Source organism: Parus major, chromosome 20 (assembly GCF_001522545.3).
Source record: "Parus major isolate Abel chromosome 20, Parus_major1.1, whole genome shotgun sequence".
Lineage (NCBI taxonomy): Eukaryota > Metazoa > Chordata > Aves > Passeriformes > Paridae > Parus > Parus major.
The window spans coordinates 6,087,221-6,156,995 of NC_031788.1; the positions used below are offsets into that span (position 1 = coordinate 6,087,221).

At 47.8% G+C, this 69,775-nt stretch overlaps 4 protein-coding genes across 6 annotated transcripts; 1 reads left to right on the top strand and 3 right to left on the bottom strand.

The window, feature by feature from the left end:
• Positions 1-5,862: 5,862 nt before the first annotated feature.
• On the bottom strand, positions 5,863-14,317 carry OCSTAMP (osteoclast stimulatory transmembrane protein). The gene is made up of 3 exons (XM_015647706.1): positions 9,570-14,317; positions 7,645-8,683; positions 5,863-6,709 (listed from the first exon to the last, which is right to left on the bottom strand). Exons 1-3 carry the CDS (start codon positions 9,611-9,613, stop codon positions 6,344-6,346), a joined length of 1,449 nt encoding a protein of 482 aa, XP_015503192.1. The 5' UTR covers positions 9,614-14,317; the 3' UTR covers positions 5,863-6,343.
• A 96-nt stretch (positions 14,318-14,413) lies between these two features.
• Positions 14,414-40,524, bottom strand: SLC13A3 (solute carrier family 13 member 3). The gene is made up of 13 exons (XM_015647705.1): positions 40,391-40,524; positions 31,038-31,303; positions 30,543-30,706; positions 26,017-26,083; positions 25,110-25,295; positions 24,102-24,227; positions 21,724-21,819; positions 19,896-20,000; positions 18,888-18,985; positions 17,567-17,679; positions 17,108-17,269; positions 16,629-16,766; positions 14,414-16,042 (listed from the first exon to the last, which is right to left on the bottom strand). Exons 1-13 carry the CDS (start codon positions 40,499-40,501, stop codon positions 15,857-15,859), a joined length of 1,818 nt encoding a protein of 605 aa, XP_015503191.1. The 5' UTR covers positions 40,502-40,524; the 3' UTR covers positions 14,414-15,856.
• Positions 40,525-46,337: 5,813 nt separating this feature from the next.
• TP53RK (TP53 regulating kinase) lies at positions 46,338-47,967 on the bottom strand. The gene is made up of 2 exons (XM_015647290.3): positions 47,572-47,967; positions 46,338-47,067 (listed from the first exon to the last, which is right to left on the bottom strand). Exons 1-2 carry the CDS (start codon positions 47,948-47,950, stop codon positions 46,589-46,591), a joined length of 858 nt encoding a protein of 285 aa, XP_015502776.1. The 5' UTR covers positions 47,951-47,967; the 3' UTR covers positions 46,338-46,588.
• Positions 47,968-53,515: 5,548 nt separating this feature from the next.
• On the top strand, positions 53,516-59,943 carry SLC2A10 (solute carrier family 2 member 10). 3 transcript variants are annotated; one of them, XM_015647098.2, is made up of 5 exons: positions 53,516-53,554; positions 55,659-57,035; positions 58,066-58,188; positions 58,725-58,860; positions 59,537-59,943. In XM_015647098.2, the coding sequence occupies exons 1-5, from the start codon at positions 53,551-53,553 to the stop codon at positions 59,631-59,633; spliced, it is 1,737 nt and encodes a 578-aa protein (XP_015502584.1). In that variant the 5' UTR covers positions 53,516-53,550; the 3' UTR covers positions 59,634-59,943. The 3 variants fall into 3 exon arrangements, with proteins under 3 accessions (XP_015502584.1, XP_018864211.1, XP_015502585.1); XM_019008666.1 differs by having other exon boundaries at positions 58,818-58,860; XM_015647099.2 differs by lacking the exon at positions 58,725-58,860.
• Positions 59,944-69,775: the final 9,832 nt, after the last annotated feature.

Below are 69,775 nucleotides of genomic sequence, written 5' to 3' on the forward strand. Positions count from 1 at the left end.
CATTCTGATGCTGGGTGATTCAAGTCCAATGTTTCACAGGCAAATTTTTAAACCTGGGCACAAACCCGGGTGGATAAAATGCCTTTTGCCTCAGCCCAAGGAGCAGCACTGTCCCCAGGCTTTGACTTGCTGTGGCAAATAGTGTTTTCCCTTTTGCTCTGGGAAACCTTATGCTGCTCTTTGGCAGACAACAATTCATGTCTTTTTCATTGCTTCCCATGATATTTCATTCACCTTTGGGTCAGTTTTAAAGGACAAATTATTCTCTTTTTCTCTTTCCATTTGGCTTCCTAGGGCTCTGCTGGCAGCCTGCACCAGGTCCTCTGTGTCCCGGCCAGCCTCACACCTCCACGGCCCCAGGTTTGGGAGCAATGGCAGCTCCTGTCCCTCATTGCACTTTTGTGGGAAGGACTGGGAGTGTGGGCACGTGTGTTTTCTCACATAATCCAGGGTATTTCAGTGCTCTGGAATGACTCTAACACAGACACAATTCCAGCACTTCATCCCACTGCTGCTGGCTCACAGTGATGCTGGGAGCCCTCGGAATGTGGACTGTGTCATAGAACTGTGTGTGGGAGAGGAGAAGGGACAAACCTGGCACAAATGTTCTGAGAGAGAAGTTGGGGTTCATTTGCTTCCTCAAACCCATTCCAGGAATTGGCTTTGTTGGATCAGGAAACAAAACCAAGACAAATGCCTGCAGACACTGGAAAAAGCTTTGTTTTGGTTCAGACCTGGAACACTGTGCAGGATAATTGCAGGTAATTACTTCCCTGGCTGCTTTACTCTGTGGCACTGACAATCCAGCAGTTATTAGTGCGGGTAACAACAGCATTTAAAGCACCCCTCTGAAGCAGCTCCTCCTGCCAGTCCCTGAGCAGCTCAGTGTCCATCACCAATCCTCCAGGAAATGTGCCTGAATAAGCAAAAAGTGAGAAACAGGTGGAAGCATTGGCTTTCAGGACAACACAAAGAAATGGAAGCACTGGGAGTCCCAGTCTTTCTGGAATCTTGATAACTGTAAGAGGAAAGTGTGGTTTGGGAAACCAAAGCTGAGCCTTTGCCAGAACCAAGCAAGGCTTGGAGCTGTACTGTGAAAAATGACACATGTGATGTGCTTTTGGGGCACTGTGTGTGACACATCCTACCTCAACCACCCATCCCAGTGCTCATCCCGAGGACAGCATGCAGGGTAGGATGTGCTTGGAGCCAGAACAGAGATTGGCAGTCCCCAGAACAGTAATCAGGGTGGATGTATGCTGGAGGGGCATCCTGGGGGGATAATAGCCACAATAATGCTAAGGGGAGATAAAAGCTCTTCATGAAATATTATAAAATAATAAAACTCTGCCAGAACAATTAGACTGTAATTACGGGTTATTTCATATTCTGTGACATCTAAATGTCAACACCATAACTCTGTAACAACAAGCACTTGGTACAGCACACTCTGCACACCTGATGAGCACAGCCCTGGGAGAGCACAGCAGCCTCCAGCTCTGCTCCTGCTCCCTGTCCAGGCAGGCAGAACCATGACATGCATCTGGGAATCAGGGAGGAAACATGAGCCCACCCTTACTTGGTACCCAGGTCTGGGCTCATACCATGACTGGATGTCACACCAAGCAGGTGTGACAAAATGGGGCTGACAAAATGCTCCAAGTCCTTAGGTCTGGTGCAAACACCCAGGAAGCACTGGGAATGGTGTCTGTAAAGTTCTTCATCACTCAAATCCACCACTGCATCCTACACAGCAGTCTAGGGCATGAAAGGACAGGAAAAAGCCTGCTAAAGATGACCTCTCTGGTCCTGCTGCTGCAGATCTTCCCTCCAAAATATGTCTCTGATCCATCAGCCTTCACTCCTCAGAGCTGCTCTGGTTAGTCCAAAAGAACAGGTGATGAAATTGCAGCAGCTCTTGCTGCTCAGGAGCCTCCACCCAATTTGTGGTTTCAAACATTTTTTCAGTCTTTCCTGTGTGCACTGCTCATTGCAGTGTCCAGACAGAGGGCAAATCTCTCCCTGCTCTTAGAAGAATTTATTCCAATGCCAGAGAAAGCTCCTTCCTCCCCTCAGCCCCATCTAAAGCACCATACTCACTTCCCACAGAGCCCAGGACCACACATACCTCACCAGCTGCTCCTGAGAGAGCAAAACTCACATGGTTTTAGGCATCTATTTTTAGGAAAGGTCTAGATGGGACCAAAGTTCCTCCCTCCCTCACTGTGGTTGTGGACCTGGCATTGCTGATTCCCTGGCAGTGCAGAGCACAAAGCATTGGGCACATGGAACAATTTTTTCCCTCTCCTGGTAAAGGGAAAAGGTGATTCATCCCATCCCAGCCACAGCCTCAGCTTGACCTGCTCCTTCCTATGATTCACAGAGGTTCTACTTTATTGTCTGAACAACTTAACTTGTAATGCAAAAGAGGAAGCTTTCAGCTTTTCAACTTGGCTGTTTCAGTTTCTCAACCTGCTTCAAAGGAAAACCTCTCATCCAAGCCATGGATCACCCCTGACTAGTCAGACCCCTGGCCTTTGTATTTTAAATCTCTTGGGAAATAAATTCACAGAATTGGCCTCTCTCCCTTTTCGGGTATGAAAGCATCTCTCCAGCTGTTTCCAGGTGGGATGAGGAATTACAGAATGTTGACTAGAACAGCATCTAAGTAAGAAATGTGTGAAATCCTGGTAGTTTTTCATGTTTGTCTGTGTTTTGCAAACATCTCTTCTGGAGATTTAATCTTTGCTCATCAGTAAAGAAACACAGAACTGCCTCTGCCTCAGTCCTTGGGAGGGGCTTGAAGGGATGGAGGTGAACTGACTGCATTTCCTCAGCAGCTCCTCAGTGTGCCAATACCATCCCCTGAACCCCTGGAGCTTCTTTCTGAAGTCATGAATCTCAGGGCTTCTCTGAGTACCTGAAGACTGAGAATTAGTGATGTGCTCAGTTCTGGAAATCAGGGGACCAAGAAACATGCCTGCAGGGTTGGCTTCTGTGTCCACATTCCAGCTTTTAGCAGCCTTTTGGGATAACCAGTGTTGCTTCTACCTCATTTCCACAGTTTGTGTTGCAGGCTGAAAGCTGGTTACAACTAATTTGGAAATTTTCTATTGCAAAATGTGAGGCACTGAGTTCAGAGTGAAACCCTGACACAATCTACAGTTGAAAGAGCCAGGATTTGGGAAATTCTCACTATGAATTATATGCACAATGCTATGAAGCATTTATGATAGCATTATGATCTATTTTTGCTTTTATTTATGCCCATTAATATTTCCTTTTCTAAAATTTGGTGTGTGGAAGTGTCTCTTCTTCATTGCAATTACTGTGCAAATACTACAGATAGAATAAATGCAATAGAAATGGAGTTTGCTTAAAAATCAGAAAATACTTCTGGAAAGAGGTTTTTGTTTGTTTGCCTGTGTGCTCTGGTGGATGCAGATTTGTGGCTGTGAATGAGATCTTTCCTAGAGACTGAGCTGGGTTATTTACACTTGCACCTCAGTATATTAAGGTTGTTCATTCCTGCCTGCCAGCCAGCCATAAGCAGGAACTTAGCATATATTTTACCTAATACACCTGAGGCTGAGGAAATGGAGTCAGTTCACCTCCACCCCTTCACTAAAATATACCACAAAATTCCATGGAATCAGGGGCTTCAGGGCAGAACTTGTCCTGTGTGGGAGTGTCTCTCTGTCCCCTGGGTTCATTGCATTGGTGGAGGAAAAACATCCGTGGGCCCTTCTCTCTTGTGATTGCAGATTTTCTTTAGGTAATTAAGAAGCCTCAAATCTCAGTAAGTGCAAAGAAGAAACCAGGCAAGCAGCCATGCCTGGCCCACCCCCTTGTGTCCTGCTAGGCTGACAGCTCCTCCTCACATGGTGGTAACTCCTGGGAAAAGTGGCAGCTGTGGATGCAGATCCAGGGCCACATCTGCCCTGGTGGCAGCTGCAGCAGATCTGAGTGAGTGACAAGCCCCTGGCAGCAGGGTCACAGCATCAGCCCAGCTGGGGGCTGGCACTGAGCAACAGCAAGGAGCTTTGGTGCCCATCACCAAAGGCTCCCCAGCCTCTTTGGGGCACCCCAGCCCTGCCTGTGCCTCCTTGCACACAAACCTCTGAGCCTGAGCTCCACCAGCATCCAAACCCAGAAGGCAGGTGTGGTGAAACACTGCCCTGCAGCCAGGGACAGCAAAGGAGAAAGTGAGCAGGAGCAGCATGGAGCAGCAGGGATTTTCCCCCTGCAGGAGGTGGACACTCAGGACCTGGGTGAGTGACACAGCACAAAGCCTTGCTCCCCATTTCCAGGAGGAAATGGGGATGGAAATGCCTCCTGTGGGATGGGAGGGATGTGCTGAGTGAAAACAAAGCAACTAGAGCCCTGATGAGCAAGAGTGAGGGAGTAAGAATGGAGGGGCTCTGAAGGAGGAAAATCCCTCAGCAAATAACAAGACTTGTACATTGGTTCTACTTAATAAAAAATATGTGAATAAATTAACGTTTCCTGCTGGTTAATCTGTTCAGCATTTCTCTTTTGCACCATCACACAAATCATGGCAAGGCAGCTCACCCCTCCAGTGGGTAATACAGCTCCATAATGGTAATGTTTTCTATTTTGTCACACCTTTATCCAGCTGAGGAACAATGCCTCTCAGGAGAGCTGAGCAATTTCCAGCAGCTCTGCCTCCTGCCAGTTCCTCTGGGGAAAACATGACAGCCCAATCTGGCACCAGGGACAACATGGTTGATGTCAAAAAAATAAGTCTTCCTGAGGAAAAACTCCTTTTTGAGTTGTTCTTGTTGGAAGACAATGTGCTGCTTGGATGGTTTGCAGTCTGAAGAGCTTCTCTCCTCCCAGCTATCTGAACCCCAAGCTCCAGATAATTTTAGCTACTGAGTGGAAATCTTTTTACTTTCACCCAAACAATAGAGCACAGGACATTTTCTACAGAAATACCATGACAAAGCCCCCAGTTGCTGTAGAGGCATAAAGGTGCTTGGATTAATCATCAGTACAACAGAGCATTAAAAAACCTGGGGAGATGAATTCACCAGGGTTTTGTTAGATAGATGCTTAAAAAATATAATCCAAACATGCTTGTTTCAAGTATCTTAGAAGATGAGAAAATTCAGTGCATCTGGCAGCAGCTACCACTTCATTTCTGTCATTTAATCTCATTGAGGTGCCTTATGTCAAATAATTACCTTAATGAAAGCTTCAATGGAAGAAGGGACAAAAATAATAGACATGCTTTGAAGAAATGAAGCTGTGAAGTTTCTTAGTTTTTAACCTGGCAGGGATTTATCTCCCTCTCCTCTGGATCCTGCCCTTATAGAGGTGTCCAATCTGCCTCTCTATAAAAACTAACACATTTCAGATGCTGCCCAAGTGATGCATGTATTAATTTGGATACAACAATATAATTTCTGAGCTTAAAACAACTCAACATTTAAAACCATGAAGTCCAATCATTAACCCAGCACTGCCAAGGGACCATTAAAACATGTCCCCAAGTGCCACATCTACATATCTTTTAAATCCCTCCAGGGATGGTGACCCTATCACTGCCCTGGGCAGCCTGTGCCAGTGCTTGGTAAACCTTGAAGAATTTTTTTCCTAATATCGAATCTAAACCTCTCCTGGCACAATTTGAGGCTGTTTCCCCTTGTCCTATCACTTCTTACTTGGGAAAAGAGATCAACACCCAAACTGACCTTTATTGATTGTTCTCATTCTTTTCTGAAGTCCTGCAGCTATTTTATTTATATTTTATTTTGAACAGCCATTTTGAAGAGATTTTGTAAAGCCCTCATGTACTGATTTCCACCCCCACCCATATCCAGGATGTGCCTCTCATGGTCATATTGATCTTGAATTTATTTCAGCAGGTTGAAAGTGAGACTTTCTTTGGTGAATAAACTATCTTCTAAATTTATCCAGTCTACCTAGGTTTCTGTGCACAAAATCTGAAAGGAAAAGCTCATTGAAAATTAAATTAATCAAGTCAAATGTCTTTCCTTTTTTGTTGCCTGAAGGTATAAGTTAAGAAAGAAAGGAAGTGTGTACTTCTTCCAGTATGTGGTGGAGAAGGTAAATGAGCTCCTACCTGACCCCAGCTCCCATGTATTTCCCAGTTATCCTTGCTTACTGCTGCACATATGCAACAGCAGACTCCAGACCTTCTAGATATTAAAAAAAAAACCAAAAAAACAAAAGGAATTGTAGCCCATTTTTCTCAAAATAATGCAAAAATGTGACATTTTTTCCCCAAGCTCCAAACACTTCTCTCACTCTGGAAAATTAAATGTGTGATCCTATGGCAGAAGCCCATGCTGTAGTGTCAGACATCTCCCTGACTTCCCAAAGCATCCTTCACACAGTTTTGCTCCTTCCCGTGCCTCCTGGACAGTTTCCTGTACAGGTAAAGCACTCTCCTCTCCTCCCAGCTCTGGAAGAAGGAGGCTGCGATGTTCCGGCACAGGCGGCGTGCGTAGGTTTCCAGGAACACGGTGGCGTAGAGGATGCAGAAGAGCAGCCCCACAACGAGCAGCACTGAGGGGTTGGGAGGTGTGGGAGGGATGATCCTGCAGTGGGCAGAGCTCAAGATCAGATGATGGTGGTAGGTCCTGTTGAAGTCCCTGAGCAGTAATTTTTCAGAAGGACGCCCAGAAACTTGGAATAGAAAGCGCATGATCCCTATTTCAGCCTAAAATAAGGAGAGTTAAAATGTAAATGGGATATGAAGAAACCAAAATCAACTGATCACTACAGAAACATCTGCCTGGGGGTGCGGAATCACTGTTACATCACTAAGAGAAGGACACTGAAGTGTGTGATCACTTCAGGCTGAGTAGCAGTGGGATGTGTAGGCACTGAGTACTGGGCAGGGTGAGAGCCAGTCCTATCTGTCATCTTCATCCACTGGTACAGACTGCACAACAGGCATTCACTGAATGAGATTTATGGTGAAAGATATCATCCAGGCTGTGGTATTAATGGCTGAATATCTGAATGTTAGAGGCTTTTTTTAAATCCTGTAAATTTCCTGTAAATCCATCATAAACAGGTATATGCACTAAGGATCCTGGGGCTGGGGAAGGAGGCAGGCTGCATGACAGAGGAAGGAAGCTAAAACACCAGGCCAAAGAATATTGAAATAGAAACTGGAGAGGTTTCTGGTAGAAAGGATTGCAGAGGGCAACAACAAAGCCAGCCAAGCAGGGATTTCTACTGAAGAAACAGCCTGTGCAACAGGATGAGGAGACACTCTGTGTTCATTAGCTGCTCCCTTCCTTTTGGACTTGCACCCAGTCTGCAGTGGGGGGACAGTGTCCCATTCCTCCACCTTGCTTAGGTAAGGGACCTGGAGACACAGGGACACCTGACTGCCTGGTGCTAGCAGTGTCTTTGCAGCATGAGGCACTGTTTGCTCCCCTCCAGGGAACAACTGAGGTCGTGCCACTGCCTCCTCCCCCAAAGCCTGTTGCTCACCCAGCTGGCTGCTGGGGAGGGAAGTCGGGGTTGTGTAAATAAGAGTACAAAAGCTGCAATCCCCACCACCACCTCCCTGAGGGGACACAGCGTGGGGTCCCCACACAGGGCAGAGCAGAGCAGGGCAGGGCAGAACACCCCAGCACTCACCTTGTATTTGATGTTGAGAGTGACAGGCACTGCAGAGAACTGAGCTGCCTTTCTCACCGCTGTGTCTGCCACACTGAACGCAAAGTGGTCCATGGCCACGACCACCAGCATCAGCATCAGGGCCACAGTGACCAGCATGGCTTGCACGAGGCACAGCATCCCTTCCTCCCAGGACAGCTTCAAGCCTGTTGGTCGGATGAGTTTTTTGGATGAGCCCACCAGGAGATGAGCTGCTCTTCTGTCCATGGCTAAACGCTCCAGCTTTTTGGTGATGTAAAAATTGTCAAAGCGGAGGTTGGTGAGATAATTCTTCAAATACCAGGCGGATTCAAAACAGAGATAGAGCATGAAGAAGGCAGCAGCCAGTCTGTTGGCTACCAGTATTGAGTCTCTGACCAAAATCTCAACAGACAAGAACTCTCTGCTAATTTTTTCACCAGCAAGGTGCATTTTTTGGTAAATGAAGGAGCTGTTCTGAAGCAACAAAAAGCGAAAATGTCCATTCATAGGCTTATGAATGGAATGAATGGTTTCTTGGATTGCATCCCCAAACTCCCAGGAAACTTTCTCTAGCAGGGCAGTTGAGTTCAGAAGGCTGTCAGAGGAATTCTTGCAGATGCACTTAATAACCTGCAGTATGGTTTTAATGTTGCCTATGATGTTGGGCACTATGTTCACCACTGCGATCATGATGCAGGTGGAGAAGAGAAACCTCCGGCCCTGCTTGGTGCCTAAAGTGGGCATGATCATGCTGAAGACACAACGGGCAGGATGCACCAAAAGGAGAGTCAGGAGGAGCAGCAGACTGAAGGAGATGGCCATGGCAACGGAGAGGTGCCAGGAGTACTCCAGGGAAGCAAACATCCAGTTGTAAAAGAGGCCTCCTATCACTGCTGTAATGCAGGAACACTGCAGAAACAAGGTCCATAGCTCTCTGCCATCTGCTGGGACAGGTTTGGAGTAAATCCACCACAGGTCTGCCATGCTTCTGTGCACCTTTGGGAACAGAAAGTCTTTGCAGTAAACACAGGCTCTCATCCTGGAAAAAGAACAAGTACCTGGGTGTTAGCAGAGGAAGTTCATAACCTCTGATTAGGGGGCTTTCTTGAGATGATCACATACAGGGTTTTATATTGTCCTCCTCTGAGTGCCTCTGGTCTCACTCTACTTCCCTGCTAACTCCCCTGAGCAGCTGGGGCTGAGCTCTCCCCTGGAAGCAGCAGGACAGGGAAGTTCAAGGCACTTATTGTAAAAATAAATACTAAGTGCAATGCAACTACTCCTCTATTAATGCAAGCACAGGAAAACATTGTGTCATTCTATAAAAACAATAATAGAGTCAATCTGAGGGGTCACCTCATGGGCTGTGGTTGAGGCTTTAGTGCTTATTTAGAGGATATTGGAGGGAGAAGGAGGAGGCTACTGCCTCCTGTGGAAATTGTAAGACCAGCTCCGTATTTCAGAGGTGTTACACGGACAAGAGGCAATTGAGTGGTGCTTTCCCTGCCTCTTAAGAGGAGGCCAAACACGAATCTACATGTTTAAGGGTGACAGAGAAAATGGTTTCACACTGAAGCTGCAGTGCCAGAGGAAGTCTCCAAGGACAGGAATTTGGCCACTACAGACAGGATGAAATGTCCCATAAAGCTATTTAAATGTCTAATGGAAACAAACATTTGGAAAAGAGTATAATTTCTCAGGCCTCACATCTAGAGTGACTCCAGAAACCAGAAAACCTGGAGGGGAGAAAAGCCTGTCCCAAGGGTTAAATGCAGCCAGGCAATCCCTGTCTCCCACAGGGATTGCTCTCTGGACAGCAGCCTCAGCTATCTTTGAGGGACAATTTTAGCTGGGAAAGGAGGTTTGCTGAGGAAAAACTATACAAGACAGAGGGAAAGAGAGGTATTAAAACTGACTTTACATACCCAGTGGCAGTGAGGTGCCCCAGACTTGCCCAAGAGCTCTCCATGTTCCAGTGCCTTATTGCTCTGAGGGGATCCAGGATGTGGCTGTTGGGAGAGGCAGGGTAGGAAACCAAGGCAGCACCTTGAGAGCCAGGACTCAAAACCCAAGATGCTTTAAGGCAATTCAGATCAGCAGTGCTGGCAATCCCTGAAGTGTGCAAAACCTGGTGAGTGAAGCCTGGGCAATAACAGCACCAAAGAACAGCCAGGATGCACAGCACTGCTTGGGCTCTACACTTTTTCTGGTCTTATTCTTGTTGCAGAGAAGGCTTATTTTAATGACACACAGCTGAAAAAAAATGAGTCAATGACACATGGGCTGACGAAGATGGCACAAGGATCATACGGAACCTGGGGTGTCATCATTCCTTGTGGGGAAATCAGATGACTACTCCTCACACTGCCCACCAGCAAGCAGTGAGCAGGGCTGGCATCTCTCTCAGAGCAAAAGGGACCTTTTCCTCTTTCAGACATCAATCATGGCACAAAGGGCACAGCAGGATCCAGCAACTCAGCTGGTAACTGGTCATCTGTTCTGACAGGCTGCTGCTCCTTTCTGAAACTATATGCAGACTTCACAAACAGCTTCAAGGCTCATCTCACAGTCCTAGCAGAGGAAGAGGAAGTTTCAATCTTGAACCTTTCTGAATTCCCTATCCACTGCAGAGAAAACCCAGCCACAGTCAGGGTTCCCAAACTGTTGAGAAGCTCTCAGATGTACAGGCCAGGATGTACCAACAGCCTGGACCCCAGGATGTGCCCAGCAGAGCTCCAGCCACCAAACCTGCTCACCTGGAGATGAGGAACAGCCACGGTGTTTGCTCCTCGCTTATGAGCTCAGGGGTTACAGGAGCCTTCCTTGGCTCCCACCAAACCTGCCCCTTGGCCAGATGCTCTCATGCTAAGCCACCATTTGTGGGCAAACGTGACACAGCTCACCCAGCTGCCACTGAGCCCATCCCTTCTGGGGACCCGCTGTCCCAAGCCAAGCCCTCCCTCCAGCTGGGAGCCCCCGGGATGTTCTCATGCTCCCCTGGGCTGGAAAGGGCAAAGGGCTCGAGGTCAGCCCTGTCCCAGCCACCCTGGGGACAAAGCACGTGGGGCTCTGCCCTCCAGAGAGAGGTGGGAGAGCAGCACCTTCCCCAGGGGACAAGGCTGGACCCCACGGCAGCGGCAGGCACTGGAGCACAAGGAATGACGAGCACAGCAGGCAGAGCAAACCTCTGCCTGCTTCCTCTGCCCTTCCTGCAGGCAGCAGGTCCCTTGTGCCTGGCTGCTCCACTCAACAGTTCCGCTTTGTAGTTGGGGGTTTTGTTTTTCCTGTGTGGCTGGTGGAGCAGAGCTTTCCTCCTGGTGCCCTGGAGCAGAGAGGCCGGATGAGAAACTCTGCCTGGCTCCAGCCGGGAAGAGGCACCAGCCAGGCGGGCGGGAAAGAAAGTGCTGTTTGTTTGGAGCATCCATAGCAATTGCTTGCACAGGCCATGAATTAGGTCTTGAATTCAATGTGCACACTATAAGGGACTAACCCAAAAGACCCATAGCTGGATCCTGCAAGGCTCATCAGCTTCTTCTACGGCTTAACTCCTTTCTCGCTCTACTTCAGAGTGAACTGATATTAGCATCAGCCCCTGGGACCCCATCCAGGATGTGCAGGCAGCTTTCTGGGGCAGAAAAAGAAATACATTTAGCAATAGTCTATAAAGAACAAAAACCTCCCAAGTCCACAACATTGTGGTGTTTTCTGAGTCTGCTACACCATCTGGCAAAGGCACCTGAGGTTTGTGGGGACACTGAGCAGTAACTCTGGCAGCACCAAGAAGTGTTTGTTTGCAGTCATACTTAGATTTTTTCCTCTGTCTCTACTCAAAATTGTTGTCTGCCAGTTGGACAGGGCAGGTTTATGCAATGGCATAAATCTGGGTTAACTTCAATTTTATACCATGAATGACCTGCTAATGAGCTAGAAACCTAGATGTCTTACCTTCCCCAGAACACAATGAACAAGCTTGCTTTGCCAAAAAAAAATCCCCAACAAACAAAACACAGCAGCAAAACCCCCAAATACCAATGTGTGTGTCCATAGGGACACCTGGGAGTGGGGAAGGGGCAGGACTGGGACACAGGAAAGGCAGGACCACACATTGCAACGAAGCAACTGTGACATCTTGTGGTCACACTCTGCTCAAGGGCCCCGAGGCCTGGCTCATTTTGGCTCTGAAAAAAATCCCAAATGTGGTTGGGCGAGTTCTCAGATAAGGAGGAACCTGTGTCCTCCCAGGGTGCTCCAAGGTGCCTTTTCCCACCCTGTGTCATTTCCAGATGGTATAAAAGGAATTTGCTTTCTTGACAAGCTCCAGTCTCTGTAGAACTCAAGCTCTAAAATTTTCCAACATCACAGATTTTTACTTTTTAGCAGTACAGGAGGAAACTGAGCCCCTCATGCCTGTGAGCAGCTTGCTGGAACTGTGAGACAGCCGAGGATTCCACTGGCATCACTGCCAGGAGGCAGAGCCTGGCTCTACCTGGCCTTGGGATGAGCACTGAGCTGGTAGCCACCAGGACAGAGGCTTTAAACTCATTTCTAAGTGCAGACTGCAGTGTTTGGAGTGGGCCTGTGCCAAGACACCTGCAAGTTCAACCTGTGGTGACAGTGTCACCTTGTCATGGTGACAGGGTGGGAGGGGGTGCAGCGCTCTACCCCAGGCAGAGGGTGAGGTAAACTATACAGCTTAAGAAAATGGCTGGAGATAGCAGAAGAATTAAGGGCTAAAATAGAACGATTTACGTCTGAAGATAATTCTCCATGGCAGTCTCATCAGCGCCTGTTGATCATATTATTCTACCCATTTGAGAAATTGAGGGTGTGAGAAAGATTAACTAATTAGGGGTGGGTTTTGTTTGTTGAAATCACTTGCAAATGAATATCTTACAGTAACAGAGCCAGATCATGTCTTCTTAAGTTACTACTATAGAAATATAGGAAAATCCCAACAATATCCTTTCTGAAGGATAAATGTGATATGGGAACCAGGTCTGTCTAACCTTTAATAGCTGAATTCCCTATCATGCTGGACTTTCATTTGTTTCATGACTCTTTTCCTGCCTCTCCTGAAATTCCAGCATCGCTGCTGAGTGCAAACTGACGAGCACAGCTCTGGAATCACTCCCTGCTGTAAGGACCCACAGAGCAGCTCCTCCGTGTGAACAGTTTGTAAAGTAACTCAAATGCTCCTGGGATAAAAGACAACGACAAAATGCTTTTCTACTGTAAATAAACCAAAATTATTTTCCTCTGAGTGTCTCAGGAGAACATAGGGATGTTGGTCCAGGACTGGATGGGGAACATCAAAGGAGTAAAGCAGAGATATTCTGGATGTTGAATTTCAATGCGTGAGTGGAATTTCCTGTTAATTAAAATTCACAAGGAGGCTGCTAATGTGAATGGCTTTTGTGATGGTTGTTGGATTTTTACATTCCTAGAGAAATGGTGCATAGGCAAGCAAAGTTCCTTTAAAATAACAGTCAAAGTTACAGAAGGTTACTACAGCACTTGAAATAGCCTTTCCTGGGAATTTTCATATCTCTACACTTATCACAGACCCTTCAAAACTAATGGGGTTGAATTGCCATTAAAAGCTGCTTTTGACAAATCTTAGTACTAGCAGCAGCAAATAGAATCAGAAATTATTCATGCAGGCCTGTTCACCTTTGAACCCCAGAAATACTAAATCTTAAAATCTCAGCTTAAAAATTTAATTAAAAGTCAAGCATGCCAGACTAGTCTTACTCTCACAGATGCCTGGGTATAAAAAGAGCAGAATTAGATAAATCAGATCCTCTGGGGAGCCCTGGGAAATACAGGGGCTGCTGACAGAGCTGACAAACAGGTCTTAGACTAGAGAGGTTTAGGGTCCAGGTGCTTCTTACACCTTTCCCAGGTGTGCCAAGGCCTCATTGTGACTTGGGTAAGTCACTGGTCTCCTCTCTGCCTCAGTTTCTCACGTTGGTACAGAGATCACAACCCTGCCCTGGCTGCATTTGTGAAATACTTCCTGATCCCTGGATAGACAGTGCCACAGGCATGCCAGGACACTGGAAGTGATTTTTGGAGACTTCTACACAAACTCTGTGGTCTCAGCTCTTTCAAGCCCAAGGAAAACCATCCAGGATTCGATCACCGAGGATGCACCAAGTCAGAGCTGAGAGCATGAACAAACCTGTGTCCCCAACATCTGCAGGGGAGCTGGACTGGATGTTACCCTTTGGAACTGGATGATCCCAAAACTCTTGCTGCCTGTCCTCCAGGCTGCAGGGATAGAGGCAGCTCTGTCCCAGTGGCTGATGAGGATGCAGCAACAGCAGTGGCTCAGAGCAGTGGGACCGTGGGGCTCCTTCCTGCGGGCACAGCCTGTTCCCTGTTCCCTGTTCCCTGGCCCAGGACAGCAATCCCGTGCTGCTCATGGACAGCTGGCTAAGAAAGCAAACTGCAGGGAGCAATTTTCCCTTCCCATTCAGCCCATCTTTGCTAAGGCATGATGAGGAGCACCCAAGCAGAACGGCAGTGCCCAAACCCAGCACAGCCAAGCAGAGCAGGGATTTGGGGTGAGCTCCAAGGCTCTTTAGCAGAGCAGCCCTGAGATGCTGGGCCAAGGGGTTTTCCCATTGCTCCTCTGCTTAACAGGACTGCACTGCCCTTCTGCTCCTCCTGGGGAGCCACTGCCCAAATCAGGGACCAAGCTGGAGCAGGGGAACGCTCAGGCTTTGCTTTTCTCCCCTCAAACTACAGAGCAAACAGGACCATGTGATGTGCTAACCAACGTGCTTTATTTTAAGTTTTCCACAGTCATTAAGGATTTTGTTTGAACATTAAGGATTTTTTTTTTTTTAACTTGATTGGTCAAAGTTCCACATTTAATTGGTTTTGGCAATTTGGGTTCAACCCCCTCGAGTTCCCACCTGCCGCATCACCCCAAGGCTACTCCCATAGGGTAACCCCTGCAGCAGCAGCTGTGGCTGGTGAACATCTCCCTGCCAGCCCTCCCACCTGGCCCTGGGGGTCAGCAGCAGCATAGGAGCAGGGGGATGCACTGGATCCCTACCCTGGGCCAGTTCATCTTCTCAGCTCCCCAATTTACATTGTCAGAGAAACTGGTCCCAGCACAGGGATCCAGTCACTCACCTTCCGTAAAACAAGAATGAGATCTCTATCATTCAATCATCTATTTCAATGACTGATGATTTCAGTTTAATATTTTATATTCTTACAGAAAATAAAATAAAAATTATCTGATAAAATGGTGATTAAAATCACAGTCAATTTGCAATGCTTTCATTGAAAGTACCCAAGCAATCTGATTAAAAAAGACGTTAAGAATCAAAGCCTATTTTTAAGAAATGTCAATAATATTCCAATGCAACTTGTCCACTGACCTGTGACTCAGCGGGTCATTTGTGAGTGAGTCAATCTCACAAACCTAAGACTGGCCACAGTTACCAACGGTGAAACACCACCGATGTCCAAAGTTAAGTCAGAAATTAATTTGGTTCCAAACCCCCATCCGTGTACTCAGAACCAGGCAGCAATTGCTGTCCCAGGTTTTCAAAACACTGAACATGTTTGGAAACAAACTGTGGCCTTCCAGTTTCCAAAGCATGGAGCAATGCACTGAGTCCTACCAATACATCTCCCGAGTCATCCCTTCACACACAAACCTGAAGAAATATCTCCATCCTCCAAGAGAGAATTACTCATGAGATGGCAATGAGACCCCAGCCTTACACCCTGCCAGAAGCACCTGGCCACGCCGCCTTCTCCCCAGCCAGGTTCTGATACACTCACTCACATTGGCTTGCACATAAATAATCCAGTTGCCTCCACCCTGTTGCCAGGGCTGCTTTCCAAAACGAGGTAGGGTATCAGAAACTAGAGCAGCAAGGCTCGTCAGCTCTCATGGGGGGACAGGCATCTACCCAAAGATGCTCCATGCTTACAGGTTGTCCAGTTAACAACCACCTGTGACAGAAGGACTCTGGGAGAGTCGGATTTGTACCTGCAAAAGGTGGGGAAAGATCTCCAGAGAAAATAACAAATGGATGTTGTGACACTGACCAGAATTTCTAAAAATAAAATTAAACCAGAAGGTCCCACACAGTGTGAGCGGCCACGTGGCTTTTCCTCCTGTGCAAACTCTGACGATTCCAGTGCCCCAGTCCTAAGTGAGTGAGTCCTTCCCCGGGGGTGGCTTTGTTCATATTTTATTTAGTGCACTTAAAGTGACATTTTCTACAGCTGTCACAAGTGAGGTGGCATTTTCTGCATGGATGTTGGCCCATGCAGGGAAGGTCCCCAGCTGGAAGATGCTCTTGGCCCATGTGTTCATAGCCAAGCTAAGAAGCAGAACTCCCATAAGATTCATGAGCAACCCAGTTCTTGCCTACAAAAGAAATACAAAGACAGCTGTTGAGTTTAGACTGGACATCTACAGCATGTGAAGCACGAAGCTATTTGAATGCAAACATTTTAAAAATGGAAGGCTTAATTGCTGTTAATATTAGCAACATTTTAAGCAGGCTTAAAGCCACAAAGGCCATTCTGCAGCTGCTTACCAAGCTTTGATCCATCAAAAACATTAACATCTGTTTAGCCTCAGGAATGTGAGCAGGAACTGCGACTAAGCCTAATTTTACTCATAAGCTTTATTTCACTGAGCTGGGGAAGTTTTCCTGCATCCAGAAACCTATGAAAGTTGAGCTGCTGATTCTAGAGGAACAGGACAAAGGGCTGGGAGATGCTGTCCACATTCAAGACCACTTTTATCACCATTTTGAGCCACAGTGTCTCCAAATTTCAACTTCATACAAGCTCCTTCCATCCTGTTCCTTCAAACACTGTTGAGAACAGTATCAGACTTCTGTCTTCTCATTTTACTACATATTGTAGCACAAACAATACAGAAAATTCCCTTCTTTAAACACTCAGGTTGATTGTTTTCATCATTTTATGCATCTAAAGGAACTTACCATATCCTTGACCATCAAATGTCCAGAGGAAAACGCAATTGAGTTGGGAGGTGTTGAGACTGGTAACATGAATGCATAGGAGCATCCTATGGTTCCTGGTATCATTAAATAGAGGGGATTTACTTTCAGACGAATGGCCTGGAAAACCAGAAGAGAAGAAATTGGACCTTGGAGATTTGAACTGCCAACAGATGAATCAAAGGGTGCAAATACCTAGTGCACTGGGCACAGCTCTATCCCACACTCTGTGATAAATAATCACATCTCTCACAACAAAGTCTGAAGGATTATTATCCTTCAGTGCCCACATTATGCTACAGGACTTGTTGCTCCCAAGGTTTTCTAAGAGCCTGAAGCCCAGGAGCAGGAAGATTTCCCAATGCCTGTCCCAGCACAGACCCAACACAAACCTGCCCATCCACAGGGCAGGGCAAGGAGGGGGCAGAGGACGAGCTGGTCTTGCCATGGGATGACCTTACCAGCTCTGCCAAGACAGGCAGAAAGATGATAATAGTGGCAGTGTTGCTGGCAAACTCCGTGAACAAGGCGATGACAACCGTGATGAGGATGACAGCCACGGGAGGTGGCACACCCTCCAAGGGATGCAGACGGCCTCCTATCCACACAGACAAGCCAGACTCCTGCAGAAGGGGAGAGTAAAAACAGGAGTCATCCTCCTGCATCCCTGCAGGGGAACTGGTCCTCTCCTAGAACTTGTCCTCAGGGTGTCTCACAGCAAGCAGCTTGCAAGGAGTTGTAGCCTCATTAGTTATGTGCCGTGTCTTGTTGTCACTTGGAGTTGAGAAATATGTCCTTTGAGTGTGGTGACTGCATTGATAAAAGATTTCCAAAGCCAAATGAGAGCACCAAGTGACACCCTGATAAAATCCAGCCCTGCTGGGCAGGATGATGCCACGTGGCATCTGCTGTGGCCTCACCTCGCAGCCCTTGGCCATGGCAAAGCCTCCTCCAAGCAGCAGGATGATGTTCCAGGGCACCGTCTCTTGGGCCTTCCTCCAAGTCAGCAAGGGCTGGGTCTCTGTGTTTGGTGCTGGACAAAGAGGAAAGGCCCGAGTCAAACACCCACCCGAGGAGGAGCGTCAGTCATCGCCTGACTGAATGACAGCATGAGTATGACAGCAGTGCTGAAGCTCACTGACCATGAGCTACTGATCAAATACACACAAGGAGTGTCTTCATTTAGCCAACTAAAGGAACTTTTAACTTAGTATCAGATGCAAAAAAATAAAAAATAAAAAAAAATTCTAGCAATAAAGTTTTCTTTGAGGCTTTCTTGATTTAATATTTAATATTGGGTTAATTTTCTCACTGTAACAGACATAAACACTGTCTCCAACAGATGGGGGTCCACAGAAGGAGGAAATTTTCTGCCATTTGAATTACAACAATTTATTAAAATTCCATTTGTCATTCAACAGCCAATGAGTTTTACAGCAGAGAGCTCATCTCCCTTAAAAGCCATTTCTTAATACGTGATAAAGTGAGCTCTGTTGTATGAAAGGATGCACTAAAGGGACTGAAATTTTCTGTTGAAAAAGGGCACATATTTTATCCACAGGAGGCCTGATTAAACATCTTCCTGTGTATGTACAACTCAACAAATGTGCATGACTCAGAGCAGATGCTATTTTGTTCCCACAGACCCCAGGCAATGCTCCATCATCCACAAAGGGCCTTCATCAGCTACTTCTCCACATTCAGATCATCTCTTATTCCAAACAGTTTATGAATTAAAATCTGTATTTCATTGCTACTTAACAGGTCTGACCCAAGACTTCAAAACCTTCTGGAGAGCTTGAGCTTTAGGAGTTCAAATTCTAGAAACTGAGTTAGAGCACCTATATCTGAGAATGGACAACTAGCCCAGCTCTACCCTCTCAGAGGCCCATGCTCCCCTTGAAGAACAGGAGCTGTTGGGAAGTCAGACACCAAACCTCCACCATCAGGTCTGCTATGGTAAATGAACACCCATTTCAGGTCACTTCATCCCACAATGACATCAGCCCTGACAGCTACACCAGTAGCTGAATCATTCCTGCCATTAGCAGCAGGGCAGTGACTGCTGAGCCTCTGCTGGAAAAAACCTCTCTAGGATGAAATGGCACCTTGGAGCTGCCCCACACAGGCGGTGGCACTGCTGCAGCTCCCAGCAGGGACAGCATTGCTTCTGGCCCCATGCCTGCCCTGGCAGGACATAGGCAAGCACAGAGTCCCTGCCTGGAGGGGTCCCCTACTCACCTTTCAAGTCAAACCACCACCTGAAGGAAGGTTTTTGTGAAGGGAAGAAGAACAGTATAATCACAATGGTGATTCCTGTAACCGCATCTGAGATAAACCTGTCCAAAAGCAGCAGAAACACTTGTAAGAAGCACAAGGCTGTAGAATTACAATGTTTATGAGAACAGGGATTTACCAAAGAAGATTACAAGTTTCCATCAGGTTTGAACAATGCTCGTTTTTCACAATTCTTTTATTTTTTAATTCCCTGTTGAGCTACATTTCTACCATGGGCTGTGAACCCCTCCAGAAAAGCTGCCCTACAAAAATAAAAACCAAGATCTAATCCCCACCATGCTGATGTTCTGGTTTTCTGATTGCATAGTTATAAAGACAAGTTTCCTCAGCTTGTTGCAGGGAGGAAGAGAGACAGAGCCCAAACCATCTTATTTATATGAACTCTTTGCAAAATGCTCAAATTCTCATGTGAAGGGTAGGCTCCACCCAGAAAAAAAGCTTAAGCATGTGTTAGATTTAATAAGTTATTAATTGATGAGGGACAGGTTTATAATTACTTTGCTATATTAAGGAAATATTTAGCAAACTAAGATTTTATTTGAAAAAACCCACAAAACTATGAAGGTCTCTTCTTTAAAAAATAACAACACCCTCTCTGATAGGAGATAGGATAGGATAGCCCCTGGAATCAACTCTTGCCATCTCTCTTCAGTCTTCAGACCCCAGTGAAATCAGTGGATTGCCTAAAGAACTCAGTATTTCATTCTAAATATATAAACAGCCTAGGATGGCCTCAAACAGACACACCACAACTTCCCACTAGCTTTATGAATCTCCTCTAGGAGAGAGAAAAAACAAAGTTGGCTCTGCTACTTGATGCTCATTTAATTTATTCCAGGAAACCTGAGTAATGGTGTTAAGCAACACAATCAGAAACTCAGGAATGTCAATGAGTTGACATTTGGAAATGTTAGTGCAAAATGGCAGAGAAGAATGAAAATAAAGTCTTACCCTGGTGCAAACAAGCTTGCCCAACCTGGAATGAATTTGGGATCCCTAGAGAACAGCATGATTGCAAACATGCAGAAGAAGAAGAAAATTGCTTGTTCTGCAAACCTGAAATGAAAAGAAATGAGGTTAAAATGCTGATGTGCTAAAGGGGTGGATCCAGGCTAGGACAAGTATCCAGCTCCCACTGCAGCATCTTGGCTGAGAAGTGAAGCTGATTTTCTAAAAACAGCTGCAGTGAAACATTGGAACAGATTGTAAATCTATTTGCAAATACTGGTGTTTGCCAGCAATACTCTCTTATTGGAAGACATTAAGGAGAGGCAGGATGGAGATCAGCAATGTCACAACAGCTGGATGCAAAGTTGACCCTCTGGGTGTGGCACAGAGGAAAGGCCAAGCAGCTCCTCATGGTCATTCCTCTGACCATGTCCCTCCAGGACACCAGCCAGGGATGGTGGCACTGCAGCTCAAACAATACAAAAGGATGACTGAGATTCAAATCATACATGAGACAGCAGGAACAAATTCCTCCAAGGTCAAAATCTAAAGGCTGTCCCTTAGACACATGACAAACAGCAGGGTAAAAGGCAGTATCATTCACTAAGTATCTAGTGGGGTTAAGGTTTAACCAAAGTTTAAGATGATGCCTCAAAATTCTATTTAAAATCTCTCTGAGCACAAGCAAGGGCATATAAGCCCTTGGGAAGAGGCTGCTTGAGCTGATTTTTAGTTATGGGGCTGCTAATCAAATTGGTAGAGCTCAGCTTAATGGACTTTCCCACTCCTAGATCTCAAAGTGAGACTTTGATTCTTTCAGAGACATTTTGCAGGCTGCTTGATAATGTACTGAATGGAATAAATAAACCAATTTCTTTCATTTACAGCACAGGCACAGAGAGCTGTCTTTGAAGAACCACTCCATGTTCCACACAACAGAAATAATTACAATGTCAATAGCACGACACAAACATCGCTGGGTATCCACAGAACTGCCCTGAGTATGAAAATACTATTTTACACATGGGAAAGCACAGACCATTTAAGGATAAACCCTACAGTTTCAACAATCTTCAGTAGTCTTGGTTGCCCAGAATATAAGTGGATGTTTGGACGTATGAAGGGTTGGATTTCTGGAGATACTCAGCTTTTCCTGCTTCCTCCTGTTTTTGGCATTTCTCAGAAGTCTAAAACTCATGTTTCTTTCTGCTGGCACCTTACTGCAAAATATAATCCCCATCACTGCAGTTTGTACCAGCTTTTACTTTCCTTGCTTGACTAGCATAGTTGAAGGAATTATTCAGAAGAAATAATGTGTTCCATAGCGTGGATCTGACTTCTTTCTGCATATTTTCTCTAAGCTTTAAGATTTCTTAAAGTATATCCACAATCCATATGATTCATATCCATAATATGATTCACCAGCCTTCTCAGCAAATGCCTCCTGCTTTGCAGGACAGGTAGGCACAAACCTTTGAAATCCAGCCTGTGTTGGTTAGCACCTAGCACACACAGAACTGGGTTTGTTCCTGGACTAGAAAAATCATGAAGAGTAATCAAACAACCCAGCATGAATTCCCTCTGTAACAGGAATGTTGTTCTTCAGAAGATTTGAGTGCAAGCTGCTATTTGCAATTATTCATGCTAGCAAAGGTGAGAAGGCTGGAGCGTGCAAAAAGCAAAGTTCAGCAGGTTACAAACAGACTGAGTAGGAATATAGGTATGCTTTTCTTTATAAAGCTCCATTCCCCACAGTCCTCCACTCTTAAAACAGGATATTTCCAAACCCACTTAAGGTCTTTCTCATTTTTATCCCAACTTGACAACTCACTTTGTTGGACCCAGTTTCTGATAGTCTTCCTTTATCACCTCCTTGGCTCGGGCTTCTGCATCCACTCTTATATTTGACTTTTTTGTTTTCCAGCCCCTGCCAAGAAACACAATTACATTTTTACATGCATTTTTTACGTGCCTCTGACCTTACTGACACATAGGAAATAATGCATTTTCTACACAGCACATGCAGGACTCCATGTCCTTCTCCATCTCTTCAAGGTTCAAAGAGCTGCACATCTCTGGCAGCTCAGTTTGTGTTACCTTCAGATTATGAAGACTAACAACAAAAATTTCTGCTGAGATAAAGGTAATAAGGCTTTATTTTATATAATAAGGCTTTATTTTATATATTCTTTGCCTCTGCATTCATACAAAGGAGACCCTGCAGAGGTGAGGAAGTTTCCTCTCATTTATATTCTGAGCTGTTTCCTCCAGCAAGGGCTGTGATTGCCAATTTAAAGTCCCAACATTGCAGGATTTCCTTGTCTTCCTTCCAAGCAAGTTACCTACTTGGGCAGAACGACTAGGAATAGGGTGACACAGAAAATGAATCTGTCCCTTCATTTTTCAAGTCACTTGTAATTTCCTGGGTGATCCCAGGATGCTGCTGAGGATTAACAAAAATGCGAGGAATTTCTAAGTGGCCGGGAATGTTAATGTGCTCTTGGCTAAGCCTCTTAGCCTGGCTGCACTGACTGCACACAGTTTGCTCCTTTGTAGCATGTGCATACAAATGATATATTCAGATCTTGCACTTCATCTCCCATCACATCCCATGACACTGAACCTGGTTTCTAACGCTGCCTGTGACCTTAATTAAACCTACAACCCCAAATTTCTGTATTAGATACATTTGTCCATCTCTGTGGTCCCTGCCCTTCCTTAATTCATTTATTGTTTCAAAGGGATATGGATGGATGTTCTATATAGATGAATGGTTGATCATTCAGAAGCTCCTGCACTTCAAGTTCCTTACCCTCTAATTTCTTGGTTTTCGGGAGGTGTTATTAACAGTTCATACCTCGGCCTTTTAATGCCCTTTGGATCCAGGCAAAGCCGAAGTGCCCTGTGCCCTGCTGCAGACACCAAGGAGCTGCCTGCAGAGAAAGTGCAGCCACTGTCCCCAAGCAGTGACAGCCCAAGCATCCCAACAGGCTCCTGGGGAGCCTTGGCTGCACTTGAGAAGCTTTGCAAGACACGAGAGTTTCTCCTCCTCACCACAGGGGAATTGTGGTATCCGCACTGGCCCAGCAGGCCCAGAGCGGCCGGGCCTTGCGCGGGGCCCGAGCCAAAGCAAACACAGAGCCCCACGTTCCGCTGCCTTCGGCCTCTCCCCTCACCTGAGGGGCTGTGGCCACCATGGAGCGTGGAACAGGCTCCACACGAGCCCTGAGGGGCTGTGGCCACCATGGAGCAAGGAACAGGCTCCACACGAGCCCTGGCACATGGTGTGAGCAGCACAGCTCTCAGCAGCGGGAGCCGGCCGTGCAGCACGCAGAGCCTCCGCTCTCCTCCTTAACCCACAAGGACAAGCCTTCAGCATTAAAACTTTCCCATTGATCTTTTTTTTCCCCTATGCCTGAGACAGTGTAAATATTTGGACACCTGTTCTCTTTTTTTCCCCCTCTCCCCACATTTGCATTTTAAAGTCAAAACAACAATTAAAGACTTTTCTAAATATTACAAATTCTGCATGGTCCCTGGAGGAAGCAAGACTCTGGCTTTGTTACTATCACTTGTGAGAGCGTGGAGGGGGAAGAAGGTCTCCACATGCTGCAATCACTTTAGGCTGTGCACACTAAGGGGTTGCATGTGTCCAGCAAAGATTTACCGGAAAAACATGTTATTCTCAGTTACAGATTAACACGTTGTTGTAAAATTAAGCCCTGTTGTGAAGTAATCTGATCCAAACCCAGGTTTTTGCCCTGAGGAGAAATCCTGTCTCTTTTATGGGGAGCTAAGATTTTATCGTGGTCTTCAAAGCTAGATCCTGCTTTTCCTTCTGTCATTAAAAATCTGCCATTTCCCCTCCACAGGCCAAAGCAGGGAGTAAAACAGCATCTTGGCTGAGAAACCTTTAAAAATTATACATTTAACTGAGTGAATATAATACATACTCTGCACACATTTTTCAGTTGGATAAAGTACATGTAACTATGAGATATCTTTAAAACCTTCCTATTATTATCAACTTTTTAAAAATAGATGACTTGTTATGGGATGGGCCTGCTAGAGTTAGTTGTAAATTCCCCCACTTTCTAGGAGATGATCCTGGGTGATATCAGTAGATTTAGCATGAGAAGCATGATGAACACATATTTAATAATGCTAATATAACCAGACTACATATATGTGAAGTGAATATCAACATACCTCAGGTTAATTCCTCCATACAGGATGGAGATCCATAGCCATCCCATGAGAAGAAAAATCAGCATTAAAGGAAATGCAAACATAAACCAAGAACCAAAGTTCACCACATCACATTCTGGAAAATAACTAAGCAAATGGGAAAAATCAAGTTAATGCAAGATGGGAAAGCAACCCTTCCATCCATGGGTAAACAAGCATCTGAAATCAGCAGTGAAATATCCCACAAACCTGCCCATGTGCGTTTAAAAACTAGCCCTGTGCATGCCTTGGGAGTTATCTGCACATATGGAAAAGTGAGGAGCGTTGTGCTGGGACAACTCCCAGGACACCCAGCCACCCCCATCTCACCCAGCCCAGCTGTGCAAGCCTGCAAGGAAAGATCTGGAAATCTCTCTCCAGATGGCCAAATACAAAGACACTCCTGAAAACCCAGGATTAATTCCTGCTACAGAAATGGTTGGAGAGTCTGGGCATGAACCTCACAGGATGCTGCAGTGCCCAAGACAGGCCGTATGTACTTCTTGTAGAGTTCAGCAAAAGTAGGAAATACCTGTAGGCACCTGGGCTGGCACAAATTTCTGCTCCTATGCACATAGGAGAAATCCTTTATGACTAAGAAAACAGGCCAGAAGAAGTGGGTTCATTATTTTTCTTTCTCCCATACAGCAATAGCTATAATTGCTCACAAAGCACTACACAGTCTGCTTCATCAAAACAGTTACCAGGTTAATTGTAGGCGTGGAGTCAGGTCCCATTAAATTCAATGGGATTAAAAGCATCAGTGAGGTGAAGCACACATGCTCCAGTTTGGCTGACAGCCTGCCTGGCTATGCTGGAAACCTGCTTATTAAGTCTAAGTGCACACCTTGCTTCCATTTCCCAAAATGTTCTGGAAGGGCATGAATTTTCCAAACCAGCACTCAGCACAGAAAGGAATTTCCTACAGGGATGAAGAATGTGTCTCTGTCTTGTAGGATTTACAGGGATCCCCAGGACATCCTCCCATACCTCTTCAGCTGTCCCAGAAGGATGAGGTTTGGTGCAGTTCCTGTCAATGTTGCTGTACCTCCAATGCTGGCTGCATATGGGATTGAGATGAGGAAACCTTTCCATATGTTTGTTTTGTATTCCTCCTCCTTCTTTAAGTCTGAGAGAACATCACTGGAAAGCTCCTTCTCCTCCGCCAGATCTTTGCTTTAAAATAGTCCAAAAGAGAATCCGGTGAAAGCCCTGGTTTAAACACAGTGCAACCACTTCAGAGCCTTGACAGAAAGTGAATTCCCAGTTTTTAGAAATCCAAGCTACCAGTGTGCCCAAGGACACCTTATCAGCTCAGTGCTGCAGAGGGGTCTGCTTGGCAAAGTGCCACACAGGACTGTCAGACTTGCAGGGGACAGAGCACCTTCAGACCCATCCATAGGAGCTGGGGGTGCCTGTGCCTTGCCCAGCTCCTCAGCAGCTTTTAACACTGAGCATAAAGTCCACAGGACTGCCAAAAGGAAAAAGAACCCAAATTAAATAGATTTGAGGAAAGAGACATCTGTTCCTGAAAAGATGCTTCCTCTCCATCCTTGTTATGAAAGTAGGACCATTGCCCATGTGTAAATCTTGGGGGGTTTTACATCATTGGCTTCACACATTTAATGTTCCTGAGAAAACCAAGGCACAAATCCCCAGCAGGAAACACTTCTGGCTATGATTTCAGTGTGACTGAAAAAAACCTCTGTAATGATTTGGACATGCAGAGGGATGGTGGACACACAGAGGAAGGTTTTTATCATCAGGCTGCTAGTGACCAGGATATTCAGTATAATCAAAACATTGCAATGATTGAATTTCAAATTCCTAACACTTGGTCTAGCTCAGGGGATAATTCTCTCTCAACTATCTAATACAAACTTTATAGTTAACTTACTCCTCAGTACTTGCCAGAAACTGCATCTCAGTTGGCACAGTGTAAAGTTTATTCTGTTGTAAAGATGCTGAAAAAGAAAGATGAGGACTTTAAAACAGTTCAAAGCATCTAGAAAATTCTCCTTGAACCAGACAGAGGGACAGAGGAAACAACTACCATTTTAGAGGAAGGGCTGTGCAAATGAAAGGTGAGCTCACACCAAGGGGATGGGGTCAGGAGCACCTGGCGGGGATGAAGGAGCCCCCTCCTCCTGCCACTGCTCCAGCCCCACCACAGCACCCAGCTTCTCCTGCAACACCCAGGCACTTGGCAGCTTTTGCCACAGGTTGGCCTTTGGGATCTTCTAACACAGCCAGGACTTCCAGGGCATCCCTTATCAAGTCATGGGTTTGGGGTGGGTTTTCTTTGGAGGGGAGGGATTAACCAGAAGTGATTCTTAGGAAAAAACCCTGTTGGGCCTTGTTGTGTCTGTAAGAAAGGGTCACTGAGCTTCACTCCCATGGGGTGAGAATTTTACACCCTGCATATGTCTAGTGCAGTCACCATAAGGCTGTAATTCCTTCTTTAAAGCAAGAGTGAGATACATTTGGGGATTAGGTTTTGTACCAGGCCTTCCTGACAGGAAGGACTGTTCCAAGCCCATCATCATCCTCTCCACAAATGACAGACCCTGCAGGCTGAGCAGCCAGTCGCAGTCAGCTGGGACCTGCACACCACTTGACCACACCAAACTCAGAAATCAGAAAATGGAAATGCAATACAATCACTCTCTGTTACCAGACCTGGCATTAAGGCTCGTGGTATTTGTGGTCATGGCTTGACCTCCTGAGGTTGGGAGATGTGCTACCAAACCCCATTTCCCATGTTCCTCATGGGACTGGAGCACTTGTGACTTATCCACCTTCAGCCCAGGTGGCCCTTCCCCTCCCTTGCTGGCTGTGCTGCCTCTCCTTGTCCTCTCTGCATGGTTTTGGGTCCAGAGGTTTGTGTGCCTGCACTTCCCTGTGCTCTGCAGACAGCTACCTACAGAGTGCAATTCCTGGTGCTGCCACCCAAGCAACCCCCAAATTTCCTTGCACCCCTTCTTAGCCCAAAACCCATTCCCCTTCCACCCAACATGACCTAGAGATCTGAAGCATGGAGAGGTGCCAGTGGTCAAAGTCTCTGGACTCACTCACGTGTGCACCAAAGACACCGCGCTCTTTGCAGCTCAGTGAACCGAGGATTTTTGCGATGTCATGTTTTACACATCGCTAATTTACTGAATTGGAGTTAATTGGCTTGGACACACACATGCTGAGCTTTCATCCCAACCTTGCCATGATGAAGAGATGTAATTAGAAGGATGAACATTAACCCATGGTTGACTGTTGATCTTTCAATGGATTTAGCCCAAAGGCTCTTACGCTTCTGTCCCACTGAAGCCCAGTCCTGGATCTGCAAAAACATTTCATTCTACCTCAACATTTTCAAATTTTTTTTCCCCTGCTAAGCTCAGACTACCAGCCCATCTGGGCAGGATCATCTGTGAGTTATCTTTCAAGGAATGATTGCAAAGGTAACCATGCAAAGGAAAGCCAGGCATACTGCAGAGCTTTTCCTACAAAACTTGTAAAAAAGGAATTGAAAACTGTTACCCATCCATAAGTCAGAAAAGGCCAAAGATAACAGAGTTTGGACCCAGCTGCACACACCTCTCATAGAGCAGTATGAGAATTCTGTGGCTATTTCACCAAAATACCTCATATACCTTAGAGGCAGAAATGCTTTTCCTAGATAATTTTTGCTTGAATGACATTTTTACTCTTTCTAAAAGGTTGAGAAGACCTGAAAAGGACTATTTTCACCCACTGAAGGATGCAGGCAGCAGTGCTGTGGACACACCCTGCCAGTACTGCCTAGGACTGGGCAGTCAAACCAGGCAGCAGTGTCCAAAAATGCACATTTCCCACCTACCCCTTTAGAGACATAATTTCCAGGTCTGTGACTCAGTTACACCTCAAGCACTGAAAGTAGTTTATCTTGAGTTTGCAGAATATTCGCAATGAAGGAAAAAAAGAATGGAAATTATTTTCTTGTGATTTTTTTCCTGGAGATATTTAAGGCACTAAGAGAAATGAAATATTGCCAGTGGTGGGTTAGTGGGCAGAAGCAGGAGAGAGGTCAGGCTCAGTGGTACAGCAGTTTCCAGCTTGTCACACAGCTATTGCTGGAGATGTCAGACAGAATTGCAGGGCCCACCTCCAAAAGGAAAGTTCTAGAAGCTGAAAAATGTCTGTTGCTGTTAAATTTATAACTCTGCTTTGATCCACGAGAAGCAGCTGAGACTTCAGCTGCACAACCTCACTACCTGTTCTCCTGCATCAGATGCCTAGCATGTGAAAATGAACAAATTATTATACCCGGTTTTAGCTGTCAGTGACACAAGAATGTAAATATTTGCTGATCTAGAACGTGCTGCCCACACAGCTGAGCACAAGTGATGGAAAGCTTGAGGTTCATCAGAAAAAGAGTGTCATCAAGTGATCAGAGATCACTTAAATTCAGGCACCGTGTGTGGAAGCAGAGTCCTACACAAAAGTGGTTTTGTACACTTGTTGAGACTTATTGCTGTACGTCAAATGCTTTGCAATGTCACATATTCTTTATTATAGTTTGAATCGTTATTTTTAACCACCCAAATATTTTTTAGCCTCATGGACTCTACCACAGTGTTACGAAACCAAGTCCATTGGCAAACAGATTTTTTTCACATGCCATTGTACAAGTTTTCTTCCACATACAGCTCTCTTCACGAATGAATCTGTCTTTTCTGGAGGACAGATCACAATTCAGACAGAATATAAACATTTAATAAACTATGAAATGAGTATACCTTTTTTTCATCTGCACATCTCCACTCCTAAGTGTAACATTAGATTGATCACTTTTGACCCACTTCAGGTTTAGTACTTCCTTCAAGGAACTCAGCTTTGCTCATCCATTCAGAAAGATTACAGAGAAGGATGAGTCTACCTTGGGACACTAAAGTTCAAATAAAAAGTCTACGTAAAAATGTGCATTTTGATGTACAAAATGTACATTTTATGGATTATTCCTCCTTCACTTGTACCATAAATAACTTTTAAAAGCCTTTATCTCAAAAAAAAAACCCCAAAAAACAAAAAACATCATCACACCATCACATGATATTTGCAAAGCATCACTTTATTAATTCTTCTACCTGCATGCCCCTCCCTTGCCTTTTCTTGTTTCTCTTAGCACTGCAGGTGTTGTGAATCAAAGATATTAATTCTCTGCTTAGCCTAACAGTGTCTAGGACAATGGGGGGAATCCTCCTTTAATGTGTTCCCAAATTCTACTGTATTTACAGCCACAACTACACGGTCAGAGTCTGGGGACAAAAAGGTTAAAAGCAGACAGACAAAACACAGCACAGGAAATTACAGCAAGGAAATCAGTGGGATTGATTTTAATAAATGTGAACAGTCAAAAATTCATAAAGCAAACACGATAAAGCAACCTGGAGTGCAAATATCTCATGATTGCTAAACATCAATGATGAATGATTAATTATATCTTTATTAGAGTGTGCACATGTTTGAGCCTTCTTCTGGGGACTCCTTTACCTGCCTTAGGACCCAGCAGGAACGAAGAAGCCATTGCTTTTAAATCACAGAGGCAGATGAATTGCTAATTAGTGCAAGAAAAAGCAGAAGAAGAAGAAGAAGCTGTGACTACTGCTCCAGCAATCAGCAATAGCTGCAAAAGGGATGTCAGGATGTAATTTCTGGTTTGCTGTTTCTCATCACTGTCTGCCAGAAGCCCAAAGTTCTAGCATTGTGAGGAGAGGGCTGAAGAAAGGCCTTACCTGGCCACATTCCCCTGAGCTATCCTCAACCTGCTCAGGAACAACACCAAACAGCAGCATTGAGATGGAAAAAAACCCACAAGGCCCTTTATAGATAGACATTTAACCTGCCAGCCTTTCCTTGAGTCCTTGCTTTCTCCTCCAGCTCCAGCTCCAGTTTCATGGGAGAACAAACAGGAAAACAAGGAGAACACACACGTCCCAAGCACACAACAGCTCTGTGTGCCACAGCCAGGGACCCACCTGCCCTCCCTGCTCCATCACACAGCACTCTTCACCTGCCCTCCCTGGCTCCAGTATCCCCACAGCATCCCTACAATCCCACCACCACTGTGCCACAGAGCTGGACTTTAACCTGTGCCAGCAGCAGGTTTATGGAGCAGGTTGGCTGGGCATCGCTGCTTTTTGGTTTTCCAGGCCACTCATAAGCATTGCATCCTGCATGACATGAGGAAGGGGCAGGATAAAAGGGAGCTTTCTGCCAGTATTCTTCCACCATGGGAATAAAGTGTGCAGTAAAGTGGGACCAGCCCTGAAATCGAGCTGCAAGCTAAGGAACATGGTATTTGTGCCAGTGAAGTCAATAAATGTGGGCAGATTTGAGAGCAGCAGGGCAGACCTCAGCTGGCTTATACTACTGCCCTGTCTCAATTACCTTGGTTTTCTTCATTTTCCCTGTTCATATCCTTAGATGTGTCTTTCTCCCCAAAGAGGCTTTTTAAAATTGCATTTGCTATTGGAAGCATCATAGCAGTGGAGGCAGTATTACTTAACCACATGGACAGGAAAGACGTCGTCAACATCATCCCTAAGATTAGTCTGGAAGAGAGAAAAAAAGGAAAAGCTGAATTTCTTCAGTTTGGCAAGTTCTTTAACACATTAGGAGGAAAAGCTCATGCACAGAGATAACAAAACCAATACCAAAAAGGATTTCCATGACCCTCCTGAAACTGGATGGAGTACAAGGATGGAGCTGAACCAAACGATTCTCCCTGTGCTCCCCTGGCCCAGGGGCAAACAGCTGAACAAACACAGCAAGCTGGAGAAAAGGGGGTGTGGACAGCCCCACCGTAGGAGCAGCACAGCAGAGCCTCTTCCCAAGCACCTGCAGCTCACATTGCCCACGGAGAACCCCTGCCCCCATAGTCACCTGGCTGGCTGGACTCCCACCAACATGAGGACCCGGAGAGCAATCCTGCGGTGTAAATTCCACTCCTCAATGGCCGAGGCCATGATTAAACCACTGAGGAAGAGGAAATTGGTGTCTAAGAAGTACTGTGGGCAAACTTTGTTAGATGGGAGGATCCCCAGGAAGGGAAAAAGGACGATGGGCAGCAGAGCTGTCACAGCCAAGGGCAGTGCCTCCGTGCACCAGTACAGGGCCATCAGCAGGATCACATAGAGACATCTTCCTTCCTGCAAAAGGAGGAGAGGAAAAGTGAGATGTGGCATTACATCTTGTCACTTAGAGACACTTAGAGAAGCAAAATGCTTCAGTTACTCCCTTAAGGATACAGTACTTTTCTCAAATAATTTCCATCGAGTACAACATCTTCCCCCTACTTTGTGTAAGGGGTTCAGGACTGATCTGAGACCACAGCAAAACAAAAATCCTCCTTGATTGCCTGATCTTCTCACATTCTGCAGGCTGGCAGGTATCAACCAAGGAACCTTTGGAGATCAGGAACTGTCCCACAATGTTGAATTAGGGCTGGCATTGCTGCTAACACGCTTAGGTGTCTGACCCATTTAAAGTTTGTGCTTTCCCTCCAACTTCCACAGACCACGCTCTGCACAGCTATGCAAAAACAGCCTTGGGAGATGTATGTTCCACTCATTTACAATAGGCAGCACACAGAAAGGTTTCTTCTCTTGGACCAGAGTCCCAAGAGACTTGTGAGAACTCATTCCATGGCAACTCATCGCAGCCCCTACGGAAGTCAGTAAATCAAGCACCCTGGTGTCACACCACTTCCTGCAGGCAGGCATCGCCCAGCATCTCCCCAGCCTTGGCCAAGGCTGGCACAGACCCACAGCCCCCATGCCACAGCGTGAATTCATCCATCCAGGAGGCACAAACTAGACCAAAGCCATTTGTCACGATAGCCATGGCCAAAATAATGAGCAATGGAAGGAAGTCGGGAGAGCGGCCCCAAGCCCAGGATGGGAGAGCCCAGAGTGGAGCTGGGCTCGGTCACAGCAGGGCTGAACAGGGATATTGTCAGCAAGCACAGGCAGGGTGCCCACAGCACTATAAATAACTGCTGAGAATCACTTGGAACCCACAGAACTATTTATTTTATCACTTTTCCAGCTTGTTGAGCAGGTTGAATTGCTACTCAAAGGCACCTCTGTCCCTCTGCTGGGACCTTCCTCCCCTGGCCCGAGTCTGGGCTTCTGAGAGGGAGATGATGGCTCTGCTCCCTGCCAAGGCTGGGAACAGCATGGGCTGGGGGACTGTGGGGAGCTCCATTTTGGGGATAATATGGTCTCAGCCACATCATTTGAGGGTTCAGCCAGGCACCAGAACAGGTACAGCACAGTCACCATCTGCCTGTTCACCTGTGAGCAATCTGCTGCAGGCCTGGGCTGAGTGAGGTCAGAGCCAACATGGATTTATTGCCCACTACATCTGCATGTGAGGGTTTGAAAGGGTTAATTATATAATTTCTGATTTACTTTTAGCACCCAGGCTTTGCATTCACAAAGGGTCCTGCTAGCAAGGCTCCAGCACTTCAGAGTACTTGGAAACATGAACACAGCAGAACTGAGTGTAACTGATATTTTTTTTCATACATTAATTGTAGCAGTGTCAATGCCTCATATGAAATGCCCAAGATCTGGATTTAAAGATCACTTTCAGACCTAATTTTAGATGCCAATAAAATTACATATGAGAGTGTGTGAAGCAAAACCCTCCAGCTCAGCTCAGCCCTGGCACCTGGCAGCTCTCATGGGCTCCCTATGCTCCACTTCCCCCAAACCAGCAGGACCAGAGCAGCAAACCTGGCAGTGCTAAACTTTACAAAAATAAAGAATCACGTTTTAAAGTGTTTTCCACTAGATTAGTTATTTAATTCCTGTGCCAACTGATAATTCCTCTTTACTATTGTTCTTTTTATATACCAAATAATAGCTTTCCTCTCTTTTCCATTTGATTTCCAGAGGCCATATGGATAATTTTTTTCTCCCACTGAGTAAATAGTCTTCATTTCACTGCAAGGAAAGTTGCACCAAAATCAACTTCAAAATAAAGACACTTTAGCTTTTACAGAAGTAGAGCAACTGAAAATATTTAACAATTATATAAGAGCATATCAGTGAAGGCTTTAATTGACTTAATATAATTAGAAAAATAGATGATGTACAATTTAGAAAACTAATTATAAGTAATGGATATTTATTCTCCAGTGTATGGAAAATGTTCTGGAAAATACTGCAATGAGACACAGCATCAATCTAATAACTCCTCTTCACTGCAAGATCAAAAGCCAAGGGGCAAAACCAAAACAGGGCAGAAAGAACTGCTGTGTGAAAGGCTTCCCTGAATTTTTGAAACCTATATGGATCAACAGGAAACCACTTGAAGAAAGCCATAGTGCTGTTTATTCAGTTTATTCTACCCTAAAAGGGGACAAATTGCAGCTATATTGAAAAGATTTTTGAGACAGGACTACCACTGAACAAAAAAGGAACAAGACCAATCCACAATAACTTCAATTTCAACCAAGCATTTCCCAAAATGAAAAAAAGCCATCAATAAAATTGAACTAAACTCTATATGAAATTGAAAGCTTTTTGATCTCAAGATATTTTGCAAATGTTAATGAATCAATGTCCCCAGTGTTTGGTATGTTTGGTTAGCACACAAACAATAAATGCTAACAAATGTCAGGAGAATGGTCCTTTAGGGATTTGGCCAAGGGTTCCCCTGGACAGGCTGAGCTGAACTCGCTGCTCTGTGTGGCACCATCACCTCCACATGATCTTTATCCTTCCATCCCTTGGCTGCATCCTTGTCAATACTCCTCCCACTTCTTGTATCTCCCTGCAGCTTTGTATTCATATTTTTCACCAGAATTCCATCAAAGGTCATGGTGGCACATATGAACTTTAAAATGGATCTTGTGATCAGGTTAATTTTATAGCCATTTAATGATTTCCAGGAAAGCACTTGTGGCTCTGGACTGCAGCAGCTCTTCTTCCTGTTGCTCAAGAGCCTCGGGATCGACCTCTGCCCCTCCAGACACAGATCCTGTCTTTGCTGCACTCAAAGCACCGGGGATTTTCCACCCTGAGGGACCTGCTGAGCTGTGGCAGAGGAAGCCAAGCCACGAGGCTGTCTCCTGTGGGCAGGAGACCTGGCGGTCTCCAGGAAGGGCAGATGAGGTGCTCCAGGGGAAGGAGGCTCTGGCAGGGAATGTGGGTCAGGTAAGGCGAGCTGGCTCACCCAGGTGGAGCCCTGGGACAGGCACAGCCACCAGTCCCCACTGTCAGCCTGAAAGGGACAGCAGGATCTTCGGCTGAGCCTTGTTCCCCGTCAGACACAGTGCCCACAGCTTCCCCACCAGGCAGACTCTGCTCTCCAAGCAGCCCTGCCTTGGCACTGCTGAACTTGGGGTTTTCTCCATCAACCCCAGAATGCTGCACAGCCATCACAGCCCCATCAGCCCACACAGGCTCCCCACCACCCTATAACCGGGTAAAAGAGAGGCAGACAGGGCTCCTCCAGGACCTTGATACCAATACCAAGAGAGATTTTGGCTGAATTGGAGCTTTTCAAGCCCTTTTATCCCTCTGCTATCACAAAGAAACATCCTAGCTGTGATACACAGAACCACTTGGAGCAGAAAAGAAGCACTGAGTGTTCTCATGTCACAGCTGTAGCTCTGCTGCCAGCCTCACTGTGCTCACTGCCTGTTCTCCAGCAGGATGGATATGTGAATCTGATTTCTACTAACCCTGCTCCTGCAAGCATTATGTAATCTGGACACAACCCAAGCCCTGTTTACCAGCCTCCCTGCCAGTGGAGTCATTTTGCTCCTGCTGGCTGTTTGCAGAGTGGCTAGAAAGGAACCAGTAACAAAGGGCCACAAAGCTGCAAGAGCTTCAGGGAACCTATTTTCCTATGCTAAAATGACATAAAGCTTATTGAACACTTTTATTTAAACTTCTTGAAGGATTTTGTAGTTGGTAATAAATAAATTATAAATAAATAAATAAATGAATCTCTGTTTTAAAGTGAGACAGCTGAAGCTCAGATAAAGTGGGTAAATTGAGTGTGTGGCAAAAAGTCACCAACTCAACAAATAGCAGCCTGGTAGACTCTTCACTGCTTCTGTCAACTTTCACACATGTCATACACACAAATATCACAATTAACCACCTTGGCTGTGGGCCCTGTAGGTGTGTTGAACTAATTACATATTATGATCATATTATGATTGATTTTATTTTTTTTTTAATATTTCCCAAGGGAGGCTACAGACCAGCCTGGCATGTGGTCAGCATCCCTGGTGATCTCCATATGTACTGGGGCTTGTAGCAATACACCCAGTTTATTGGCACACAACAAACTCTTCAGGCAGTTCTTGCAAAATTATTGTATGGAAGTTGTCTGAATATATAGATTTTAAGGTAGCCAGGGTTAGATGTATGAGATTTTAATTTTCCATTTAGTTACTGACACAGTAAAAATATTTATTATCAGTCAATTTCTTAGGCTGCAGGATTACACTAACAGAACTTTGCTCAGTATTGTACAAAAATGCTTCACTGAATGTGGCTTTTTCTGCACTGTCCATCTGGCAACAGATTACAACATTTGTGTTCATCATCCTCAAAACCCTTCCCAGGGATTTCTTCCTCAATTCTTCCACACCTCTTTTCATAGAACCAGAAAAACAAGTTGTTTGGAAAAGACCTTTACCATCATTGAGTCAACCATTGCAGACACAGGCAGGAATCAGGCAGACATATTTTATATGCAGTCTTGTTTTTCAATTAATATTGACTCTTGTCAGTAAAGATTTCCCTTTCTCCCAGCCCAAGTATTGCTGCTTTCACATCCTCCCAGTGTCAGCTTGCTCTGTGTCAGGCTTGCCCTCTCTCTGGACTGAAGCTCACAGAGGATGTGGCAAAATGTAGCCACTGCACTTTTAGTTATCCCCCTTTCCCCACTGAAGTTCTTGCTCTCATCTTTTAACTGACCATTGCTTCCAGTTTTGTGAAACTGGCCTTCCCAAATCAACAGCACAAACACTGCAGAGATGGACTTCGTATATGAAATGTAAAATCAGGCTGCAATCACTTATTTCTCCTGCCAAGACTGCTCTTTAGACTGTTCCCTGCCTGTCCATGCTCCTGCTATGCTCTCCAGCTCCCTCCAGCATGCAGGACAACCCACTTCCATCCCCTTTGTCTACATTTCCATCACGCCTCTGCCCACAAGGGCGCCCTTCATGCTCTTTGCTTTCCAGTGCAAGCAATGTAATTTTTCTTCTGGAAGATCTTAAAGTCTCCTTGTTCTAACCAGGAGGACCCATAACATCCAAGTTAATTTTAAATTGCTCTATGGCCACCGAGGAAGTCAAGTCTGTTTTCTGAAGGCACTGGGCCCTATTTGCCTGCTTAGAGCTCCTTTTAGCAGATTTGGCTGCCTCAGCTGTTACCAAGCCAAGAGGCTGTAGACATTGAGTTCATTAGAAGCTGTTGGAACAAGCTCTTTGCACAGCTCATTAAAAGTGCCCCCATGCCCCTTCCAGCAGAACAGTTCCTCCAGCCCCTCCTGCCCTGCCCCAGCTCTCTGCAATCATTCACAGCCCTCCAAGCAGGGGGGTCTCAGGCACTTCCACTCACGGGACAAGTATTCAGCCATTTCAGCAGCAACCAGAGCGTGAGGTGACACACAGACCCTTGTGCACAGAACTGGCTCCACACAGAGCATTTCCTTCTGCTGCCTGACGTGATGGACTCAAGCCACTGTTCCAGACACAGCTTGGGGAGCACACCCTGAGGTCTCAGCAAACACACCCACAGAGCAGGAATTTCTCTGTTTAAGAGAAAGGACGTTGTAGACAATACCATTTACACAAACCTCCCTCTCCACAACCACAACCTACAGAAGCCATCAGTTAAAAACAAGGGCAGCTATCAGCAACAGTGCCAGCCTTGTCACCATCCCTCTGTGAAGGGACTCACATAGGGATCTGGAGAAAAAATCACTGCAGAGTGGCAGCTGGCAAGAGCTCTAATCGCAGCTTGAAGAGATGTGGATGCTGGAGTCCATCACCAGTGAGCAAGAGCAGACTTGATGAATGATTTTTCTCTTTTGTGTCTCCAGGGGGATGTCACTAAGGTGTAGGTTTCACTGGAAAACCCACTGCACCCACATCACAGGGTATCACTCAGAAAGGACACACTAATCCACATCCTGTTGTGGTCTATCAGCTTTAAGTCGTGGTTCCTTGGTCTCCAGATCCAAGTGAAATGCTGCCCTTGAAACCAAAGTTGAGGTGACTGTTTATGGCAGAAATCCCTTAGGAGATTAATATTGCTGAGCATCCTGGCAGGTAGAACATAAATGCTGACATGATGTGAGAACAGATTTTTAACATCGGCAGAGCAGCAAATTACTGCAGAGGTGCCTGTGAGACACGTTTCTCACAAGGGAAGGCTCATCCTGAGACCAGCAGAGGCTGAGCTCATCTCCTACCAGTTTCTGTTGCACCCTGCCAGGCAGCACTCTGACCATCCCAGCAGGAGCACAGGGTTCTCCAGCTTGTCCAACACCCCTGTGTTTCAGATGTGCAAGCACTCAGCAGCATCACGGTTGTTACAGTGGCTGCACATCACACAGGAGCTCCTCCTGCCCCGGCCTGCTGTCCCTGGATGCCCTGCCTGGGACAAGTTCCCAGTAGCTCCAGCAGCAGCCCAGTCAGTTGAGTTCTTGCTGAACACCTGCAGCAGCTCCTGGCTGTCCAGGAGAGCGCGAGGCTGGGCTGGAGCCCTGGGTCAGGACAGAGCGCCTGACTGGGGCGGTGCAGCCCAGGGCATGCTTTGCCATCACGCGCCAGGAAGACTTCCACACTCTGCCACCCCTGATCCCCTGCCTGCTGACCCCTCACCTCTCCTCCCCCTTGGTGTTTTCACACTGTGGTTAAAAGCATAACCTGCTCCTTCCCCTCCCACAGCCCCTCAGCAGCTCGGGCTGCGGACGGGGGGTCAGGCAAGCTCCAGACGTCAGAACTTAATCCCCTGTTGATGCAACAGCAAGTTTCTTTTCTTGTTGAACAAGTGAGAGAGTTTAGTGTTGAAACCCTGGATGAATCATTGACCCCTGAACATGAACAGATACAATTGCATATGGGAGTTAACAGCTACAGGTTCCCTCCAGTGCCAAAACCTGGGAGAATTTGGGGAAGCTGCAGTTGGACTTGCTTGAAATGTTGCATTGGTTCACTCATGTGAGCATCCAGGTTTTGACAGGCACCAGTAGAGGTACCAGCCATGTCACTGCTACCAACTCTGATGCTTTAAAACCCATGGAGAACGAAGAACAGACCCCCAAGGTGAGCAGCCAGCTCTGCCAGGGTCTCCTTCCACTACCACAGCTGTATTCCTGCTTTGCCACCTGCTCAGCTGCAAACATTTCTACTTTGTAAATACCATATTTTCTTTGATAAAACAGCATTGATCAGACCACCCTGTTCATGAGGTCCTCCATGGACTGCACCCTGGAGTGGGCTACCAGCTCACTGGAGGAGCCGAGTGGGTGTGAGCAGCACCTTTACACTACAGAGACATTTTGAGTTCTCTCCACATACAGAAATCCCTTTCCTGAACATCCAAGACCTTGTACACCCTGCATGGCACTACACACTTCTACCAGCACACAGAGCACTAGACCAAGGCCCTTCCCACAGCGCTGGGTTCATCTGTGATTTGTTCTCACAAAATCCCTGTATCACAATCCTAACCCCTGCACAGAGCAGACATGAGCTTGCACTTAGCATACAGTGAATCTCCTCACTCTCTAATCCTATCCCACAATTTTACCAAGTGCCCAAGTCAAACAGCATGATACTAAATACACTTTAAGTCATTTGTTCAGCGATTGAAAATGAATGTAGAAATGTGACTATTCACTTATGAATCCGCAAGGCAATTTAGTACCTGTTGTGCAATGTGTTTTCTGCTCCATGAGGCAGACAGTCCTATTCATAACTCAGCCAATAATATAAATCAGAGAAAAAAAATTACATTAAATCCAAAGAATTGTCTCTTTTAATATATGGCATCATTAAATAAAGCAATGGTCAATCTGTATTGTTTTTTACTTTAACAGGTGCATTTTGTATCTTAAACAAGAAGGTTTCACCTGACAAGCACTGAACAGGCAGAACTAAGTGCCAACTTTGTGTCCTTACAGCAATTAAACTATTCTATATTCACTACATACTGATCATTACTTATTTTCTGATGTAAAAAAAGTCATTCTCAAACGGATATGAGTCAGAACAGGAGGGTGAAATCCTGCTTGCACTGAAGTCAACAGTGCAAAACTCCACAGTATCTTCACAGCCCCGTGGACTTCCACCCGACGCTCAGAGGTTCCTGGTGCACAAAATCTGTGTATGTAGGACAGCCAAAGAAATCCTCCAGCCCCCAAAGTCTTGCCACAGATTGCTTTATGTGTAGTTCATCACATGCTAAAGCACAAGCCTTGAGAGCAGTTTCCACATTTACAAAACAGCGCTTATCTTACTCGCAAAGCCTTTTCAGCCACAGCCCCAAAGGTCCCCCTGAGAGTCCCCCACGGCGGTGTGGGCAGCCCTGGGGTCTCCCCGGCATTCGCAGCCCTGCAGCACAAACAGCAGGACAGCTCTGCAGGTCCCAGTCCCACTGCCGGTGCCACTCCCAGGGCAAACTAACTGGGGACTTCTACCCCAGCTCTGCAAGCCCAGCCCTGGGTGATGCTGGTCTTGCCTCAGTTTCCCCAGATGCCATTTGGGCACTAGCGATAAGAACTACAGGGCACTTGGGTGCCAGTAAAAGGCACTAATTATTGCCACTGCGCTTGAGCTGATGCTGAACCATACGATCCTCCCACCTCCCAATGTCTATATAAGAATCTTAAACACAATTCACGTTATCTGTCCCTTCTTCCCTACGAACCCGACGTGGCGGCGGGATGCCCCCTCCATTCGCACTTTAAGTTGTGGCAAAGGGGTGAGGAGCTGTGCAGCCCTCACTCCGCTCCCTGCCCGGCAGGCAGCAGGGTAACCCTGTCCAGAGCCACATCCTGCGGGTGCTGAGCGGCACGGAGCGCCCCGGCTGTGTCCCCGCAGCTCCCGGGGTACAACGCTGCTCCACGCACTCGGTCCGTGTCCCGAGGCAGCTCCCCAGTTTATTCTCCCGCTCCGTGATCCCAGCCGCTGCCCCGCAGTCTGTCGCTGCCCGTGGCCCAGCCCGCAGCGCCCACCCGGCTCCCGTGCGCGGTACCTTGGGGGGCAGGCTGAGCAGGATGGGCACCAGCGCCAGCGGAGCGCACAGCAGCACCACGAACCTCCGCACGCTCCACGCCTTCTTCACCAGCGCCCCCAGCGCCGCCATCCCGCGCCCATCGCCGCATCCACCGCCGCGCACCCGCTTTATCCCCCGGGAACGGCCCTCCCGGTGGGCGGGACCCCCCCGAGCCCCCCGCCCTGAGCCCCGCTATACCGCCTCCCCTCCCCTATACCCGCCCTTTATACGGCCCCGAGATCCCCCTCCTTTCCCCCATCTCACCGTTTCCCAGCCTTTTTTCTTTTTTCTTTCTTTTTTTTTTCTTTATTAAAAATAAGCAAACACAACCAAACAAAAGGTCAGTGGTGCGGAGCGGGATAGAGCCATGGGAAAGAGCGGAAAAGCAAGAGGCAAAGTCTTGGCTCGCACAAGTGTGAGCCCCAGCAAGCGAGCGACGAGCATATGACTGTACCCTGGGTGTCCTGTCAGGCTGGACCTTAAGGATGCTTCATGAGTCAAAAAGAAAGCACTAAAGCTGCCCAGTTTGAACTCGGAGGGTGGATTTTTTTGGCAACTCTGCTCTGTATCGGTGTCATCAAAAAGAAAATGGGAATATGTGGGGCAGGACAGGATCCTCTCTCCTGACCGCCGTGAATCTCAGCAAGTGCTGCGGAGGCTGCCGGTCTCCTCAGAGCACTGAGAGGCAAACACCGCAGGAAACCGAGCTGCTCCACTATCAAGATGAGCAAGAGATCAAAGCCAAGGGAGCTGCTTTTTGCACTGCTCGGATCCTTGCAATTGAAGCCTAAACAAAGCTGAGTGGTGCGGAGAAAAATGGGAAGGCAAAGTAACACCCTTAGTAGCTCACGAGCATCCTCTGAGTGGTACATATTATAGATGTGTAAAACTCATGTTCAGCAGACAAAACTCCCCATTTCACAATTAATCAGCTCTCTGGAGTTACTCCTCCTTGATACTACCTCCTAGATCATCAAGGAAGTTGGAGTCAAATGCATTGGATTGAAAAGCAGATGTGAGAAAGGCTCATCCCCCTTTTACAAACCATGAATCACTGGCACACAGGGAACAAGAAACTAGAGTGTGGTGGTACAATCAGTAGAGACAGGACTGTGCTCCCATCTGAAGGGACTCTGCTCCGGGTCTGGATCCGCCTCCTCCGTTCCCCTCCTTCTCCTTAACAGCATATATGCAATTTTCCACAAATAGTAACAAACCGGTTAATGCCCACAGCCTTTAGCAGGGGCTAAAGGGTGGCGGCATCACCACTGCGGCTCTTTTCAAACAGCAGAACGGACACAAAAGCTTTTGCCGGGCACTGCCGGGGGCCGCTGGCAAGGCAAGGATCCGGCATCCGCCTGGCGCCCGGCCCCGCGGCTGCCCGGCCCCGCTGGCAAACGCACCTTCCCTCGGGGCCCAGAGGAGAGCACAGAGCCGAGCGAGAGAAATCTAGGAGGATTTTTATCTTGCTTTTCTTTAACTCCTCAACAACATGAATACAAAGTTATCGTGGCCAAAGTAAATGAGTAGGAGATTGCTGTGCTGCCTCAATGTCACTACAGTGGGCTTCGGTGGCAGAAGCTGCTTCATTACTCTATGGTGTGTGATGGAGAGAATGGGCAGAGGGATCAGTGAAGGCCCGAAGGCAAAATTCAGGCCAGTAAAACGATGCAACTGCTTAAAACAGGTTCAGCTTACCCAAAATACCCATCAGCCAGAGACTGGGAGCCCGTGTTTGAGTGTGTGCCACATGCTGGACCTAAGAGGCTCCACGAAACTTGTTCTCTCAAAATCAACCTTGAAAGTTAAAAACAACTTCAAAACAATAACAGTGGGCACAGTTTGTTCTTCCTCTTGCAAGGACACACACTTCTGGCAGTGTGGAGGGCGAGAGGCAGGGCAGTACATCCCTGGACAGCCCCTTCCCCAACCCTGCCCGGCCCCTTTCGGCTCAGCGGGGCAGATGCTGGCTCAGCTTTCAGAGCTTCCCAACCGAGCCCATTGTGCAGGGGCTACACGCTGCTTCTCTCGGCCTTCCTGGACTTCAGCTGGCAATTAACGTTTAATTTGTTTGTTTTCTTGTAAACTCCATCTCTACCAGCCCCACTTCCAGTGCCAGCAGCAGCTGTCCTGCCTGTGCCTTTCCTGTGCCCCACGGCCATCATTGGGGTCATTACTGAAAGTAAGTTTAGTTTATTGGCAAAAGAAAGGTGTTGTGAAGTGCCCAAAGGGACCACTGCGGGACAGAGTTTGTGCTTGGGGCAGGGAGGAGCTTTATTTATCTGTAGTGACCCTCATGGAGTGAACCCTGGGTTACAAATGAGCTTTTATGCTTTTATTGCACTGACTTGGTTTTCTATCAGCAGTGATGGGAGAAGAGAGTTGCAAAAGGTTATCTGTTCTGCATCTTGCAGAAAACTGGAAAATATCAATTTCCTGCAGACATCAAGTCCTAGACTATAAAAATCTATAGTTTTTTATTAAAAAGTTCACTGAAAAAAACTACACCATCTATATTGTATGCACAGTATTTAATATACACACAGTAACTGCTATCACAGAGCAGCCACTGTCCAAAAATCATGGCAACAGCATTCCCAGGTTTTCCAACAGTGTCTCCATCCCTGCTCCTTGCTTGTATGTTTTTTCTTCATGTTTCTTTTTCTTTCTTCTTAGTGCTCGTCTAGGTCTCCAACTCAAGTTTATTTCAAAAAATTCCCTTAGTTCAGTTCTGCCCTCATGGCATCAGTGGGCAAAACAGAACTTGGTCTTATTGCCAAGCTAAAGTCAGGCTGGTTGCCAAGAGCTCCCCACTCCCACCACAGAAATCACTGATGATGTCAGATACCAAAATAAACAGAAAAGACAACTGCATCAATAATCTGCAGTTCCCTCAGAAACAGTACACTGCACTTTCTGCTAATAAAATGCCTCTATTTCCATTTCATTTGTCTTTCCCTCTTTCCTTTCATTCCTCTTTACACATCTTATCTGCACCTCCTTGTATTCATGGCATTTTTGAGTGATATCCAGGTATACACCAAGATGAAGCAGGTGCTGGAAAGCCTCTGGAAATGAAGCTGTTTCCAGCAGGCCTGGAGCTGATGCTCTGAGACAACAATTCATTCTTAAAAGCAAAACAATTCAAGCAGTAGGAAGACCCGGAGTGATCAACTGTACATCCAGCACACAGCTGTAAATACATTGTGCTCCAAGGTTTTCCCTGAACACACAGATTGTCCTGGTGCTGGTGATGGTGGCAGAGAGACCCCCAGTGGCTTCATGCACCACCAGCCACCACTTGTGGCATCCCACAATCTCGGGGTCCCCCCAACAGGCAAGCAAGAAGGTTTTAGAGGGGCTGAAGGACAACACATCCTTTGGGGGAACAGCCCCTCTGGGTAGGACAGGGCAGGACATCACCACTTCTGCCAGCGTGGGTTATAAGGACTTTGTAAAAAGTCAGGCCAAACTCTGGAAGAATATTGCTGGCTCAAAACTGGATTTGCAGCAGATAAACTACAGGAGTCCTATTTCCCTTTCAAGAATGCACATGCACTGGACATAACGCCTGAGTGTTAACAATGCAAGGGTAAATTATTTTAATAACAATAATAGTAATTCAGCATTGCTCATGACCACACAGGTGCACAGAAAGCTGACACAGCAGCATGTCAAGCTATTGCCAGCCAACAAAAACTGGAACCTCCACCTGCCCTGTGAACCAGTGCTTTTCATCCAAGGAGCTGCTGCTACAGACACAACTCATCCCAGAATCAGGGAGTGAGTAGGAAGGGATGCCCAAGGATCATTGGGTCCAGATCCTGATGGACTGATACAGCTGAGGCTTCAAGAAGTGTGGGGTGGACACTTTGCAGGTGCAGAGTGCCATTTTTGCTGGACGTGCCCCTGCTGAGATTTTTCCACCTTCAAACAGCAACAGTTCAGCATTCCATACAGAAATCAATATGACACACCAGGCTGATCAAGAGGAAATATCAACAAGCCCTAACACAGATGTGCAGAAAGTGACACTTATATAACAAGGAGGGGTTTATCACGCAGTGAAAAAACAAAACATTTTGCTTTTCGTGACCAGTAATGTCCTGCTTTGTTTTGAAGCTCGGTGGCAGAGCTGATTTCAGCAGAGCCGGTTCAGGAGCCCCTGTTGGAAGGGCAGTCCCTGCAGCAGCTCCCCGGGAGGATTGGCCTGACCACGGGCTGCCGACCCCGGCTCAGGGCACCGCGCCGGCCCTGAAACCCTCCCGTGGATCAGCTTTGTTTCTGCTCCGCTGTCCCGCAGGGAGAGCCGCATTTTAACAAACACCACCATAGCTGGAAACAGACTTCTTCAAAGGGTTTTGCAAACAGAACTCAATCCTGGCATCACCGGGAGACGGTGAGAGCGCTGTTTGTACAGATGGGGGACGGCGGGCAAGGGGGGGTCAAGCTGCTGCCTGCCCTCAGCGGGGCCGCAGTGCAGCCTTCGGGGCTCCGAAGCCTCCTTAGCTCACTCCCACCTGCTCCCACAGCTCCAGCAGCACACCCGGCCAGCACCGACCAAGTGCCCGTGTGTGCTCGGGCAGGGAGGAGAAGGTGCAGCAGCAGCAGCTCCTCCACAGAGGATGAAAACAAAACAGCAGGACATGGGGTGCCGCTCCTGCAGAGAGCGAGGGGCCCGGCGCGGCGGCCAAAGCTGTAGCTGGGCGGTGGAACCCGAGCCCCACACGCCGGGGTCAGGCACTCGCCCAGGACGGCTCCTCTGGCAAGGAGTGAAATGCGCACCGGGCACGGGCAGCCCGCCGCGCCAGGACACTTGCGGGACGCGAACCGCGGGATGCGAACCGGCCACCTCCGCGCCCAGGGGCGGCAGCGCTGCGCCGGCGCCACCGCGCGGAGTGAGGCAAGATCCGCGGAGGCGCCTTGTGGTTCTCGGCGCCGCCTGCGCGGGGTCCGCCCACCCCGTCCCCGCTGCTGGAAGCGGGGAAGGAAAAGCGCTCATCCCTCCTGCCCTGGCCGGCAGAGCAGCTGCTCACAGCTGCCTTCCAGCAGCGGATCCATTTGTCCGTGTGTCCCCAGGATCCGTACGGGACACGTCCGTGGCCGTGCAGAGGTGAGGGACTTCGCTCCTCTTTTTTATGAGCAGTTTCAGAGCACAAGGGACTGCACAAGAGAACAGAGGATCTTCCCGATGGATAAAGGCTGCCCAGCACAGCACATCGCTCAGCAAGAAGTTCACTGTTTCTCTCTATCATTACCCAAAGACTCTGATGCTCCTGCATTCACCCAACTCACATCCCAACCTGCTCACAAAGCTGATAATCTTCTAACCCACCCACTGTGGGGTGTGCAAGATTTTCCTCTGGCACATCTTCCATTCTATTAGATACAATAAGCCAGAAAAATGAAGTAATCTAGAGAAAACATTACAAGAAAAAGAGTATCAACGCCTACTTCTGCCAACCGCCTACCTGGGCAGGCAATGGCAATACCAGCAGTCCCCCTCATAAAGCTCCAAAAAAGGAAATTTACAGCAAACTTCTTGCTTAAAGTGGAAGTTTCTCAGTAGAAAACTATACTGGATTAACAAATTTTATATTTCCTTAAGACTGTACTATTGACTGAGAGTAAAAAACCCAAAATTTACTAGTGGATGAAAAAAAAAATGGTTTATGTTTAGTGCGGTATTTCAGCATTGCCCATGTCCAGAATTCAGTTCTGAAAATTTTCAGGATGTGTTAAGTCATTTATAATAGATTGAAACCCTTTGCTGTAAAGTCTTCTGAGAAAAGCAACATACTTGTTCTTCTCAGTTACCTTTTGTAGATGTTGTTTTGTAGTCTCTGAAGAACCTCCCACAAATTTATGGGCTACAGGCCAAGAAAGATTGCTCTGAATGATTCTAACCACACAAAAAAGGGTAGAATGTCACTGTAAACTACTTTGTATTAGAAATATTTAACATTTAGGACAGAAGTGAACTCTAGTTGTTTCTCTCTTGCTGTGCCCCAATCTCACAATTACTTTGGTTACTTTATGACATTTAAAACTCTTTCAAGTTTATTTATTTGAAGACACAGTTATCAAAATAATGATCTGTGAAATAAAACCAACTAGAAATATAAATAACCCTATCTGCAAAACCCACTATTTCTCCATCCCCAAACCCACTCCCTTCTACCCAATCATGGATCTCTTTCTTCCCCTTAGCCGAACCTCATCCAACTTTTTGATCACAGGACCAGATTTTTTAGACGTGGCTGCATAGGCCTTTAGCAGAGCTTGGAACATTGTTTCAGTATCTGGATGTGTACTGATGAAGGCTTTTTCCAGAACATACAAATCAACTCCTTTATCCTCTGGAAGACCTGAAATAAAACTGAGTCCAAAGTCTATCAACACCAAGTCCAGCTTCTCCATGGGTGGCCGCAGAAGGAGATTGGCAGTTGTAAGATCTCCATGGATAATATCTTCATCGTGCATCCTTGCTAACAGCTCACCCATCTTCTCTGCTAACTTATGGAGGCCACTGGTATCATTTCCACTCTTTTGTACAGAATAAATATGATCCTGAACAGTAATCGAGTCTACAATATCTTCAAGATAGATGGAGTTGGTGACATAATCCACGAAGTAGACCACTGGAGCTGGAATCCCTATTAAAAAGAACAAATCAAATGCCAGCAGTTAATTTACATGATTCCCAGCTTTATTTTAAGAACAAAACACAACTGATAAAAGCCTTAAGCAAAAAAGCCAGTTGAAATCACACCCAGCCACTGATGATCCACCCCTTGGAATGGCCCGGCTAACATTCACTTCCAAGCCATCTGCGCTGCCCTGCAGTCTTACAAGGAGCTGGCAGCTCCAACCAGCCCCTCCTGGGGGGAGCCCCGCCGATCAAACACGCTCTGGGACACAGCGAGGGCAAGCTGAGCTTCAGGGGCACTCTGGAAGAGCAGAGCGTCTCGCCCCGGGCTCAGAAGAAGCCCCCGCATCCTTCAGGATGGCGCAGGAAGGCGCCAAGCGCCCCAGTTCTCTCAGCGACCTGAAGAGCCGGGGTGATGGGGCTCACACCGCCCCGGGGTGTATCTGTCTGTCCGTCCGTCCGTCCGTCCTGCCAGGCAGCCCCGGCCCGGTCCGCCCGCCCCCGTGCCCACCTGCCCGCCGGCACCGCAGCAGCGACCGCGCCTCCTGGGCCATGCGCCGCCGGCTCAGCCGCTCCTCCAGCGCCGGGTGGCGGTACCGCTTCGGGACGCGGAGCTTCGCCACGGCCGCCCTGCCGAGGAAGAGCCCGCGGTACACGTGCGCCTCGGCGCCCTGCTGCACCAGCCGCAGCCCCGGCAGCGCCGGCGGCGCCGGCGGCTCCTCCGCCACCGTGCCGGCCCCCGCCCCGCTCTCGGGACCGTCCTCGGCGAGGCCCGCGGCCTCCAGCTCGCCCATAGCGGAGCCCACGGGCCCCGCGTCGCCCATCGCAGGGCCCGCGGCCCCGGCCATGACCGAATGCGCACCGCCCGCCTCCGCCTGGGCCGCCGCCATCACTGCGACCCGCACAGCGCATGCGCGCGGCGCCTGCTCGACAAGACTCGGTACTCTCCGGCCATCCTCGGCAACGCTCGGTGGGCCGTGACGGAAAGGCACGAAGGGCCGAAGTCCCGGCCGGGTGTAGCGCTCCGCTGGCCTCGCTATAACGCGCCCGGTGCCGCTCTGCTCCTGGGGCTGCGGGCGCTGCTCCCTCCAAACCCCCCGTGCTCCCCTCCCGCAAACCCTGCTGCCCTCTGCTTGTCTCTGCCGTGGCTGGGATACTGGGAAACTGCAGCGTGCTGGGACTTGAGCATCATTCCCGAGCCGGAGCGTGCTCCCCTGGTTTTGCCGGTGCAAGAGCGAGACCCGCAGCTATCCCAGGGCTTGCAAGGGAGATGCTGGATGCGCGTTTTCCGGGGGTGCCAAGTGGGAGCTCGTGGAAGCCCCACCTCCAGGGCATCATCCTCGGGACACCACTGCCACGGCGTCACCATGGGGACTCTGTCTCATGACCACCAGGATGGTCCATCACTGGCTCTTACTCCTTCGTGTGCCAAGAGCCTCTGCTGGAGCCTGTGCAGACCCACTGCAGATGCCCAGTTTTGGGTGGGAAGGAGAAGGGATTTTCCCGTAAGTGCAGGGATCAGCAGCCTGCAGCAGGGCATGATGTGCCCTCAGGTCCCCACGCTGGGCACCACCAAAGCTTCTACCCCAGGTCTGTCATGGGCCACTCATGCCTTGAGTTCCCCTTCCTCGAGCAGCCAAGTCCCACATTGACATCTTATTACGAGATGGATAAACCTCATCATACTCATAAACCTCATTGGAGCAATATTTGGGTTTTTCTGGCACCCTGAAAACCCACTGCCTTACTGGGTGATCTGTGCATGCTTCAACTACATTCCTCAGAAAATACAAGAGAATTCAGCCCAGTCCATGTAAATGTTTTCAATTGTTGCTTTTGCGGGTGCCGCAAGTCCATTTTGTCTTTGTTTTCTCACCCACAACATTTATTTCCTTTTCAGAACATTTATATTTTATTACCACATTCCACACAGCTTTCATGTCATTGCACGGTGGGATCATGCCTGGCAAATATTTATCTTGCTTCAGTGACAACTTTTAAACAACCTTCCCGAGTTTTCAATGATACAGATAATCCATCCTGCAATTCTGCCCACCTGTGGCACTCTCCTGCAGCAGGAGCCCAGCAGCTTACCCAGGGAATGGGGTAAATTCATGATCTTTGTAGCTGGAATTTGCAAATGTCTCACTCAAATAAAGCAAAAGGTTTTTCTTGTGTTGTGAACAGATTTTATCAGAGCATCTGTGCACAGATACCCCCACAGACAAACATATACAACCTATAAACAAGTGCACACACATAGCCTGCGGTTCATTATTCTGGCAAACATGATGGTTTTCTCTCATGCTGGCCAAAAACCTCCTCCAGAGCTTTCAAAATATGAAAGAAAATATTTTTGCTTTATTTTCCCATTTACTTTATTTATTTAAATTTTATCTTCCCTGTGATTTCACTCATTCTTTTCTCTTTTAATGCAATAAACAGTTGACATAGCCCTTGGAAACCATCTAGAGCCATTTACAATATTTATGGTATCACCCAGTATTTTTATTGGAATATTGACTCACCCCAGAGAACAGCTCTGAAGCCACAGACTGGTAAACGGTTTCATTATGTAACTTTGTGCTCCTGGTGACAAGCATTTACAAACTCTCACAAACAATGTAATGAAGTTAAAAACTGCAGCACAGCAAACCAGGCTAATGGGAACCAAGGCAGGTCTCATGGGCTCGTTCCTGTTGCCCTGCAGATCTTTTGGCATCAGGCAGGATGCAGCCCTGGAAGAACCTCTCCCATCACTGCCCAGCTTATTTAGGGATGGAGGCTGCCATCCTCAGAGCTGGACAGATGGGAAAAGGGATGAATTTGAGTTGTTGCAGAGTTTCATGCTGGAGGCATCCCTAAAATGTGCAAGGAAACAAGATTCCTGCTGGGACCAGCACTGCTGACCAGCATTGTCAGGGAACCCCCCTGCTTTAGGACAATTGTAGCCTGGCATGAGGAGGAGAAATCTCTCTGGGATATGAATGAATGTGCAATAAATGCAGGTTCCTGGTGAGCTGGCTCCATCCCTGCCAGCTGTGACACTTCTGCCTGCTCAGGGACCATCTCTTCATCAATAACTGAATTGAGTTTGGTCACTTTGGTCCCCCAAGTCCCTTCCTAAGGGTCAATCAAAATAGAAGAAAATACGCTTGAGGGTGTGATGAGGATTCCTGAACACCATGCCTTCCTTTTTCCAGGATGGACTTCTTTCTGCTCTTGTATTTGTATTTCAATTTGTGATTTTAAAGCCTCTTTCAGCTGCTCCAGCTCAGAGGTAGAGGGTAACATTTCCAGTAATGACAGGCGGGTTGTGTTACCAAACACAGGCTGCCATTCCCAGGGCGGAGCTCTCCAGGAGCACATTCCTGCGGCTCAGCCCTGGGGATGTGCTGTTTGGCAGCCGGGCAGGAACGCGCCCCGCAAGCCCGGCAGCCAGGAGAGAGATAAGGATCGGATGGGGAAATGGCACTGCCAAGACACACGGACTGGAGAGGAGGAGGAGGAGGAAGGCATCCCTGGAGGGAGCAAGGTCAGGAACGTGCCTGCAGGCATGAAGCATTGGTGCATCCAAACCCCCCAGACCTTCTCATGTGAAGCTTAGGGACAAAGCTGTTTTCAGCATACCCCCTGCCTACAAAAGCTGTGATAGGAAACCTGTACTTTAAGGACCCCAAAGAAAGATTTCCCCCCCACCCCCCCACCCCAAATTATCCCTGCTGTACATCATAGCAGGTTTTCACCCTTTTTTCCAGAGGACAATAACCCACAGCCTCCAGTGTTGATGTAACAGCTGCATTTCTGTACAGACTGACATCATCTTTTTGGCCGCCTTTGGTAAACACACCATAAAGCTCTTCCTGTCCTCCCCAGGACCTCACCTTCTTATTGTCAGTGCTAATAATATTTCTTGCCCTGCCAGAGACCAAGAAGCCTCCAAAAAATGTTCAGATGGCAGAAAAATAAATGCTGAGTGACCATAGAGAAAAATATGATTTCTTCCTTCTCACACTGAAATAATTTCAGAAGGAAGGAATTGTTCAGGCAAATTGGAGCTCATGTAGCCAAGAGTGAGTTTGCCCTGAGGCTGATGAGGACTCTAGGTTCTCTCTGGCTCTCTGCCTGGTGTGGTGGGGTAAAATGCATGGGAGACATCTCCACTTCCTAACACAGCTCAGCCAAAATGCCTTGGCTTGAGCTCTGGGGGCCAGAGGTCATGGGCAAGATGACACTGCGTCCCCTGCATCCCCCTGTGCTCCCCAAATGTGGAACATTAGCCTAGACACAGAGATGTGGTCTTTGCTGTCTGCCATGAACTGGTCTCATGTGGGTGTTGGGGAAGAGAGAAAATTGGAGTAATTTCTCCCACTGCATATGACAAGAGCTGGTTGTGATTTCAGAGCTCTTTAAACTGATCTGATATGAAATGCAAATGCTATTGAAAAGCTCTTCCCATGAACACCATGGGTTTCTGTTGGCTGGTGTTTGAAGCCATTCTTCACCAAGTTTGTGATCCCTGTTGCAGCTGTCAGGCTGTATCAGATACAAGGTTTTAGAAAAGGTGTTTTCACATCCTGTATTCCCACTGAAATTACAGCATATGAATGGGAAGCTTTTATTTACTCTGTAAACCAGGTACATGATTTGACACACTTTTCATATTCTCTATGAGTTTGAGAAGAAACAAAACCAAAACATTTGCTCAACTGCTGCTCCTGTTGCAGCCAGACATCCAACAGACTAAAGCTGAAAAGATATACATGATCCAATATGGCCCATCTTGAGCATCCCAAAACTGAGTTGGAATGAGTTGGTACCACTGCTCTACAGAGCAGAGACGTGAACTGTATCCCCATACTTGGAAAAAATAACCATTTTTAAACACTTCTCTTAAATTTCCTAATAAGTTAACATGGGGGATGACTGAAAAGGCTCTTTAAAAAAAAAATCACATACTTCTTACATGTTCTTTACTCTTCACCCAACCTGTTATCTTTTGCCTGTGTCAGAGGCACAATGGTCACTGATGCAGACCTTCCCCAGCTCAATTCTCTACTGGGGCAAGAAGCTTTACCAGCAGAGGCTCCACAGAGTGCTGTTCTGGACCTTGTGTAGTCATGACATACTAAATATTAAAATTCAATGTAGATTTTTAATGAAATATTACCTGCAGTCACATGCCAGCTCACAAAGCAGGTTTGTGATCATCTGCACTTACCCTTCAGTGGCAGTGTCTGCTGCAAGGCTCTGGGCAGGCTGTGCAGGCTGTCTTCCCACCTGTGACACCACCTCTCTTCCTCGCAGCTCCCTTTGCTCCATCACAGCAAACTCCTGAACATCTCGTGTACTTCAGCACAGCTCAACCTGCCCAGCAGCTGCCATTCACACAAACAGCACCAAGGGCCAACGCCTGCATATCGTGTTAAAGAGGTTTGGAAGCACTTTGAGGTGTATCATGCTTTGAAAAATCTTTGTCTAACAAACTAGGCTTTGGGACATGTGAAATTAGCCTCAGAAAATAATCTTGCATCCAAGTGCAAGTCCCAGTGTCTTTTATGCAGGACAGCAGGAAGGTTCCTGTTCCACTCAGCAGAGAAAAAAAAATGTTAATTGCAAAGGAAGCTGAATACTGAGTATTTTGTCTGATGGAACACTGTGTCAGAGGAAGGACATAAGCTTGAGAGACTGATTCTTTCTGTCCCACAGCCATGAAAAAGGGCAAACTCAGACACAGAATCACAGAATCATAGACTCAAACAATATGCTGAGATGGAAAGGGGCCACTAGGATAACTGAGTCCAACTCCTGGCCCTGCACAGGACTCCCCAGCAATCCCATCGGGTGCCTGAGAGCATTGTCCAAACACTTTTGAACAGTGCTGTGATCACTGCCCTGGGGAGCCTGTTCAGTGCCCACCACTCTGTGTGAAAACCCTTTTCCTGATATCCAACCTAAACCTCCCCCGCTGCTCTCTTTGTTTTCAGCTTTCAAGTGGCCACCCCTTTCTTAGCAGGTTTCTGTGGCTGCCCAGCCGAGCTACCTAAAAACATTAACAAACTGTCAAGCTCTTGTGGACTTTCTGGAGGCTTTCTCGTCTAGAGAGGTGAAGCTCTGCACAAGAGCAGCTCTGCAGGCAGTGAGATTTCTGTTCCTCAAGTGACACAGACAGCGGACAGAGCTGACATTCCAGCATCCTCGTTTCTGGACCAACTCGTAGCTCCGCATCCTGTCCCCGGCCACCCCGCAGCCGCCGGCTCCCGGTTCTCACGCATGGGCTCCCCCATCCCCCGGGATCCGGCTCCGCATCGCTCCCGGGACGCTGCAGCTCCCCTCGCCCGGGACCCCCGCCCCCGAGAGGGGCGGGCAGGGCGACTACAAGCCCCAGGCTACCCGGCCGGGGGCAGGGCAGCAGCGACGTGGCGCGGCCCCGCTCCGCCCCGCTCCGCCCGCCGCGCTCCGCTCCGCGCCCGCCGGGCTCAGCCCCGCCATGGGTGAGTGAGTGCCCGGGGGGAGCGGGGGGCTGCGAGCGCCCTGCCCGCGGGGCTGCCGGGTGGAACGGGCACGTCCTGCCCCGGGGAGAAGTTTCCAAAAGAAAAAGAAAAAAAACAAAGAAAGATTGGAACTTTTCCTAAAGGCTGGGGGTGCATCCCCGCCCCTTCCTTTCTTTCTGTTCCTTTTTTAGCGGTCCCAGCAGCGCGTACAGCGAACATAAGAGCCAAGGAATTTCCTGCGGCTCGGGGCCGGGGCTGTCCCCGGGAGGGGAGCGGGGGTTCGGGGGGAGTGGAGGGAGCTGGGTTTGCTCTGCAGTGGGAATCGCTGGAGGAGCGGAGCGGCGGCCTCGGCGTTGGTGTGAGCAGAGTCCGGGGTCGCTGCCCTGTCCTGGATTGCTGTAGGCAGGGAATCGCCTGGCACAGCTCCTTGCTCCACCAAACCTTCCGTTCCTCATGTGGAGAGCTGAAGAGTTCTCAGATTCCCCAGATACATCAGAATAGACGATACACAAATTGGATTTCAATCAAAGTTCATAAGCCATGACTGCTTATCAGGTTAACAAGAAATGCAGCAAAACCTGCTGAAATCAGCTGTGGTATTTATAGTGGGGTTGTCTGTGTCTAAGAGAATTTGTGGTTTGAAGCTAATGGGATGGCCTTATGCCTTATGTTGGCAGCAGATTTTTTTTTAATTATCTGCGTAACATGTACAAGGAGTGTTAAAAGCAGCACAGATGGTCATACAGAGCATGGTGCGAGGGACTGGGATAGCTGGGATGGCATAAGTAACAAATGAAACACAGAAGGTTGCAGAATAAATAAAAACAATTGTATTTACAAACAGCCATCACTGAGAAATTCCTTTTATTGATAGCTGTAATTAAAGGCCAAGCAGAGATACTTCCCATTCAACACAGCTTGTGACAGGAAAAAAGTCCTTCAGCAGGGTGAGAAACGTTTCCAGTCTGGTGGTTGTGCCCACATTTTTTCCATGTACAGTCTACCAAACTTGAGAGTATTTCTAATTAAACAGAAGAATGCAGGTAGTATTACATGCTGCAGAACAGCACAAACCCCAAAACTAGTGCACTTTACCTATGCTTCAAAAGTGTAACTGGAGGGGAGGTCACTGTCCCTTCTGTTCCCAGAGGTCCCCACATCAGTGCTGGCTCTTGCCCCAGAGCAATCCCTGCTGGTGTAACCCTGCTCATGGCTCACACGTGGTCACCCTTTCGTCCCCTCCCCGTGGTGAGAAGCTTGTGCAGCCAGCACCTTGGTTTTGTGGGGTTCTTTGGGGCAAGTTGGTTTGAGTTGCTTTTGGTGCTGTTTTTGTCTTATTTTAGCTAAGCTCACATCCTTAGGAAGCTGGCACACTCAGCGCTGTGGGAAGGGCAAGGTCAAAGAGTCTCTTCTTGTATTTGAGAGTGACAACAGTTTCAGCTCACAATGAAGTTTGTCCTGTGGTCCTGGACCAGCCTGAGGAGGCTGTGATTGACTTGGAGATCCTGGGAGCTATGGGCCGCAGAGAGATGAAGAAATCAGGGCCAGCCCACAAAGTCATGCTGAGAGTACAAGATTAACTAAAGGAGAAAATGAAGGAAAAATAAATTTCTGTTAGCAGGGCTTTTAATGGCAAGATAGGAAGTGAGAATGGAAAACCTGCAGGGAGAGCATGCACTGAAATGTGAAAATGATAATGCAGAACAGTGCAGAACCAGAAAGCAGAAGCTGCATTTCCTGCTCAGAACAAATTTTGTAATTCCAATCAAGAGATACCACAGAGGATCCCACTGTACAACTCCAGGAACTACAAATCACTGTCCTGCACTTAAAAACAAGGCTTAACTCTGTTAAAAAGTCCTGATTTCAAAGTTCTGCACCCCAAATGAGTACCCCTGCAGTTAGTGGAAGTGTGGTGGTTGTGTGACTGTCTGCAAGTGCCTCTATACATGTGACCTAGTGACCTATGGGTGAATTCCACACCATGAATTTGTAGATAGAAAGCTATGGGTATCCTGGGAGAGCTTTTTCCAGCCTGTGCATGCTGATAGCTTGTCTCACAGCATCAGAAAACTGAACCTAGCTCTGCTTGCTTGTCTTCCAGGTCGGGCACTGCTGGTCCTCCTCTTGTCTGCAACAGTGTCTCTCCTGGGCGGGCTGATATTTGGATATGAGCTGGGGATAATCTCTGGAGCACTGCTGCAGCTGCAGACAGATTTCCAGCTCAGCTGCCTCAAGCAAGAAGTTCTGGTGAGCGCCGTCCTTATCGGAGCGCTCCTCGCCTCCCTGGCTGGGGGGATCCTCATCGACCGCCATGGCCGGAGGAGAGCAATCCTGGTCAGCAACTTGGTCCTCTTGGTGGGCAGCCTCATCCTCACTCTGGCCAGGTCATTCACCGTGCTGGTCATCGGGCGCATGACCGTGGGCTTTGCCATCTCTGTCTCATCCATGGCCTGCTGCATCTACGTCTCAGAGATGGTGGCTGCTCACCAGCGAGGGCTGCTGGTGTCTCTCTACGAGGCGGGAATCACCGTGGGCATCCTGCTGTCCTACGCACTGAATTACATCTTTGCGGATGTGGATGAGGGGTGGAGGTACATGTTTGGACTGGCCATTGCCCCGACGGCCATGCAGTTCCTCAGCATCCTCTTTCTCCCAGTGAACCCTGTTAGATTAAGCTCATGGGACTCAGACTGCCAGAAGGGCCTCATCCCATTGCAGGACACCGAGGACAGAGCAGCAGCCAAGCGGGAGCCCTGTCAGGAGAGGCATTACTCATTTCTCGATCTTTTCAGGACCAGAGACAACATGAGAAGGCGGACTCTGGTGGGCCTGGGACTGGTGCTCTTCCAGCAGTTCACTGGGCAGCCCAATGTGCTGGGCTATGCCTCCAAAATCTTCCACTCAGTGGGGTTCCAGAGCAACTCCTCAGCCATCCTGGCCTCAGTCGGGCTGGGAGCAATAAAGGTGGTGGCCACGCTGGTGGCCATGGCTTTGGCAGACAAGGCAGGCAGGAGAGTGCTGCTCATGGCTGGCTGTGTGGTGATGGCCTTGTCCGTCACCACCATCGGCCTCACCAGCCGCACGGCTCCGCTGGCCATGGCCAGGGACTGCAAAGCTGCTGCAGGCCCCAATGCATCCCACAGCCTCAGACAGCACCCCCTGGCACCTGTGCTCCCCCAATCTGTAGTGTCACCTGTCCCACCAGTGTCAGGTGCTGTCAAAAGTCAGGCAGGCCCTGGTTTTGCTGCCACAAGGAGCCTTACAAACGTTTTTGCCAGCATTCAAAGCAAAGAGGTTGTTCCTAATTCTTCCCTCGCTCAGAAAAGGGACTTGGTGGGTCAGTCCAAGAAAGGAACGCTGGAAAGCACAGGCCCTCCTCTCAGTCCTGCTCCCTGGGCACAACATACGGCCTTAAATTGGATTACACTGCTGAGCATGATGGCTTTTGTGAGTGCCTTCTCAATTGGATTTGGGCCAAGTAAGTGCAGTGTTTATCCTTGTACTAACCCAGAGAATAAAACTAGGGCTGATCTGCAAGCTGTCTGCTTGAACCATTCCTTATGTATCTGCTGTGCTGAGCAGCTGAATGTCTGGGAACTGGAAATATGTCCCCTCCTGCCCCCTGAATCATTTTCTAGCACTGCAGCTCTGTCAGCTACAGCACTAGAGTAACTTTCTCTTCCATGCTATTCACTACTCTTGTAAAGCTGTTTTTTTCTCTGAAGTTCAGTGGAAAATCAGAGCATCCTACAAGCCCTACAAAATCTTCCTTCCACTGGGGTGAGGAGGAAAATACAGGGCTGAGGACTGAGGGGCTTCTGCTGTGGGATTATGAAAATCAGTGAAGAACTGCAAGCTGAACCTCTTTTGAAGTTTCTCAATATCAATTGGGGTATTTTTTATTCTATTTATTATTATTTATTTTTCATCAGATGTGATTAAAGATTAGTTCTTGTTTCCATATGAGTTCTACAGTGTTCTGGCATTTAAATGCTTTGATGGCAAAAAACAGCATTTAACTCAAGAAAAGAATGTTAAGTGGGCAAGTCGCATGGGTTTGAGAGCCACCCTGCAATTTATTTCAAACAAAATAACCCCAGGATAAGAGAGACTTAAAGACATATATTGCTTTAACTCTGATTTTATCCCAAATGCAACGTTGTCTCCCTAATTCCACCCTTTTCTCATTCCTTTACAAAGAGCATGACCTGACAGCAGGCCTGTCAGATCTCTTCATATCCTGTGAATGGAATGACCAGCTACCCTGCTTTCTTCTTTCCTCCCTGGGCCTGTTTATTGCTATTTCATTCCTCCATGAAGCGTTGAACACAGGAGGTTTGAAGTGTTCTGCTGTGATCTGTCTCTGAGATCGATGAATGTTTGACACCACCAGCAGCAGGTGCTGGGTGAAGCCAGAGTTTAAACCCCCTGCTGAAATCTCCCTTCCCCATTTCCCAAACAAATTGCTTAACTCCACACTGTCTTTGTGATCTTTCTAATCTGTGCAGTGACCTGGCTGGTCCTGAGTGAGATTTACCCTGCTGGGATAAGAGGAAGAGCCTTTGCTTTCTGTAACAGCTTTAACTGGGCTGCTAATTTACTGATCAGCCTCTCCTTCCTGGACCTTATTGGTAAGTAGCCCCTTCCCCTCCCTCCACCTCCCACAGCTGGTTAGGGAAGGTGGCCACCACGAGCCATTTGGAGATTAAGTGGCATTCTGAACCCAGAGGACTTGAGGCTGGAATAGATGTGCCCCCGTTGCCCCTGAGAGCAAGAGAGCCAGGCACCAGCAGCTCTGTCAGAGCCTCTCTGTCACTCGTTTATAAAAATCACCCATTGCCCACTGGGCTGCACTGTAGCACCACAGTATCGGGAAACACAGAGAGTCTGCAGCTTCCATCCCGGCAGCTTCACCGCCTTCTCAGCAGGCACTGCTGGCCCTGCCCCGCAGCTGCCTTCTTCCCCCGGAGCTGGCAAAGCCTGGCATGCAGCAGCCTTTCTCTTTGCCAATTCCTAGTCCAGGCCTTGCAGATAAGAAGTTTCCAGCCCTCTTGAAGGTGCCCCTGTCAGGCACCAATGTCCACCTCAGAGCAACCAGTTTCCTTTGTACCCCCACATGGGGTGGTTCACACCCATCCCCTACATTCACACATTTAAATCTCTGCAGATGCCATTGGGTTCTCTTGGATGTTTCTTCTCTATGGGCTGGTGGGAGTGATGGCTGTTGTATTCATTTACCTTTTTGTGCCGGAAACAAAAGGACAGTCCCTGGAGGAGATAGACCAGCAGTTCTCCAGGAAACGGTAGGTGTTGTCCCAGCAGGAGCGCTGGGGGCTTCCCACTGCCAGCCCCTCAGGTCTGTGGCACTGGGCTGATGTGAAGTTTGGGCTGATGTGAAGTCTGGTCAATGTTACTGCAAAAATAGAAAATGTCAAGTTTGTGGCAGAGCTATGGGACAGAGTGGGAGAGCTGCAGCACCTTCACCAGCAGGTCACTGCTGTGCTGCTGGAGGGCAGCAGTCACACTCCAGAAAATTGGCTAAAAACTAGGGCTCGTGGTCAAGGACAGGAGACCAGGACCACAACATGGCACAGGAAGGTCAGGACTGGGAAGAGACAGGAGGGGATGACAGTCCTGTCTTTTCACCTTAGAATATTCCCAGGCTGATCCTTCTCCTCCAAAGCAGAGATATCTCCTGGAGCATGAGCTCCCACCTGGTAATTTTCACACAAAGCTTGTAATGGGCTAGGGAAGATCAAAATATAGTTTTGCCATCCTGGGTGTGATGGAGATGGCAGGGCAGGCACTGCTGGAGCAGGAGCAACTGTGCTGCCTCAGGCTGATGCCAGGGGAGGGAGCACACACCCCTTGGGGGGCAGGAGGGGTGACTGCTGTGAGCCCCCACCTGACTCCCTGGTGCTGCAGCTGCTGCTCCTGACCTTCATCACTGCCCTCCTGACCTTCATCACTGCCCTGCAGGGTGTGGGAAGGAAATGTGTTCAAGCAGAGACGAGGAAGAGGAGTGAGCTGCACACACGCACAGTACCAGAGAGTGGAGCACACCAGCAGCACGTGAAACCAGCGACCTGCCCACAGCATCGTGTGTGAGGAGTTCCACCAGCGGAGGAGCAGCCTGGACCATCAGGACACTTCTTCTCTAGGGCCTTTAAGTGGTGACCTCTGGTCAGTGACAGTTCTCCCTGCAGTGCCTTAGATGTGGGAACACGGCACCAGCGTGTCCTTTGGGTCCTTGGAGAATCACGGTTCCCAGGCAGGGAATACATCCTTCCTTTGATATCTTTTAATTTTTCATCATTTGTGTCTCCTAGCATTTAAGAGATTAATGGTTTTATACGCAGGAATTAAAGCACGTTTTTTGCTGACAATTTCTCCATCCCTGAGGCTCGTTTGTGAGCAGGATGTGTTATGTTCCAGGTCTCGGGAACACCGGGATGGGGCCGGGGAGGATGCACGGCACCGGACCTGCCGCCAGTGGGCGGCCGGCACCGCCCGTTCTTGGCCCTGCGGTCAGACCCCCGCAATCCCCAAAATCCGAGCCCCCCGCACCCTTCGGAGCCCCTCCCCTGACTCCTCTCACTGTGCCCGGGGAGGAGGGATATTCCAAAGGGAATTCGGGGTACCCCGCGTGGGGATGAGAGACTGCTGGGCTGTGCTGGGCAGAGGATGGGGATGCTGGGGTGTCGCAGGGATCCGGGTCAGGAGCAACGAGTGGGGCTGGGAGAACACCCAAATTAGCTGGGGGGCCAGCAGACAGGGCTAGGGACAGTGCCAGGGGCTGGGGTGACGGTACAGAAAGATGTGAGACAGCTTATGGTAAAAGGGGTCAATGAGCCCAGGGTGAAGGACTGCCAATTCCACTTTATAAAAAAAACACTGTGCACTTTCCAAACCCAGCAGCTTCAGCCGCCCAGGAGGAGGAATCTGTGAGAGGTGCCCAGCTTGTCACATTTGCACAGGGTTTGGGTGTCTGTGCTTGCACAGCCTGCAGGGCCACCAGAGACAGAGGAGGTGTGGGAGAGCCCTGGGGCCACAGGGCAAGGTCCCAGCTCTGCCCTTGCCATGAGAGGTGCATGTTCCCGGGAAGGGAAACAGCTCTGGAGCTGCCAGCTGCTGTCACAGGGCCTGGCTCCTCCATGGCAGCAGAGCTGGGCAGGTGGCACTGCAAGTTGGAAAAGCTGTAAAGGAGTGTTCAAATGAAAAGCTGAAGGAAGGTCAGTGGGTGTAGAAACTCAGACTGGCATCCTGGTGAGGAGGAGGTGGCCTCTATCCAGGGGGAGAGCAATAGGGAAATAAAGGAAGCAGCTGCAGTAAATAAGGTGTATTTGGCCATGCATTGGACCAACAGACTCACAGGAACATTATATGTCACTATACCAGAAGCTTAAAAAGTAAGTTAATTCCAGGCTTTCCAATCCTGACTAACAATCCCAGAACCAGTATAGATTTCTTGAGATAGGAAATCACAGATCCCAGTAAAAAAATAATGTAGAGCCAGTACTGTGTTAGTGAGCCCTGATAAGGGTAAAGGTAATGAAAAGCAAATATAAAATGAGATTAGAGAAGTTAGTCAGCTGGGTGATCCATCAGGAAGGAATAAAAAGTGGGTTTGGGTACAATAAAGGGTCTGCAGGACCAAGCAGCTCTGGAAGTGCGAGGAGGGCTGCTGCTCTGGGTTTGGTGGGGAGCGGTGCACAGGACCTGCTTCACAAGGTGTTTGTGGGAGAGCTGGTCTCTGCTAGTGACCACAAAACAACCTTTAATGCTGTAGTGGGAGAGTGCACACCAAATAAATCCAGCCTGGGGCTCTACAATTTCAAGAAAGGGAACTATGAAAAAATAAGGTGATTAGTCAATAACAACAAACCAAAAAGGAGCAGGCAGAAAGCAAGGAGCCTGCAAGCAGTCTGGAGGTGATTAAAAAATGCTCTGTTAAAGCCTAAGCAAAACATGTGCCACAACTCAAAAATAACTAAGAGGTCCTAAAAAACACCCTGCCTGACTCGCTGCTAAGGTTAAGGAGGTATCACAGGGAGAAGGTCAGTAAGTGAAAAGGTTTCCCACATGAGGAGAAAAGGAAAAGCCATAAAACATGGCAAACAAAGAGTAGACAGAAAAGAGAGCTAAAAAAGAGCATGAAGATCTTGCAAGTATCTTCTAAAAATATTTATTTAACTATATCAAAAGGAAGAAACTGGCTGGGGAGCCATTGCTCAATACAAAGATGCAACAGGGTGCCAGGGAGGATAAGATATGATGAGACAGCTTGGGCACAATTGAGTGTTGGTCTCCACTGCTGCTGGTATTACCTCACACCCAGTAAATTAGAGGAACTGGATCAATGTGACTTTCCAAATGGCTGCTGTACCAGAGGGGTGGCAGGTTGCTAGTGCAGCTCCCAGCTACAAACCCAGCAATGGAAGGGGACCCTGAGAGCTGCAGGGGTGAGTGTCACCTCTGTCCCTGCTGCGATGGTGGCGTCTGCAGCAGCAGCAAGCACATGTGCAGCTGGGAAAGAGCCAGCAGACATGGATGTCAGAGAGGGAAAGCTTCCCCTTCCAGCATACTGGGGCTTTAGGAATATATCAAGTATTCATATGGATAGGGAGGGCCCAACAGACAGAACAGATGAAAGATTTTGTCAAAATTATTTTAAAAAACGTTTACATTGCCATGGGATTGAAGCAATATTTCTTTTATGTATTGAAACATCTTTAAGGATGTTCCTGTCTTGTTGGTAGTAAAGTGCAGGGTTTAACAGGCAGTTTTTGAAGATAAATGAGATTCAGCAGCCAGATTGCCCAGGAATCTCTGTTGGGTCTGGTTTTATTCAGCACCTTCAATGTCAGCAAGGGAATGGACAGCAAAATCTCCATGTTTGTGGATGATACTAAGCTCTTTTAGGAATGCACATATTTTGCCATTGAAATGGGCTCCATAAAACCCTTACAAATGGGAATGAGTGGACAAAAAGGGTAGCTGGGTTGGGTGTGCTGGGGAATGCCGCAGGCTGGGCCAGAGGCCCCTGAAGGCTGGCTGGGGTCAGCATGGATGGAAGGAGTGCTTGGCTGGGTGAGTTGGCTCCCTCCATCATCGTCCAACTGGACAAATGTGTCCCTACTCCAAATTCTGACCCATTAACATAGCAACAGGCTGTTTCTCTTCTTCTCTCCCCTGAGGCTGAGACCTCATAAGAATAGAGGATACAGAAATGCCTGAGGCAGTGATAAATCTTCTTTAGTGGGCTTTTATTTCCTTTTCTTTCACAATATTTTCTTTAGTTTCCTAGCCAATTTTTTTCTAAGGAAAGATTTCTGACTTCCTTTGAGCCACAGCTCAACATCTGTCCACATTGGGGGCTGAAGTAATACACTGTTAAGGGGTTTTGATGTCAAGCCCAAAACCCCACCAGGGATTTATGCAGCTCTCCCCTTTCCTCCCTCCTCCTCTTCAAACAGCCTTTCATTTGCTCTCACTAATTGTGCTGTCATGCCTTTCTTTTTCCGCGGGTTGTGCAGACAGCCTTTCATGCAGCCAGGTTTCGGTGACAGATGCCTGTGCCATGGGCCGGGCTGCGGAGCGTGCGCACGGTCGGGGCGCTCGGAGCCGCGCTGAAATGATCCAGGCACGCATCCAGCCCGGCACGGATTAGCCACGGGCTTCCCTGCCTCCCCCCGAGGTGCTGCTGGATAATCACTGCCGGTCGGGAGAGTCCCGCCAGGCCCAGCCCACACACAGACACCGCTTGCTCCTCAGAGTGGGCAGGAAAAGAGCAGCAGAGCATCTCTCGGAAAACCGGACAGGGAAGACTTCAGGAGGATTCGGGCTGGGCGCAGGGACACTGCAAAGCCTGGTGTTCCAGGGAAGGAGGCTGTCGGGGCACATCTTTAAAAAGCACCAACAAGCCACCCCCCACTCTTACACGTGCTGCTCTAATGGGCCATAATCAAAATCTGAATCATGTGAAAAATAAGTACAAACCTTGACTGAGTTCAGGATCCAGCTTGTAGGGAGGTGATGTAAAGTGCCAGTGGCAGCATGTACCATCCCTGAGCCTTGAATGCCCAGCTGTGGTAACGTGATCTAGGTGATAGACTGAAAGCAGAGCAAGGTGTGAGTCCCTGCTGTAAATATTCCCACAACTCAGCAGAGAAATGTGGGATGTGAGTCCATATCCCTTTTGTGCATGTGAAGGCAGCAAGCTCAAGGACTGGATCCTGCTTAGTCTCTGCTCAGGGGGGATAGAGAGCTGGCTGAAAGAAGCCAGAATGCATGAAACACGATAACTGGAAAAAATACAAACCAGAAGATGGGCTGTTTAATGCACTACAGATCCAGCAAAGCAACCAGAGCTGAACAAAAAACATTCCTTGTATAGGAAGAAAGATACCAGTTCAACCCAGGAAAAACCTGGAAGGAGATGGGTGTGTTATGTTTTGTTAGCTTGTTTGTCTCCAGGCACAAAGCCTAAAACATGGTGGATGCTTCCTCCTTTTCTCGCATCTGTCCTCTCTGAAGTGCTGCTGCCAGCACCAGCACCTCCAAGCTCCCCAGGTTTGGTATCTATGGCCTGTGCCTTTGTTCCTCCTGCTCCATCTGGCCTTCTTACTGCTGCTCCTGGTCCCAGCTCCCCCAGCCCTGAGGTCTACTAATTCAATAAGCAGAGGGAAGAAGGAGAGTTGCTGTCACTTTCAATCACAGCAGTAAAGCAGAGACACAAAGATAAGGTCTCCACCCGGCTGCTGATGGCTTGCAGAATGAGCTGCTCTGACAGGTCACCCACCCAGAAGAGCCTGTTGTCTGTAGAGAGGGAGACAAGATATCTTTGGCTGGGCTGGGGTGAGACCTCAGGTGCAGCAGGAGCAACATCAAGACCATTGTTCTTCCCCTGGACATACCAGGAGAAATTCAGTTTCCAGATAAGCAGGAATCATCAGTACCTTTACTGGGAAGTTTTCTATTTTTCTTCAGGTACTTTTCAGCCACTGTCACCACTGGGAATCCTCCTCTCATTGCCACAATGACAAGAGTTGCAAGGAGCCATTTCCCTTGTAAAGTCCTCTTCTAAAGGGTCTGGGGGAAATCGTCAGGTTCAAGTGCCACAGTCGCAGAGTGACAATCCTGGCACCACACCCGTGGCAGTGTCCCAACTCACTCGCAGCTCCCGGGGGTCACAGGCATCCTTTTGTTCTCACTCAAACTCACAGCTGAGTGCTGGTGCACGATGTGACCTCCTGCAGCAACACAAACAAAATGTCAGCACTATGACTATTAATAATGTTTCTATTCCTGCTGCAGTTACGATGGCTTTTGCTACTATTAGCAATAATATTTACATATGCAAAACCACAGATGCAAAACAGATGTTTTGGTTGGGATCTCTGAAAAAACTTGTCTCTGCCACATATATTTATGACAAAGATGGAGGGCTCACCACACAGAGTGCCATATAGAGAACAAATAGATGGGGAAAAAGAATGAAATAATTCCTTCCATATTCCTAACAGAGGCCAAAACTTATCCATTCCCTCTCTCTGCTTCTCTCCTTTCCAGCATTTGAGACTTTTCCAATACCAGGCCAGGGATGGTTTCCATATTTGTTCAGGCTTGTCTAGTTTTATTTTCCAGTTCAGCTATTTTTTCAGATGCAGCTTTTCCTTATGGATGGAAAATACAAAAGGAATTGCTCATCTGCTCCTTGCAAGCTTTTTCCTGACCACTGGGAAGCTCAGGCACTATTCCAGCTCTGGACTAAACCTTGCCTTGTGGAGAAAACTTGATCCTTGTTTGCAGAGTTCACACGTCTGGGAATAATTTAAGCTAAGGGGAAAAGTAAAAGTGAGAAAGAGTAGCAGTGTCTCTGAGCCCACCTCATTCCCCCCAGCATGCAGCCCCGCCCGGGAGGATGGCTGTGGCCGTGAACCAGGAATGATCACATCTCCACAGCTGGCCAATACTGGAAAGCAAGAGAGTGGCAGCTCAGGGCAGGTCAAGAGTTTTGGCACTTTCACGCAAGCTTGTTTCACAGAAACAGAAAATAACAATGTCTGCCAGGGAATCCCCCTCTGCTTTTGGCAGTGGCTGGCATAGGACTCAGGGACACAGCCAGGAGAACGAGGAAAAGCAGAAAGGCAAGGCTGAAACAAGTACCTCTCTTAAATGCACTGATGAGTAGCTTTGCACTGGAATTATGCAGAGCCCCACCAGCACAAACAGCTTCCCTGTGAGCATTCTTTGGCCTCTTATCCATGTATTTACAGTTGTATTTACACCAGACATTCCCCTACATCCACCAGTCTCATGTTTGTGGCTAACTACCTAACTTTGGTCCTTTTATACTGACAAACACCCTCAAGGACACCTTAATATCCCCAGGCAGCCCCAGGTCCAGCTGTTTCTTCCATGAACAGGAGGAGGAAGAGGAGGAGAAGGAAGGCTCTATCTGCTCTGCAACATCACAGCAATGCTCGAACAGAGAAAGCCAGCAGACAGCAAACGAGTGCAGCGTCCCTGAGCACTCGTGAGTAATAAAGTGCCCCACAAACTAAAGAGCCCCCAAGTGCTACTGAGGACTAAGTAGTCCCTGAATACTCACATCTCTCTCAGGTCAAATTCCACTCTTTAAACCAATCCCCATTACGTTTTACACATCGGGCTGTAGAAGGCCTCGGAGGGGCTGTTAGAGTCCATTGTAGGGGAATAAAGAAAGTGTCAAAAAGACTTTTAATGCCCAGTTAAAAGTGGCCAAAATACAGTCTGCAGTTACCTGATAAGCTGCAAGGTCTCTACTGGGAGAAGTATTTTGTTTTTTCAATTGTCTCAACCCCAGCATACTTGCAAGAGGCCGGCCTTAGCTCTAAACCAAAGCTTTGTCGAGTACATTAAAACATTATTAAAAGCCTGGCTTTTGTTCCAGAAAGACTTTTAATGCTTGCTGGTTTGGTTTTGGTTTTTTCCTTTCTAATGTTTAAGACCAGTAATTATTGAAGATAGCAGAGCAGTGAGGATTGCTGCAGCCTCTCTGTGGTTTGCAGCATCAGTACTTTTTCCAGCACAGTGGCTGTCCTGCCACTGCCCACTGCAGGTGTGGGAATCAAAGTGCTAGGAGGGGATTAACAACTCCAGAGATTAATAACAGGGCAGTGCCAGAGCCAGAGGACAATGCCTGAGTCCCGTGTTCATGGATTCTACTTATTGCAGAAGAAAATATTCACAGTCCTCTCTTGGTGCTAATTATCCTCTTTAAAGAGAAACCTGGGAGATCTCACCTACTTACTGGTTCAGTTTTCCTTTTTCATGAGCAACAACCTAATGGCTATGGACTACACCAGGTCCATGGCTCTGGTGGTATTTTTTATGTAGATATTTGGACATCAAAAAGTTAGGTATTTGAACAGCTAGAGGTTTTGGGTTGTTTTTTTTAAACAGATCTGTAATTCATTCAGAGATTCAGTCTCAGAGTGTCAACAGACAAGAGCTGCCAAGCTGCTGAAAACAGGGTGGTTTTCAGCATCCCATGTTTGTTCCTCTGCACTGTGAGGGCTCTCTGGGGTGGACAAGCACCATGGCGCTGTTTTGCTGCTATTGCTGTGCTTTGGGAAGGGTGTTTGCATGGTAACAAGCAAGGCCAGCACACAAAATTGATGACATTTGAAGTTCAGTGCAAGTCTTGACTGTCAGGAATGCAGCACTGAAAACAAAACTTTAAGCTTCCATATTGCAAAACCTATTAACTGCTTTACCATTTTTGCAGTCGTGCCAGCTCACTCCTACTGGAGCTTTTACCAAGGCATGACAGCTCATTTGTTTAGCTTGGGCCAGGCTTAAAGTTCTGATGAAGCCTAATCTTGTGACCTGTATTTATTTTGGCCAGGGATGTTTTTTGCACAGACGACTTCCTATCCTCCCTAATCTTTCCCGCAGGAAAGGAGCTGGGAGTTACGAGTCAGGGGAAGAAGGCAAAGCCAACCAGACATGCAGTGAGAGAGAAACAAGCGCTGCACATGTTGGTGAAGTGGTCCAGGTTCAGGGACCCTGTCTGTTAGGGGAAGGAATTAAAGGGGAGTCTGCACCTCCGCCGTCATCGTTTGAGATGTGTCAAATCCATTATGGTTTCTGTGGAATTTTAACCATCTGGAAATATGGCTGTCTGTAACTTGGACAGCTTCACAACTTAAGGATGGAAATGTCTCTTCTTGGCTTGAACTTACCACACATCCCACTGAAACAGAGAAGAATTTGTGGGTATAAACCCCCAGCAACCCCATGAGATGTGTCACAGGTTCCCTACAGCTGTCAGTCCCCCATGGAGTGAGCTGGCCCTCAGCAAAGTGCCTGTGGAAGGAGTTGCTCTCTCTTGTGTGAGGGAAGACAGACCTGTGTCAAGCATCCCAGCTGGATGACAGCAGTTCCATAATGTGAAATCCCCCACTGCTCACTTCCATTTCTTCTAAAACTAACTCAGAGAAACACATTTAAGTACCTGCCTTGGGCATCGGGCTTTCACCACCCCTCTAAAACCTGCATCTTGACATCCCCTGCAACCACAGTCTACTTGAACATCATGTGCCCATTTACTGGAAATTCTCTGAAAGAAATCAGGGAAGGTGGAACTGGTTCCAGTTTTCACACCCTGCTTTAACAAGCAGGACAACACCAAAGTCTGTGGAGAAGCCCCATCAGGATCTTTCTGGTACCCTTACAGCTTGAGCTACACCAGAGAACACCCAGCCTTCCCCTTGGCCTCACCTTCAGTTCCCTGAACAGTAGCTGAGATATTAAAGACAGGAAAAAAAGAGAGAAAACCTCAGCACACCCTTCTGCTTGTTTTCCAAAAGAAAGCCAGAACCCCATGGTGGAATTTGCCCAGCTTTGAAGGCACAAGTCACCTGGGACATGGCACCATTTTTCCACTGGAAGCCAGATGCTTGAAGTACCAAACTGCTTTCTAAAAATGTCTTTCCTATCAAGTTGTGAAGCAATTGGGTAGCACAAACCTTGAGTTTAGGTCTACAACAACTGCCTTGCAAGGTTACCTCTCATAACAATAAACCTTAAAAAGGCTTCACCATCGATGCACATTTCAAACCCCAGGGATGTGCTTTATGCAGAACACCCATGGACAAGTCTCACAGGTAATTTGCTGAATCAGGACAGTAAAGTGGGAGCTATTTTCTGCCATTGCCTTGTGCTTTTATAAGACACTGAATTTTAAATGTCCTGCCAAAGAGGAACACTGATCTCACCAGTGATGTGCTCTTGTCCCCTCTGCTCCAGTGCCACCCTGCCTGGATGTGTCACAGCCCAGAGGTGAGGGCCCAACAGATCAAATCGACTGAACACTCCCAAATCAGAGATGTTAGCAGACAAGCTCCTTGTGACCCCTCACCTTTCTGCCACAACGTTGAGACACTTATTTCCTCCAAGAAATTAAGAGATTAAGTTAATACTGCTTAAAAGATGTTTCCAGTTTAGGACATGGAGAAGGAAGTACAAAGAGCAGCAGTTTCACGTGGCAGGACAGCACTCGCCTGAGGAGCAGGCCTCAGGTAAACAGTTGTGCAAACCACGAGCCAAGTCCTCAAGAACTGTCAGGCTGAGGACAGAAGTTCTGCATTTCCATTGACTTATTTAAGTGCCACAGAAGGCTCTGGGAAGAAGGATGAAAAGAAAGAAGGATACGGGGATGGAGTGCCAGCTGAGTTAGTGAGCAGCAATCGGAGCACAGCAGAGCAAACAGGGGTTTGCTGTTGGCAGCAGGGCCGGGACGCTGTGCTGCCCTTCCTGTTTGTGTTTGCAGGACACAGCCCCTGCCATCCCTGTGCACTTGCAATGATGGATGGCTTCTGCAGAGCCCCTTTGTGCTGCTGGGCCATGGACAGCCTGAGGCAGCACCCACTGCCCTTCTGTGCCCCGTGTTCAGAGCCTGCACAGGTCTGCTTGTGTCTGTGCGTGTCTGGACAATTACACACCAGCAGCTCCCTCCATGGGAGAGAAACGAGATGCAGAGAGGTGAGAGGCACAAGGAGAAGGCAATGGGTTTTAGAGAGAGCTTTATCAGTTCCCTGTGGCTCACTGATTCTGCGCCTGTGTAGAGCACATATGTAAAAAGACAAGCCTCATCTTGCAGTTTAGAAGCATTCCCAGCATGTGTTTTTAGGAAGCCACGATGATGTTCAGGCATTGGATCACCCTTGAAGG

Coding starts and splice junctions, on each gene's coding strand:
- OCSTAMP (XM_015647706.1), bottom strand. CDS start 9,613: ATGGAGAGCTCTTGGGCAAGTCTGGGGCACCTCACTGCCACTGG. Junction 8,684..9,569: donor GGGCACCTCACTGCCACTGG/GTATGTAAAGTC, acceptor TTCTTTTTCCAG/GATGAGAGCCTGTGTTTACT. Junction 6,710..7,644: donor CTCTCAACATCAAATACAAG/GTGAGTGCTGGG, acceptor TCCTTATTTTAG/GCTGAAATAGGGATCATGCG.
- SLC13A3 (XM_015647705.1), bottom strand. CDS start 40,501: ATGGCGGCGCTGGGGGCGCTGGTGAAGAAGGCGTGGAGCGTGCGGAGG. Junction 26,084..30,542: donor GGAAAATGAAGAAAACCAAG/GTAATTGAGACA, acceptor TTTCTTTTTCAG/CATCTTTACAACAGAATAAA. Junction 16,767..17,107: donor TGCCTGTCTTGGCAGAGCTG/GTAAGGTCATCC, acceptor CTGGTTTTCCAG/GCCATTCGTCTGAAAGTAAA.
- SLC2A10 (XM_015647098.2), top strand. Junction 57,036..58,065: donor CTCAATTGGATTTGGGCCAA/GTAAGTGCAGTG, acceptor TAATCTGTGCAG/TGACCTGGCTGGTCCTGAGT. Junction 58,189..58,724: donor CTCCTTCCTGGACCTTATTG/GTAAGTAGCCCC, acceptor AAATCTCTGCAG/ATGCCATTGGGTTCTCTTGG.
- TP53RK (XM_015647290.3), bottom strand. CDS start 47,950: ATGGCGGCGGCCCAGGCGGAGGCGGGCGGTGCGCATTCGGTCATGGCC. Junction 47,068..47,571: donor GCTGCGGTGCCGGCGGGCAG/GTGGGCACGGGG, acceptor TCTTTTTAATAG/GGATTCCAGCTCCAGTGGTC.